The sequence below is a fragment of the Pinus tabuliformis genome, chromosome 7 (genome assembly GCF_031772625.1).
Source record: "Pinus tabuliformis cultivar Carrire ecotype Pingquan chromosome 7, CPIR1, whole genome shotgun sequence".
NCBI classification, from domain to species: Eukaryota; Viridiplantae; Streptophyta; class Pinopsida; order Pinales; family Pinaceae; genus Pinus; species Pinus tabuliformis.
Window position 1 is genome coordinate 899,098,935 of NC_142293.1, and position 72,089 is coordinate 899,171,023.

Below are 72,089 nucleotides of genomic sequence, written 5' to 3' on the forward strand. Positions count from 1 at the left end.
GCAGTAATATTCAGATCAGCATCCATGATCGCCTTCTGTACATCCTCCATAATGCCAACAATGCATTATAAGCCCCCTCTAAACCAGTGCTATTTGATCTTCAACCAATCCGCAACCCAGCACATGTACGCATATTCCCATACAACCAACAATCAGAAGAGATTCAACAACAAGATGATGCATCAACAACCCCCAGATTTTGCCTGAGGTATTCAAAAGTCTCCCTGGGCAATGGTTTGGTGAGTATATCAGCAACTTGTTCCTTAGAAGGAACATACTCCAACTTGACCTTCTATTCAAGCACTTGTTCCCGAAGAAAATGATACTTGATTGGTATGTGCTTGGTTTTTGAATGCATGACTGGGTTCTTTGAGATGCTGATTGCACTTGTGTTATCACATAAGATGGAGATAGGTGGTGTACAAGTGATTTGAAAATCCTGCAAGGTATGCATCATCCAAAGGAGTTGAGTGCAGCAAGATGCAACAGCAACATATTCTGCTTCAGCTGTAGATAAGGCAATCGAACTCTGTTTCTTGCTGAACCAAGATACTAGTCTGGAACCCATAAAGAATGTGCCACCACTTGTGCTCTTCCTGTCATCCACGCTTCCGGCCCAATCGGCATCTGTATAAGCATGAAGTGTGAGATTTGTATCTCTAGGATACCATAAACCATAATTTTGAGTCCCTTGAAGATATTTCAAAATTCTCTTCATTGCCTAAAGATGAGTCTCCTTCGGATTTGCCTGAAATCTTCCAACTATTCCAACTGCATGCATGATGTCCGGTCGGGTACCTATCAGATAAAGTAGACTTCCAATCATAGATCTGTAGGTTGGTTGATGTACTGCTGCAGATTCATCATTTGCACTGAGGCTACATCCTGTGACCATGGGTGTACATACTGGTTTTTCATCTTCCATGCCATATTTCTTCAAAATCTGTTTGAGATACTTGGTTTGAGACAAAAAGATTCCTCCTTCCTTTTGTTGGATTTGCAAACCAAGGAAATATGTCAGTTCTCCCAGCAAGGACATTTCAAATTCTTTCTGCATGACCAAGGAAAAGCTTTGACTCATAGCTTCTTCATTGCTGCCAAAGATAATGTCATCTACATACACAACAAGTATTAGCAATTTGTCATTTTCAACTTTTATATAAAGATTGCTATCTGCTGATCCTTTTGAAAAACCTTGTTGATGAAGATGTTTGTCCAAACAATAGTACCAAGCCCTTGGAGCTTGTTTGAGACCATAGAGAGCCTTTTTCAATCTGCATACAAGATTTGGATCATTTCCAAGAATGAACCCATCTCACTGCTCAATGTATACTTCTTCTTCCAAGTCTCCATTCAGAAAGGCTGATTTCACGTCCATTTGAAATACTTTGAAGTTTTGAAAACTTGAGAGAGCAAGGAACATTCAGATGGCCTCAAGTCTTGTAACAGGATCAAAGGTTTCTTCAAAGTCTATTCCTTCTTGCTGCGCATACTGTTATAGACAATTTTGTGCCTTGCAGCATCAGGCATGAATTGTCAATAATCCAAGGGATCCAAAGTCCCTAAACATGATGTTCCTACCCCTAGAGGAACAAGGTCAGCAAACCAACAGCTCTCAGATCAGTTCTCCACCTGAAAACACTCAAAAACAAGCAATCCTGAAATCAAAGCAGGTGCTCCACTAGGCTTTTGCGCTGAAACTCAACTCCTCCATGGTGTACCTGCGTTGCAAAGCAAGTGGAACAAAGGCCACCTGCGCTGAGCGAGATGGGACAAGTGGCACACTGAGTCATTACTCTGGAATCTTCCAAAAATGACACTTGGATCAGGGATTTCGCCTTGTGATGAGTCAGAGGCTCTGTTTCTCCAAGTGGAAGCAAGGTTCTCCAAGTGGACTCAAGAACTGAAGATCAACTGAAGAGAGAGAGGACACAAGGCAGCTACACATCAGTTGCAAGCTGACTCATCCTTTCTCAATTCATCTATATATTGAGCTCTCTCCTATGAGCTCAGGAGGCTGGAATTTTGTGTAAAGTAATGATATGCTGTTGGTTTCACTATAGAACTATTGGGTGATTGCTTGAAGGAGGTGAAGAGGAGAAATTCTTTCTGCTGGGAGGTGTTGCTGGATTGGGGCCTTCAATGGTTGTAACTCTCTCAGAACTTTACTTCTTCATTAATAAAAGCTATTGAGGTTCTTCTATATGCACTTGTTTCAATGATATATTGTGATAATTGTATATTTGATTTATGCTAATCCTTGAATCAGTTATGATTGCATGCTTCTTGTAGTTTCCTTCTTTGTTATTTTGCAGGATCTCATTGTAGCTGGGCCAGCAAAAGAGCAAGGAGCTGGGAGCAAGCAGCCAAAGAGAAGAGTTTGGATTCGACATTAAGCGCAAGGCAATGGTTAGTGCATTTCCTCATTCTCTCTTGCTTTCGTAAAGAAGTAAACCTTAAGTAGTTTTCTTTACAGTTGTTGCTGAGGTACTATCACCCTTAGAGTGGGATAGGGTCATCCGAGTCGGATACTTTTCCCTACAACAAACTGGCGACTCCGCTGGGGATCGTATCTGTTTGATTGTTTGTAGTATTTTGCTATTCATTTCCTGAACAAAAGAGTACCAAATCGAAAAGCTTTTGACTATATCAAAAGCGAAGTAGAGGGCAACTACTCTAGCTCATTTCTGAGCATGTTCATGATTTGAAGAGCTGATCTACAAGGATCCTTGTAAGCTCTTAGTGATAGCTTTTCACCTTCCTTGTCATCCCTTAGTGTGTGCTTGACTGATTGCTTCTGATTTGAGAAAAAACTGTGCATTTTTGAGAAAATTGTTACCCGGAAACTGAGAAAACGCAACTTTCGTTTTCCAAAGCAGGTAGTACACAGGCTACCTGCTTTGCAACGCAGGTCCCGAAGGGGCTACCTGCGCTGAGAGCCAGACTGGCTGTGCAGCACCTGCGTTGGCCCAATTTTGCCTTGTGCATTTGGGGTTTCCTCCCTTTTTCTTGCCTGTTTTCACTATAGATTTTGCAGCCAGTTACCAGTCTTGTACCTGTTCTGAAACCAACCTTACTTGCCATCATTCCGCCTCTGTTATATAACGAAATTGTACTTGTTCTTTTGTATTTCTTACCTCATTTACAATTTCCCATAACGAAAGTGAACTAGTCTTGCTTTGGCCTCTTAGATCTGAACCTGTGTTAGGCATTTTGCTGGTCTAAAGAGTTAGCTTGTTTGCTGTCCATAGCTAATTAGTCTTTTTACTTTCGTCATTATGGTTTGATTTCATGTATTTCCAGTGATTAAACAAGTAAATCTTAAGGTGTCTTTTGATTCTTGGACAAAACTTGTTTTCTTACGCTTGAAATCGAATTCGAAATTATACAACAGCTTTCTTTTTTTCATACACCAACATTAAGAAAGAAGAAAAGAAATACTTGCATTGTGCATGTGCATTTTGACAGTTTGCATGTCGATTTAGGAAAAGTGCATCAGTGTGTGCTCTATGATCTGTTTGAAAAGATGATGTCTTTCTTTTCCTTCAGTAGTTAAGGTTTTCATAAGTTGAAAGAATTGAAAAAGCTTGCTTATCATTCTTAGACTGCATTTAGGAGTTGTCTCATACATCACGTGGTGATCCATAAAGGCAAACTGCTAAGCAAGATCAACCTAAAAAGAACTGAATTTATCTAACAACGCTTTGAAACATAACGAAACACAGTAGAGGTCTAGGTAGAGACGTGAACCGGCGTCGTTAAACATAGTGACTGTCGATCTCTACGAAGGTGGGTGATTCCTCCTGAGGGACGATAGCACTAATACGGATTTGTGCCCCCGCGTACCATTGCGTATATTGGGGGACCCCTATAGGAACAAAGCTTTTATCCATAGGAAGCCGTGTCGGCCGCCCTACTGATCGCGATGCAGTGAACATAGCATTCACAAAGATCGACCACTCGTACCGTAAAACATATTCTGTGGTTTCGCGAAAGGTTTGGCACACCCTCTGCCTAGAACTCCAGAGTAGTTTCTTTTGGCCTTTTTCAAACTCTATAACTGAAAAAGTCCATCCGAGCATTTGTCACTTCGGGCTCGTTAATACATCGAAAGAGACTAGAGTCATCTTTAGCTTTTTCTCGACTCTTAAAAAGTGAAAAAGCAAGTTGTGTCTAAAGCGTCGTCATAATAAAATTCATTTTAAACGAAACATAATCACCTCCTATTCCTGCGTTGATCTTCGAAGTTAGTCTTTTGGCATCGTAAGTTCTTGTAGAATTGCTAAAATCTTTTGGATAGACTCAAAATGTCTGAACAACCGTCAACATCTAGGACTGTGTCGTCCGACACAGCAACAACAGAGCCTCCTGCTGCCACTCCAACGATGTTTGCTGGTATACCATCTGTCCCGGCAAATTGCCAACAACAAGCCGGAGTCGCATCAGGGACAACAATATGGTTAGTTCCTATTTATTCATCCGGATTATCATCTGGTACTTCTTATGTTGAAACTCAACAAATTGATCCAATGTGTCTTCAAAGGCCAATTTACCCTTTAAGTACTGGATTTCCACCATGTGGAGGGCAGTATGCTCTTTCATTGTTCCCTCCCAGAGAACAACCATGTGGGAGTTTACAACAAAGTTCAGGTCAAACTGGAATCACATCTAGCGGTTGGGTACCAATACTGCCTCAACAATCAGGAGTTGCATATTCAATGCAACCAGTACACCCTGTGTCGAATATTCCAACCACACCTGCTACGGCGAATGCGTCGCAAGTACAAGCGCTACCTGTTGTAATACAACAACCTCTTGTCTCGGCGGCTCAATCACAATCTCAGGGTAGTGCCTCCTTATCTGGAGCGACTCAGGCTCGAACAAGTACTGTGACTCCTCATCTTGGTCAATCATCCAGTATTGGTCAACAGCAAATGGTCCAACAACCAGAGCTGGTTCAATCTCAACAACCGCCATTCCAGCAATCATATCAAGGACCTGAGCAACAAGTCTTTGTAAGTAATGGGCAGCCATGCTATAATGGTTATGCCCATCAACTTTGTCAAAGTTGTCAGCACTATGCTGGTCTGCAAAGACCCATTGCTCAGGCGATACCATCTTATCCTGGATATGCTTCGCCTAACCTGAACCAACAGTTGCCCTTTGTAGCAACTCTAGAATTGCCAGATCTAAACTCGCTGACGAATGATCCAATTGCTTATGCCCCTTGGTGGCCAGCGATTCCGCATAAACTTCCATCGGACATTCCTAAATTCAATGGAAATCCAGGTGAAGACCCGTTGAATCACGTCATGACTTTTCATCTGTGGTGTTCATCGAACACTCTAAACGATGATTCGATAAGACTTCGCCTCTTCCAGAGGACATTGACAGGTCCAGCGGCTAAATGGTACATTGAATTGCCAAGAGCCTCTTTCGACAATTTCAGCTCCTTAGCCACGACTTTCTTAACCCATTTTCAATTACCGATAAGGTATGAAACGGGAACAGAACTCCTTACCAACTTCAAACAGACAACGGCCACTCACATATCTGATCATATACATGAGTGGCGACGTCGTCGTAGGATGGTGAAAACTTACGTTCCCGATCAGCTGTTAGCTGAATGGTTTATAAAGTCGTTACTTCCGGCTATAACGGAAGATGTGACCAAGGGGGGAGTCGTAACAGAGGAGCAGGTCATTGCTCGTGCTCAATATCTGGACTTAGTATATACTCAGTCTGGCACGCTCTACGACAAAATACCTGACGCCCCCAGACGTGAATTTTCAATTCCTACCCCTCCTAAATCGAATACTGACTCTCACGCTAGCAATGGCGTGACTGGCAAACGCAAAATTTCTAGTCAAAATTCAAATGAGGAACTTCTTGCCTCAGAAGTAAATGCCATGTCGACTGACAAGGGCAAACAACTGAAGCAACCAGGGGGCAAGAAGAAAAAGAAAAGGAAAGGGAAACCCCCGACAGGGTGTCATATATGCGATGAGGATCATTGGACGAAAGATTGTCCTCATATAGCTGAAGTTAAGAAACTCTTCAAGAGTTCAAAAACCCCAGCAGTATTGACTGATCCGTTTCCTAGTCCAAGACAAAATCTGGTTGCTAATCAAAATGCTTCCCGATCCCAAGTACTTATGTTGTCCACCTCAAAGCAGCAAAATAATGCTTTGACAAGGAATAAAGATCACAGGAATCCAAAGCAATTGAACAACAAGGCAAATAAACAACCTAGTAGTTCAACAACAACTTTGACCAAAGTTGTGCCACCCATCGTTCCTAAACCAAGGATAAAGTCGCCAAAGGGAGTAGTACACAAATCGACATTTAATCCTCGTGAAAAAATAACACAGGATTACAATATAATAGAGGACCTGACCCAATCGTCGTCCGCTATGTCGACACTTGAGGTAGCGCAAAAATGCACCTCCCAAGAGCAAGCTTTATTATCAGCCATAGGTGGGATTGGCCCAATGGATTCCAATCTTGTGGCCTTTGATCATAAAGGATATGACCCTAAGTTACCAGCTCAACTAGCTTTCCTTATCCAAGTGAAAGCCCTCAACAAGACTGTTCATCGAACAATTATTGATGAGGGGGCATCTACATGTCTTATGTCGATGAGTTGCTGGAAAAATTTAGGCTCACCACCCTTGTCGAAATCGTCAACAACATTAAAAGCATTTGATGGACGATCATACACTCCATACGGGATTTTAAGTAACTTGCAAGTTGAACTGGGGGGCAAAACAGTAGAAGTTGATGTTGAAGTAATCGATGGAAACCTCGATTACAACATCCTACTGGGAAGGCCCTGGATATATGCCATGGCCGCAGTTGTGTCGACCTACTTCAGGAAGATTGCATTTCCCTTTCAAGGAGGGATTACAGTCATCGACCAACAAACTTTCCTCCCCGACAGTTCACAAGTTACGGGAAGCATTCCAATGATCCATGGAAGCGATCATTCGCTTCGAAATATTGGAGTAGGTCTCCTAAAAGACCCTGCCTTAATGGGTACTTTTGCCCTACCGCCGGCGGGTAATCTGGCGGAAGTAGCCACAGTGGAAACCTACAATTTGAAATCTTCTATATCTAACGGATTCGGAAGATTCCTAAACATTTTATCAGCATGGATCATCGCCCTAATGGAAATACTGTAAACACAGTGGGCCCCGAGGACGGTTCTTATCTCGTGTCAACCTCGTTAAAAAATGAAACAAGGAGTCATGAGGATAGTTCTTTTACTATGTCAACCTCATTAAAAAATGAACTGCCCCTTAAGGTTTAGGGGGGATATGCCTCGTTTGCATTATTATGCTGGGGGCATCCATCTTCGAGCAGTTTTAGCTATGTTCATGCTCGTTAAAAAATAAACGCAAGATCCGAGCAGTTTTAGCACATAGTTCATGCTCGTTAAAAAATAAACATAAGTTGTGAGCAATCTTCCCCTAGAGTTCAAGCTCACCCAGAAAAAATGAACCGGTAAATAACCTTGAGAAATGTAACCTTTGACAGCCATATTAAAGCCCTTGGTCGTGTTCTTGCAGTCTCACCTCCATCCGTTCATTTGGCCAATCGTTCATCTCCATATGTTTGTTTACCCATTTTGAGGAACAGCTGCGAAGAGTGATTTCACTTAGCCATCCTTGTGACACTGTCGTGATTGGAAAATTCCAACCTGTACCTGGAATCTGCTGCTATCCCCGTTTATCACTCGTTCCTCAAAAGACGAGTCTTCTTTGAGCTCTTTTCTCCTGACTCGTAAAATATGAAAAGTTTGCCGAGTTTTGGCCTTCCAGCTCGTTAAACGACCGGAAGAGCTATCCCTCCTCTAGATTTTAATCTTTTTGGACCTGAGGGATTATTGCACAAAAAGATCGAGCGCTTGTTTTGTTCGGCTCGTTAAAGCAATCGAAAATTCATCCCTTCTGTATTGTTTTATACTTTTTCGGACTTAAGGGATTAGATGACGAAAAAGGAATTTTGGAGTTGACTTTATATACCTTTTCAGACTCTCTAAAAATGAAAAGGACCGAGTTATCCTTGTCGTTAGACTCGTTAAATTCATTAAATAGCGACAAACTTGTCTTTAGACGAGAACGAGTTTCCCTATCGCTAGGCTCGTTAAAACATAGCGATGGGCTTGCCCGAACGGCAGGTTATAGAACAAGCATATGTTATCCTCCTCAAGCTTGATAAAAATAAAGAGGTACTGGTCAGCAATGACTGGGGAAAAATTGGGAGAACCTCACAGCTTTAATGGTAGCAAGTCGCTCTTGAACATGACACTTTGTCCTCCGTATCACATCGGGTTGGGTTGTTTCATTCACCGGTCTCATCACCATGGTCCTCGCCACACCATCCACATTTGGGGTAATGCTACCAATCCATCACATCAGTGTCGTTATATGTTCAAGAGATGTTGTTCTGCAAAGAGTCAACCGTGTCCCATCCACTGCCATACATTGTCCTTCATCCATTTCATGACCGCCACCCTGAATCATACATCACAGTTTGTTTTCACCTCATCACAATCACTAGCTCCGTTCCGTGTCACTGATGTGGGATTCATTAAGGCCCTCCTTTGACGGATCGCTCCTTGTCGACATCAGCTCATTATCCAAGGAGTTGATCTAGGAACAACCCCTTCAGTACTTTGAAGCTTGCATGCCTCAATGGCAAGTTTCTCACTTCCGGCGACAGGTATACATCAATGACCTTCGACCAGAAGATTTTGCATGGTGGTCGACGCCAAGTCCTTTATTCCCACCATGTGAATTGTACTGTCGTACCTTGAGGGTCATCATCCTTATCGGTGATTCCTCTCGCGCTTGTTAACGGTTTACATCATTGACCGGTAATCAAGCGATGTCTTTCCATGTTCGACTTCAAGAAATTATCACATGGATCGACTTGTACATCGAGTGAAGATCGGAAGAGATTGAAGACCCCAGATCTAGTTTCATCCATCCGGGCTGCGATATATATTCAAGATATAAAGACATTTGATATGTACATCATTGCAGCAGATGATCATCCTTCTCAAAGGATGATAATTTCAGCAGAGAATTATCAGTCTAGCATCAGACGATCGTCTGTTCTATGTACCAAAATGTATTTATAAAGCTGAGCATGGGAATGCCCGCCTCAGCTAGATCATGAAAACGAATGAAAAATAATGTATTGTATTGTATATTATTACAGGACACTTCTCAGCAGATTGAATGAACTTCGGATCCTCCTAATAAAGCATTTCACCCGATAAACGACCTCATACTTTAGGGGGCATCTGTTATAGACAATTTTGTGCCTTGCAGCATCAGGCATGAATTGTCAATAATCCAAGGGATCCAAAGTCCCTAAACATGATGTTCCTACCCCTAGAGGAACAAGGTCAGCAAACCAACAGCTCTCAGATCAGTTCTCCACCTGAAAACACTCAAAAACAAGCAATCCTGAAATCAAAGCAGGTGCTCCACTAGGCTTCTGCGCTGAAACTCAACTCCTCCATGGTGTACCTGCATTGCAAAGCAAGTGGAACAAAGGCCACCTGCGCTGAGCGAGATGGGACAAGTGGCACACTGAGTCATTACTCTGGAATCTTCCAAAAATGACACTTGGATCAGGGATTTCGCCTTGTGATGAGTCAGAGGCTCTGTTTCTCCAAGTGGAAGCAAGGTTCTCCAAGTGGACTCAAGAACTGAAGATCAACTGAAGAGAGAGAGGACACAAGGCAGCTACACATCAGTTGCAAGCTGACTCATCCTTTCTCAATTCATCTATATATTGAGCTCTCTCCTATGAGCTCAGGAGGCTGGAATTTTGTGTAAAGTAATGATATGCTGTTGGTTTCACTATAGAACTATTGGGTGATTGCTTGAAGGAGGTGAAGAGGAGAAATTCTTTCTGCTGGGAGGTGTTGCTGGATTAGGGCCTTCAATGGTTGTAACTTTCTGAGAACTTTACTTCTTCATTAATAAAATCTATTGAGGTTCTTCTATATGCACTTGTTTCAATGATATATTGTGATAATTGTATATTTGATTTATGCTAATCCTTGAATCAGTTATGATTGCATGCTTCTTGTAGTTTCCTTCTTTGTTATTTTGCAGGATCTCATTGTAGCCGGGCCAGCAAAAGAGCAAGGAGCTGGGAGCAAGCAGCCAAAGAGAAGAGTTTGGATTCGACATTAAGCGCAAGGCAATGGTTAGTGCATTTCCTCATTCTCTCTTGCTTTCGTAAAGAAGTAAACCTTAAGTAGTTTTCTTTACAGTTGTTGCTGAGGTACTATCACCCTTAGAGTGGGATAGGGTCATCCGAGTCGGATACTTTTCCCTACAACACATACCCTTTACAAACAAGTCTCGCCTTGTTTCTAATTACTTCTCCATTTTCATTCAATTTATTTTTGAAGACCCATTTTGTTCCGATAACATTCTTATCCTTTGGTCTAGGAACCAGCTCCCAAGTGTTGTTCTTTTCGAGCTGCTCAAGTTCTTCATCCATTGCTTTCACCCAACATTCATCTTTGCATGCCTCTTTCACATTTTGTGGTTCAGTAGAGGAGAGTAATGCCAAATAGCTTGAAGCTTCTGCAACTGTTCTTCTTGTTTGTACACCTGCTTCTTTCTGCCCCATAATCTGAGATTCTGGATGATTCTTCTGAACATATCTGGATGGAGTCTTTTCTTCTATTCTTGTCTGCTCCTCTAGTTCTTCTTGAGGTTCTTCTTCTCATCATTCCGTCGTTGAGGGTAGCCTTCATCTTGTTCGATGTCTTCATGATGTACTTGCCTAGGAATGTATCCCTTCTCATCAACCACTACATCAATGCTATCAACAATTCTGCCAAGTATTTTATTGTAGCATTTGTATGCTTTGCTATGTGGAGAGTAACCAAGAAGAATGCCTTCACCTGCTCTAGGTTCAAGTTTTCCAAGCTGCTCATCAGTATTCTTGATATAGCATTTGCTCCCAAAGATTTTGAAGTGCTTTACCAAAGGAGTCTTACCACTCCAGAGCTCATGAGGGGTTTGAGTGCTGTTCACCCGAACATTTGTCTTGTTGAGAATAACAACAGCATCATGTGCAGCTTCACCCCAGAAGGTTGCGGGAGTTCCTGACTCATCAAGCATAGCACGAGCCATTTGTTGGACTGTTCTGTTCATTCTTTCCACAACTCCATTTTGTTGAGGAGTTCTAGCTGTAGAGAATTCTCTTCTTATCCCATGTTCTTCATAGAAATCGAAAAATTCATTTGAGGTAAACTCCCCACCTCTGTCGGATCTGAGGCACTTAATTTTGTGACCTGATTCATTTTCAACCAAGGCTTTGAAAGATTTGAATTTTTCGAATGCTTCATCTTTGTGCTTCATAAGTCCTAACTAGACAAACCTGGAGAAATCATCAATGAATAATATCAAGTATTCTTCTCCTCGAGGTGTTCTTTTCCTGAATGGACCGCATGTATCTGTATGTACTAGCTCAAGGGGCATGCTAGCTGATCCTTCCTTCTCTGGAAAGTTAGTTCTGGTTTGATTTCCAAACTGACATGATTTGCATATGGTGTTGTCAGGAATTTTGATATCTGGAAGATCGCGAACTGCCTGATATTTGCATGCTTTCCTTATTTATGAAAAGCTTAGATGCCCCAATCTCCGATGCCATAACCAGTGCTCATCATCCTTGCTCATATAGAATTGTTGTTGTCCTTCTTCAAATATGTACAGATTATTTGGAGTTATTTTACCTTTGATCACTGTTTTACCTGTATCAAGATCACGAACAAGACATCCATTTGATCTGAATATCACCTCGGTTCTTTGATCACACATCTGGCTGACACTTAGAAGATCATGCTTCAATCCATCTACATACAAAACATTTCCAGCCTTGACCTTTTCTTTTAACTGAGCAATGCCTTTTCCTTTTATAGTTGCAGGAGTATCATTTCCGAAAGAAACTTTCTTTCCTTTTTCTAGAGTAGATTATGACTCCAGTTTTTCTTTATCACCTGTCATATGCTTCGAACATCCACTGTCAATGTACCATAGATTTTCCTGTCCCTCTGCATAAAATACTATCCCACATCTTTCTGTTTGTGGTTCCTTTATTCTCCATGTTTTGGTGCTTGAGGCTTGTTCCTTTTTCTGCTGAAACCTGCTCCTGCATTCAGAATCTTTATGACCAAAGTTATTGCAAATAGAACATTCAACTTCATTTTCAAGAACCAAAAAGTTGTTATAGGTCCTTTTTGTAATCCTGGTCATACTTCTTTGTTTTTGAGCTTCTCTTGTCATGATCGTTTTATACGCAACACATTGAGCTGCTTTGTGGCCAAAGTTATGGCAAGAAAAGCATTGTCCATTGAAGAAACTTATGCGGTTATCAAATCTACCAGCCAAATGATTGTAATTTCTATTGTCATCCATTCTTGAACCAAATTGAAATTCTTCCACAAGCAAAGCATTTAAAAGGTAACTTACCTTTGAACCTTCCAGAACCCCTTTGAAGATTTCTGACAAAATTTGATTCTTCTTCTTCTTCTTCTAGGACGTGACTTGCTTCATAATAATCTCCTTTGCCTGAAGCCTTGAAAGCAGCTTCTCTTCTGTCTGAAGGACCTCCCTTTCTTATTTCATAAGCAGTTAGAATTCCGTGAAGCTGAGACATAGTAAGAATTCGTAGATTTTCCTTTTCTTCTATTGCAGATACTTTAGATTCAAACTTGGGGGACAATGATCTTAGAACTTTTTCAACCACAATAGCCTCTTTTATTTCTTCACCCAAATTTTTCATACAATTAACAATCTCATCTACCCGAAGAAAATAGTTAGCCACACTTTCATCATTATACATCCTGAGATTCTCATACTGAATCCTGAGGGTTTGAAGTTTAGCACGCTTTACCTGTTCATCTCCTTCGTAGCTCAAGACAATCTTGTCCCATATTTCTTTTGCGGATTTATATTTCATAACCTTTACGAATTCTGTTTGAGATAAGCATCCCAGCAAAGTATTGACTGCTTTAGCATTTGTTTCATATTTCTTCTTTTCAGCCGCATCTGTAGGAGTAGCTGAAGGAAAAGCATAGCCTGTTTCTATGATATCCAAAACTTCTGTACTAAGAGATTGAAGATAGGCAGTAACTCTTGCCTTCCAATAATTGAAGTTTGTCCCATCAAAAATTGGTGGCCTGATTGATGCTTCCCTCTCGTAGTTGCTCATGATGAATGATCTTCCTTCAAGCGATCAAGCTTCTCTGAAGAACCTGCTCTGATACCAATTGTTGAAAATAATACTGAGATGGGGGGGGTGAATCAGTATTATCAAGTTCTTTTAACAAATCTTCCTTATTTACACTTTGAATTATTTTTGCATATCAGTACCATAAAATAATGATCATGAACAAGAAAAACAGATAGTCACACCAAAGAACACCAGATATAAGGTGGAAACCCAATGTGGGTGAAAACCACCTGCTGCAATATGTCTCTACATAAAAGTGCATGAACTTTTCTCTACATGAAATAAACTTTTCTCTGCATATAAGTGCGTGAACTTTTCTCTACATAGAATAAGCTTTTCTCTGCATATAAGTGCGTGAACTTTTCTGCACTATAATTTATCATCTGAGATGAGTGGGTTGCCATCAAGTACAACATATGTATCATAAAGCCATACCAGAATCATAATGCCAACAATATCTTCTGTATATCCCTAACTTTCCTGTATGTGCATATCTTCCGTATATGCACAATTTCCGTATACAGGAATTGCGCATATACGGAAACTGTGCATTTACGGAAGATGTGCACATATACGGAAATTGAGCATATACGAAAGATATGCGCATTTCTTCCATATATCCCTAACTTTCCTGTATGTGCATATCTTCCGTATATGCACGCCGTTCATGTATCTGCATCGCAGATGCGCAGATTCCGTATACAGGAATTGCGCATATACACAAATTGGGCATATACGGAAGATGTGTGCATATACGGAAATTGGGCATATACGGAAGATATGTGCATGTCTTCCGTATATGCCTAACTTTCCTCTATGTGCACATCTTCCATATATGCACGCCGTTCATGTATCTGCATCGTATATGCGCAAATTCCATATACAGAAATTGCGCATATACGGAAATTGTGCATATACGGAAGATATCTTCCGTATATGTGCAATTTCTGTATATGTGTAATTTCTGTAATGGAATTTTCACATATACGATGTAGATACGTGAACGACGTGCATATATGGAAGATATGCACATATAGGAAAGTTAGGGATATACGGAAAATATGCGCATATCTTCCGTATATGCGCAATTTCTGTATATGCACAATTTCCGTATATGGAATTTGTACATATTTTCGTTCATGTATCTACATCGTATATGCAGAAATTCCATATACAGAAATTACACATATACGGAAATTGTGCATATATGGAAGATATGCGCATATACGGAAATTGTGCATATACGGAAGATATGCGCATATCTTCTGTATATCCCTAACTTTCCTGTATGTGCATATCTTCCGTATATGCACGTCGTTCATGTATTCTTCATGCTCGGTGTGTATGCATTCCAAACTTTTGAAAAAATAATAAATCCACATTAATTGCATGCTCCTGAGTGCAAGTTACTAGGTTGTTACACTACACAACCCTAATTTCTATTCCCAATGAACTAAACAACTTATGAGAGTATAAATAAGGTTTCTGTGATGGAGAAGGGGGAATTGACCATTTTTGTACCTTTATTTTGGAGCATTATATTGAAAATTTAACCTTGGATTTTATGGTTCTCTTCTACACAAACCTTTGTTTATAAAGTTGACTCTCTTACTCAAATTTGATATGTAATCCCTTATTGGTTTTCCTTTTCACATATAATGAGGAGTTGTAATTAAAGTTGAAGTCTATAAGTGTTCTAGGTTAGGAGGAAGACAACCTTTGTTGATGAAGGCATTGGAATTATATCAAGTATTGCCCACACGCATTAACACACGTCCACACACACACGCATGAAGCGATCTCTTCTCTCCCAAAAGAAACTATGTTGTAATTCATTTAATTATTAATTACATGATTTAGAAGAGAAATTAATTACTTGATATTAACTAATATTAGTTAGAACTACAAGTGTTCTTGTTTTCATATCATTAATAATTTATATTGTAAATGGTTTGAGCAATGTCGTGATGATTTTGAGCATTTCTCTATAGAAGTTTGGAGCATGCAAGACTTTATCTATACAATTACAAATCCAACCAAGGGAATAACTAATTGGTGAAAGGTATTCTTCCCTATCCATTATTTATATCTTTGGCATAATAACTTAATCTTAAAAGTTGAGTAATGAGTATTCTTATTTTCTTTGTCATTAACTTGACCCTGATAAACTAGGGATCATTCTCTGTCAACCACCCCGGACTTTCCCAAGAAAAGTTTCTTTGTATTTTGATTTGTTTGTTATATATATATATATATATATATATATATATATATAGATATATATATATATATATATATATATATATATATATCTATATATATATATATATGCTAACTTTCATTCTAATGTTGTTTTTTAGTTCTTCAATGTATCTATGTGAATGATGAGCACCATTAATGACACACTTAGCCATCCATAGTAACACTAAAAGAGGTGCTACTATTACATGACAATGCATTACATGACTTACAAAAAGAAAAAAATGGGATGGTGGTGTGTTTCTCTAGTAAAGTAGCAACACTTACTGTGTTATACCCTAATTATCCCATGTCCATCAATATGCACTTCTCATTCACTTAGCGTAGTTATCAAATATGTGTGATACACATTATCATATGGGAGTATTGCAATAAGTGCTCCCATCCATTTGTTAATGTACCAAAGAGCATAGTAAATTTATGCACATTTCATATATGACTATTTGATGAACTTCAAACGATAGTAAGTTTTGTTAATTGATGTGACCTGTGTACATGCTTAGAGTTAGCATGGTTTGAATTCCAAGGTGACACTATTAAGAACTTTTTAAAAGAAAAAGAAAGAAAATAGAAATGTAGGCTAATTTTAAATTTTTAGCTAGTTAAAACAACTATCAATATATGGTATCTATCTAGATGAAAACTATAGATTTATATGTTTGCCAAAAATTCTAAAAATAAATCAAATATATTATGGAATATAAGGAATAATCAAATATAACAATTCAATAACACAAGACAAAGAAGTGCTCATACTAGAATATAAAGCATCGGTGCTTGTATGTGTGTGGTGCATTATATACAATTTAAAATGAAAAGTTCAATGCGATATATCTTTTTAAACCCTACCATGGTACCCCACTTATTATATTGAAGATACAATAAATATTATTTTATAAAATAACTTAACCTACCTTAGTGCACATAGGAGGGTAATACATGGCTATGATGGTATCTTTCATATATAACATTGGCCAAATTTTTTGAAACCTTTACAACATACCATAGAACAATCTACATTAATATAACTCTATTTAACACATTGAAAATAATTTATTAAAAACAATTGTTGACATTAACATGAATAAGCACTAACAAAAATATATTTAGTAAAACTTTTACCTAAATTTATTTATTAAAAATATAATATAAATAAACTAATTTTATTAAAACATTTAAAAATTAATATTTAATATTTTTTGAATAAGTTATGTATTAAATTTGAAACAAAACATTATTTAAATCTAAATTGAAATTGTTGTAAACTTACATTTTAATAATAATTAAGTTTTCACAATTATCAAAATTACCTTAATCTTAACTAAAGTATTTGATTTCAATTTTGTTAAAATTGGTGAAAAGTGTATATGTAAATAAATGACAGATACACAAAATGCTTTAGATAATTGTTATTATTTAATATACGGAATCGAATATACATGAGTTTGGATTGTATTAAAGTTCATTATCGCCCTTACATTGAGGTGTCAATGTACCAAAGAGCATAGTAAATTTATGCACATTTCATATATTTAGGTGTCAATGTACCAAAGAGCATAGTTGATATTAACATGAATAAGCACCAACAAAAATATATTTAGTAAAACTTTTACCTAAATTTATTATTTAAAAATATAATATAAATAAACTAATTTTATTAAAACATTTTAAAATTAATATTTAATGTTTTTTGAATAAATTATGTATTAAATTTGAAACAAAACATTATTTAAATCTAAATTGAAATTGTTGTAAACTTACATTTGATAATAATTAAGTTTTCACAATTATCAAATTTACCTTAATCTTAACTAAAGTATTTGATTTCAATTTTGTTAAAATTGGTGAAAAGTGTATATGTAAATAAATGACAGATACACAAAATGCTTTGGATAATTGTCATTATTATAATATACATAATCAAATATACATGAGTTTGGATTGTATTAAAGTTCATTATCGCCCTTACATCGAGGTGTTAATGTACCAAAGAGCATAGTAAATTTATGCACACTTCATATATTACTATTTGATGCACTTCAAACGATAGTGAGTTTTGTTAATTGATGTGACCTGTGTACATGCTTAGAGTTGGCATGGTTTGAATTCCAAGGTGACACTATTAAGATCTTTTTAAAAGAAAAAGAAAGAAAATAGAAATGTAGGCTAATTTTAAATGTCATATATGTACCAAAGAGCATAGTTGATATTAACATGAATAAGCACCAACAAAAATATATTTAGTAAAACTTTTACCTAAATTTATTATTTAAAAATATAGTATAAATAAACTAATTTTATTAAAACATTTTAAAATTAATATTTAATATTTTTTGAATAAATTATGTATTAAATTTGAAACAAAACATTATTTAAATCTAAATTGAAATTGTTGTAAACTTACATTTGATAATAATTAAGTTTTCACAATTATCAAATTTACCTTAATCTTAACTAAAGTATTTGATTTCAATTTTGTTAAAATTGGTGAAAAGTGCATATGTAAATAAATGACAGATACAAAAAATGCTTTAGATAATTGTCATTATTATAATATACAGAATCGAATATACATGAGTTTGGATTGTATTAAAGTTCATTATCGCCCTTACATCGAGGTGTTAATGTACCAAAGAGCATAGTAAATTTATGCACATTTCATATATGACTATTTGATGCACTTCAAACGATAGTGAGTTTTGTTAATTGATGTGACCTGTGTACATGCTTAGAGTTAGCATGGTCTGAATTCCAAGTTGACACTATTAAGAACTTTTTAAAAGAAAAAGAAAGAAAATAGAAATGTAGGCTAATTTTAAATGTCATATATGTACCAAAGAGCATAGTTGATATTAACATGAATAAGCACCAAGAAAAATATATTTAGTAAAACTTTAACCTAAATTTATTATTTAAAAATATAATATAAATAAACTAATTTTATTAAAACATTTTAAAATTAATTTAATATTTTTTTAATAAATTATGTATTAAATTTGAAACAAAACATTATTTAAATCTAAATTGAAATTGTTGTAAACTTACATTTGATAATAATTAAGTTTTCACAATTATCAAATTTACCTTAATCTTAACTAAAGTATTTGATTTAAATTTTGTTAAAATTGGTGAAAAGTGCATATGTAAACAAACGACAGATACACAAAATGCTTTAGATAATTGTCATTATTATAATATACGAAATCGAATATACATGAGTTTGGATTGTATTAAAGTTCATTATCACCCTTACATCGAGGTGTTAATGTACCAAAGAGCATAGTAAATTTATGCACATTTCATATATGACTATTTGATGCACTTCAAATGATAGTGAGTTTTGTTAATTGATGTGACCTGTGTACATGCTTAGAGTTAGCATGGTTTGAATTCCAAGGTGACACTATTAAGAACTTTTTAAAAGAAAAAGAAAGAAAATAGAAATGTAGGCTAATTTTAAATGTCATATATGTACCAAAGAGCATAGTTGATATTAACATGAATAAGCACCAACAAAAATATATTTAGTAAAACTTTTACCTAAATTTATTATTTAAAAATATAATATAAATAAACTAATTTTAATAAAACATTTTAAAATTAATATTTAATATTTTTTAATAAATTATGTATTAAATTTGAAACAAAACATTATTTAAATCTAAATTGAAATTGTTGTAAACTTACATTTGATAATAATTAAGTTTTCACAATTATCAAATTTACCTTAATCTTAACTAAAGTATTTGATTTCAATTTTGTTAAAATTGGTGAAAAGTGCATATGTAAATAAATGACAGATACAAAAAATGCTTTAGATAATTGTCATTATTATAATATACGGAATCGAATATACATGAGTTTGGCTTGTATTAAAGTTCATTGTCGCCCTTACATCGAGGTGTTAATGTACCAAAGAGCATAGTAAATTTATGCACACTTCATATATGACTATTTGATGCACTTCAAACAATAGTGAGTTTTGTTAATTGATGTGACCTGTGTACATGCTTAGAGTTAGCATGGTTTGAATTCCAATGTGACACTATTAAGAACTTTTTAAAAGAAAAAGAAAGAAAATAGAAATGTAGGCTAATTTTAAATGTCATATATGTACCAAAGAGCATAGTTGATATTAACATGAATAAGCACCAACAAAAATATATTTAGTAAAACTTTTACCTAAATTTATTATTTAAAAATATAATATCAATAAACTAATTTTAATAAAACATTTTAAAATTAATATTTAATATTTTTTAATAAATTATGTATTAAATTTGAAACAAAACATTATTTAAATCTAAATTGAAATTGTTGTAAACTTACATTTGATAATAATTAAGTTTTCACAATTATCAAATTTACCTTAATCTTAACTAAAGTATTTGATTTCAATTTTGTTAAAATTGGTGAAAAGTGCATATGTAAATAAATGACAGATACACAAAATGCTTTAGATAATTGTCATTATTATAATATACGGAATCGAATATACATGAGTTTGGCTTGTATTAAAGTTCATTGTCGCCCTTACATCGAGGTGTTAATGTACCAAAGAGCATAGTAAATTTATGCACACTTCATATATGACTATTTGATGCACTTCAAACAATAGTGAGTTTTGTTAATTGATGTGACCTGTGTACATGCTTAGAGTTAGCATGGTTTGAATTCCAATGTGACACTATTAAGAACTTTTTAAAAGAAAAAGAAAGAAAATAGAAATGTAGGCTAATTTTAAATGTCATATATGTACCAAAGAGCATAGTTGATATTAACATGAATAAGCACCAACAAAAATATATTTAGTAAAACTTTTACCTAAATTTATTATTTAAAAATATCATATAAATAAACTAATTTTATTAAAACATTTTAAAATTAATATTTAATATTTTTTTAATAAATTATGTATTAGATTTGAAACAAAGCATTTGAGTTTTGTTAATTGATGTGACCTGTGTACATGCTTAGAGTTAGCATGGTCTGAATTCCAAGGTGACGCTATTAAGAACTTTTTAAAAGAAAAAGAAAGAAAATAGAAATGTAGGCTAATTTTAAATGTCATATATGTATCAAAGAGCATAGTTTATATTAACATGAATAAGCACCAAAAAAAATATATTTAGTAAAACTTTTACCTAAATTTATTATTTAAAAATATAATATAAATAAACTAAATTTATTAAAACATTTTAAAATTAATATTTAATATTTTTTGAATAAATTATGTATTAAATTTGAAACAAAACATTATTTAAATCTAAATTTTGAAACGTTGATTCTGAGATAAATAATACTTATTGACATAACTAGAAATTACTCTGAAATAAACCACACCTATTGACATAACCAAAAATTATATGTATAGAAGTTTTTTGCCATTTGATAGCTATATGTTTTTTCCTTACCGGTTGCATCACTGAGCTATATAAATGATATAGTATGTATTTTTTATTATTATTTTTACTTGAATAACTAAAAAAAATGGTCTATTTTCGGTAGAAAAAAAAGAGTTGTCTTTAGTGCTACTTTTTGGAAGCTTTTATGGTGGGTTTTTCTAATCAAATGTCTCTAAAATCTAGGAGGAATTTATTGAAATCACAAGCTTCATGGTTAATCCTGTGCAATAGAAGTGCCCTAGGGTTTTTTCCGTCAAATTTCTCTAAAATCTAGCAGAAATTTATTGAAATCACAAGCTAGATGGGTAATCTTGTGCAAACGAAGTGCCCTAGGGGTTTTCCAGGGTGCTGAGTCCCTATATACAGTGAAAAAAACTAGTTTAAATAGCACAAATCAAGATTTCACCTCAAATTTTTCCACTGGATTTCAGACTAGAAAATCCAAAAAATTGCACTAAAACCAACTACGAAAAAAAGGGAAAAAAAAGAAGAAAAAGAAAGATAATATCGAAATCTGCAACATCTTTATGAAGTATTTATATTTTTTTCTTTAAAAAATAAAAATTTTGAAAGATGTATTCTAAAATAAACCAAATAAAACACTAAAAATTTAAAGTAGAAATAAATCACACCTATTCATATAACTAGATTAAACTACACCTATTCATATAACTAGATTAATGTGAACAGAGATAATGTGAACAGAGATATCGTTGAAATCTATAACATTCATAATTTTTCTTTAAAGAATGAAAATTCTGGAAAAACTTATTCTAAAATAAACCACTAAAAATTAACAGATATATAGTTGAAATCTACAACATTATTATTTTCCTTTTTTAAAACTAAAATTATGAAGACCTATCACACCTATTAACATAACCAGAAACTATCTACGTGAGCAGAGGGATGATTGAAATGGGTGCTCAGAAATGCGTTCACATATGGAGATAATGACGTCTTGGAGCGGTTTACTGCATTAATAATTAATAACATTAGATTTTGTTAATTATGCTTTGATAAGGATGCCAGGAGACTGAGCACTGAATTGTTCAGGAATATATCATCCTGTTTTTATTCCTTTGTATATATTTGTGTGCATTATTCCGCCTTTAAAGTCACGGATTCACTATTTCTTGGATTGATGCGATAGCAACTGGGATAAATTTGGACAGATAAGGGCAAACGTAGCTAGTGAAGGGCAGTACTTCAGAGGAATATCATGCAAATATATTTAAAATCTTTATGATGTTGGCACTCTAAAGACATACTTAGCACCTGGAAACAATTTTTGGAAAAAAAAAAGATGTATTGAAAAGTCTAAAGAATACAGAGATTACATATATTGAAACTGTCCTTGTAGCTCCTTTATAGACAAAACAATGGCTAAAGTTATATTATTGTAGCCTAAGTCATTTAAACTTGCTATAATGTTTAGCCTTCAAAGTAGCAAACCTAGTGGGTTTAGTGAGCGCAATGGTAGTTGAGCATATATGCTCTATGTATTGTTTGCGTGACTTGAACCCACGTGCTTTCAAGTCCTTTGGCGTGATTTTGGTCCTTTTAACCACAGCATCAACATTTATCTTTCTTGTTTTCTGTGGAAATTAAAACATTATCAATAAATATCAAAATCCACATAGATATAATGAAAATATCCTGACCATGTAACGAATATGAAAAGACAATTCATTGACTAGCTATCAATAAATATCAAAATCTATATAGATATAATGAGAATATGGTGAACATGTAATGAATACGAAAAGAAAATGCATTAACTAGTCATAAAAAAATATGTCAATGTTATTATGAGCTAAGATATGTAGTATATAACTTACCTCTCTTAATTTATCTTGAAGTCTAGGTGAATGCCGCAATGGTTGAGGAGAATGTGATTTTTGCTGAGTATCATGTCCACCATCATACATGTGCAAAGGTGTTTTAGGATATGTATATTCATTACTCTGAACATTAGATTATACATAGATATAAGTATGTGACTCAAAAAGAATTAAATGTAAAAATATGATAAAATTATAAGAGTATAAAATAATATAATCTTACCTTGCATTGTGACATTGGATGTGAAGATGGTTGTAGCATTTGAACCATTTGATTTCCATTCTTCTTAAGGCTTCGACAAGGGGTTTTCATTGATTGTGATGGTTCCAAAGGGAACACATGCACCATAAATAAGAAATAACACACACACACACAATAAAAAAAAATCAAAGATAACGATATATAATACAGAACATCCATTTCTCATCCCATCATTATGGTAAAACATAACAATTTATATATTAATGTTTTTAGTGGAATAGGTTATATGGATTAAAAACTTACTGGCCCAGTAACCCCTTGAAAACCTTGAAATCTAGGTGAGCGTCGTAATGGTTGGTGGCTTGAATTTGGGGAATTTTGTTGATTAGGCTATGCATATCAATAACAATGAGAAATTAGTATACAATTATAATAAATATAAATATTATTTAATGTTAAAATGTCTAAAAAAATAATATATGAAAAAAAATGGACTCAACTGCCTTGTCATTGTCCTGATTAGTTTCATCAAAGTTTAATATATGGTTGTGCCCATCTAATCCTTCTTTCCCCACATCATCGGGAACCTCAGTGCTTTCTTTCTCTTTTAAAGCAATATCTATGCGCTTCATTGTCTCCATGCGTCTACGAGGTAGACTCTGCTCCCAACGTTGAATTTTTTCACAAATCCTTTGCTTTGAAGTATCATTAAGCTGATCAAATGGAACAACTGACTGTGAAAACAAGTTTCAATGAATTTAGTCCACAACAATAAATTAATATTAATAGAAAGCATATACAGATAAATACTAATAAATACTTACAGCTGAAAGAATTTCTTCATTGACAATATTAATAAAAAATCATGTACAAATAAATACTAATAAATACTTACAGCGGAAAGAATTTCTTCATTGACAAATCTTTTATATGCTTTTTGTCGTGCACGACATAGCCTTGCATCTAAATCATATTGTATTTTGGAATTTTGCCTTTTAAATGCGCTTGTTGATTTGACTGCCCATGTAGCATTTTCATCTCTTACTCGACCTCTTTGACGTGGAGGAATTGGTGGGAGATTGTGGGTGGTAGCGCGATGATGATTAAGGCCAGATAGCTTAGATCGACTCAAATTTCCTGCACAACCACCAACAAGACAAGTGAACACTTGCTTGGTGCCTTTGATAGTTACCTCCCATTCATGTCTAATTTCCTCCATTTTCTTACTTCCTTATAAATGAATATGTAAACAAAAATGTTGTTAAAAACATCATAAAAACACATTAAAGTAAAAATCAATATTCATATCTATTTTTTGGTGGTTATCATAACTATCCAACTTATCCCAGCATCATCATTCCACTTAAAATTAGAAAGGAGAAGAAAAGCTTGGACAACCAAGGCTTGTAAGCCTCCGGCAATTCTGAGCACATTACTGTTGCACATCCGGCAAGGACAAAGTCTGTAAGTGCTTTCATCAACTGATTTTAGTCTGAATATCTAAAGTGTTAATATTTAATGTAAATAATGTCAACTCTCATTTCTTTACTTCTCCATTTCTTCCTATGACATCAGATCCTTCTGCTGTTTCCATGTGTACCTCATTTCTTTATTTCTCCATTTATACTTATTAGATCAAATTTATCTACTGTTTCCACTGTGTATATATACTCACAGTGTTAATAACTAAACAGATTCCTTAACAACAATATTCCACATTTATTAGACTATGCAATTGTTTTGTGATTTTTTACTATGGTTTTCCATTTCTCCATCCAAACAGATGACACCAGATTCATCTACCGATTCCACTGCGTATAATATACCTACAGTATTCATAATTCATTTGTATAATATAAAATTGAATGAAATGAGGATAGATGATTTGCTGTAAGATTTTGCAGATATAGGAAACACGAATACTTATTAATCAAACATTTAATTGAAATTTTTTACGATCCTAAAGCAGATTTTTTAGAAAAACAAGTCATTAGGAGAAAAATTTGAATCGTAACAAAATTATAATTATATTCAAAATTTTAAATCTTTTTTTATTAGGTTGGAAAAAATAAATTAATAAAAATATTTGAGCGAGGAAAAACTTCTATCTATTTAGAATCTTTAAATGCTTGGTTACTGCATTTACGATATTTAAATGCTTTCGGTCACAAGATATTTGACTAAACATGCAGAAAAAAGATTCTTTAAAACTTTAACTTTCTGTCACTGGGAAGAAATTTCAATTTTCCTAACTGAAATTCCGGAACACGGTTCTTCATTGCCTCATAAAATTTTGCGAGCACTGACTTCATAAACCCTATTTTTTTAAAAATTCATCTAATCCAATGAAACTTGAACCTTTTATTAATCAAATTCCAACCAAAATAAGATTTTCAGAGCCATTTGGCTTGGGAATACTCCTTATAATTAACCGTGACCAGGACCGATGCTTGTGAGAATGATGAACAAGATTCTTCATGGCACCGCATTCTTGAGGAGTCAAATAAAATTTATTCCGAACTGTGAGTCCAGTTGCGATCTAAATTTGGCCATATATTACTGCTCCAGAATAAATTTGCTATCTTTTACGAGACAGTTTGGCGGAGTGAGCAAATCAAGCTTTAATCTTTGAATATTTAAAACATATTTAAATCTTTAAATCAATCGAAACGTGTTTTGGAATCTGTGATAAATCATTTACAGATCATTAACCAGGGAAGAGTTCATAAAACATGAAATGCCGTTGGGAATCTATTCGAAATGCTAGGGCTTTGTCGCGTTGCATATGGATTTTTAAAATACGGCTTCGAGGCATGAAAAGGATGCGCACTAACCTTGCGAAAAGCAATTTTCGATCACCAATGGCCAGCTGCATATAGTTTCAAACTTTCAGTAAAAGCTCCTCTGTTATTGAAATTCTGAGTTGTATACATCTGATAGGAATTCAATCGCTATCAAGCCCCCAGTTTCATCGACGCCAATTATGAAGGAAATCATGGATACATTGGCTGAGGTCACCAGAGAAGTGAAGAAAATGGCTGAAACTTTTGACGCTGAATTGAAGGCATTGTTGATCAGTGACTTGAATTTGGCAAATGGCAATTCCCTGATCCTAATATTGACGTCTTTTACCTCTTAAATTTTGGTATCAATAATAGAATACTTGTAATGATATATAGCATATAGATATTTGGATTTACAATTGAGAGCATAAACGGGGTAATGCAAGATTCTTGGCTTCACATCAGTAACCTCTTTAATTTTGGTAATGATAGTCACCATAGTCATTATAATGCTGTACAGTATTTGGATTTTTGCAAGAACCAACAAAGCATCATTTTGGTGTGTACACGCAGAGGTGTGTATGCTACCACCTTTTGGTTGTGCTTGTTTGTGGTCTTTATATATTTATGTAAACCATCTGCTGGGCTATCAATTTGCTGTAACTTAAACTCAAGAGTGCTTATATTCATGACTATCACAGTTCGACTGTATGGGATCTGAAATACATATGATAGGAATTCATAAAACCACAAACAAGGGTACCTATAACACCCTAAATGTATAATTTTCATTGTATCAACCCTTTTCACAGAACCGCAAAGGGGAAAGCCCCACGTTTTTCAGTAGCTGTTTCAAGAACTCTATATTATGGTTGTATGCAGGGGTATACGATAATACCTGTATACGCGCAAGACAGAGGTTGAAAGAGCATTTGAAATATTCCATCCTCGAAGCGCTGCATGCACTGAATCACCTTCTGTAACCTCTCCTCTGTTCGCCGGAGTTCAATGCGTGAATTGTCTTGGAGTTTGAATTGCCGGGAGTTTGAATTGCCTGGAGGATGGTTGGTACCATTCGTAAATGTCGTAAACGTGCCTTAGGTTGGTAAATGTGCCTCATCAATACGCCAGAGTGGAGGCCAAAGTGGAGATGGGTAGGGTCGATGGGCAGGAGCACGGCAGACGGTAGAGTCGCCGGAGCTACGTGACCTGTAATCGCCAGAGAGGGATGCATGCCATGATCCATGGTCGAACATGTAAGGGCGCCATGACGTCAAGGAGGTTGTCTGCCGCTGTCAGAGGGTGTAAGGACATAGCATTAACTTTTCTATGGAGGTGGAAATAGGAACTGCCGTGAAGTATGGAGCAATAAAATGTTTAAAATTATAGCTAATAACATTAAATATATGATAAAAAATTGTAATAAATAAAAAAATAAATTGTAAAATTTTATTTTGGAAAATTGAAAATAATTTAACATCTTTGACCAAAATAATAGGTGGTCAACCCAAAACATAATGCATAATACCTACTAGCAGCATGCATAATAAGTATATGTATTTCTCTTTTTATGTTGATATATTCATTTTAGCATTAAACATAAAGTTCTCACATGTCCCTCTTAAAACAAAATTAAATTGTTCCCTACATAGAAAAGAAATGTATGTTATAATAATAACAACAACGCATCCCCAATTTCAAGTCTAAATTAGTTCATACTTAGAGATGCAATTAAAATTATTATACAACATTAACAATTCCAAGCTCACTATGTTTACTCGATTTACGTTTATATTACAACCCAATATCATAAGAATGTTTCACTCACTCTCAGTCATAAATAAAATATTTTGATGTCCATGTGTTGTAATATAATTTTAATGTATCAACCTTAAAAACAAAAACAAAAACAAAAAACAAAAAATCAGAAAAGAAGAAGAAGAAAGTGTGAATTATATGTTAAGTCTTAAAATTTTAAAAAATATTTCAACACTCAATAAATAAACTATTATAAGATTTATGTTAAGTAATTTTTTATGAGAAAGAAAGGTGTTAGAAGAAAATATTTTAATGTTATATATAATAAAATATTGAATATCCAAAGGAAAAATGTAATTGAAAGTTAAAAAATAAAATAAAAAATATCAAGTACTTCCTAATGAGAACAATAATAGAGATAATGGCAGAAGTGTCCTCAGACACGTAATTTTATTGATTAGAAAAAAAACAATTACATATTTGATTTTGCAAGAGTTTACACCCGAACAACCAAACACTCTTGCAATGAGCTATTTATAAGCTCAGTGTCCTAACTACCTCTAATTATGGATCACTTATTAAATAACAAGTGTCCATTTACAATAAATGATATTCAAAACAACTAGCTAACAAATCTCCTAAAATAGAGCCTAAGATACAACACATTTGGAGAGTCATATTTTGTTACAACAATATACTAATTCTAAATGTCTCCATTAAATAATTAAACATTCTAGAATAATGATTATTAATTTAATATCTTAAATTAATAATTATTAATTCCAACTTTATAACCTATGATAATATTTTATTTTTGGATCATCTAACATTCTCCCCTATGATCTAAAGATACATTACAATAGATACCAAGTTCATCCCTGAACTTAGTAAATTTTATTCTGCCAAGCAGTTTCGTGAAAATGTCAGAGATCTGATCTTCAGAGGGACAATAAATTGGCTTGAGGACATCTTTGGCAATGAGATATCTGATATGATGATACTTGGTGTCCACATGCTTTGTATTTGAATGAAAAACTAGGTTCTTGGCAAGTTTGATGGCTGACTGGCTGTCAATGAATAATGATATAGCTTCTGCCTGAGAAATGCCCAAGTCTTGCAAAATTATGCACAACCAAACAATTTCACATGCAACTTCCCGTGCTAAAATGTACTCTGCTTCTGCTGAAGAAGTTGCCACTATAGCTTGTTTCTTACAACTCCAAGATGCTATTGCTAACCCCGTGTTCATTAAATAATCTGATGTTGATGCTCGATCATCAATACTTCTAGCAAAGTCAGCATCAGAATATCCACCAAGTACAAAGTTTTTAGTATTTGTGTAAAGAAGACCAAAAACTTTTGTTCCTTGGATATATCAAAGAACTCTTTTGGCTGCATTCTAGTGGTTGTCTCGTGGTTCCTGCATAAAACGTGAAAGAATACTGACTGCATAAGATAGATCAAGGCAAGTATTTTTCAAATAAATCAAGTTGCCAATCAACTGTCTGTAAGTAGTATTGTCCACCTTCCCCCCCCTTCAAATTTTGAAAGTTTCAAGTTTTGCTCCATGGGGGTGAAAACGGGCTTGCAATCCTACATGCCAAATCGTCGAAGAACCTCTGCTGCATACTTACTCTGAGAAATAAAAATATGATGTGGACTTTGGAAGACTTCAACTCCAAGATAGTAGTGAAGTAATCTCAAATATGTCATCTTAAAACCTGCATGTAACTCCATTTTCACCTGTGCAATATGATCATCATGGTTTCCAGCAATGATCAAATCATCTACAAACATAACAAGAATGACCAGATATTTTCCCTATTGTCATACATACAATGTATCATCAGATTCACTTCGATGAAAACCAACTTTCTTAAGGTATTCATCCATCTTTGCATACCAAGCTCGGGGAGCTTGTTTTAATCCATATAAAGCCTTAATCAATTTGCAAACTTTATGTTCTTGTCCTTCAATTTCAAAACCTGGTGGTTGTGTCATATACACTTCTTCCTGTAAATCCCTGTTGAGAAAAGAACTTTTCACATCCATTTGATGAATTTTCCATCCTTCCTGAGCAACCAATGCAAGTGTTAATCAGATGGTGTTCCACTTAGCTGTAGGAGCAAAAGTTTCCTCATAATCAATACATCCCTACTGCACAAAACCTTTTGCGACAAGTCATGCTTTATACTTTTCAAGTTATCCCTTTTGATTATACTTAATTCTGCCATTTTCATCCTATGGGTTTAACATTTGATGAACAATCAAAAAGTTTCCAAGTGTTGTTATCAATTACTGCTTGATATTCTTCAACCATAGCCTGTTGCCATTCTTTATGTTTTACTGCTTCTTTCTATGTGGAAGGTTCAGTAAAATCATTTGCTAACAAGGCAAAGTTGCCTTCACTTCTATGTGCCCTTCTGGTGCCTATTTTATTATGCTCATTAGGCTTTACATCTTCCAAAAGTTGAACTACCCATTTTGGTAGTTGGTGCTCATTTGTTTGCGATTCTAAAAAGTCTCCATCATTGTAAAGAGGATTATATAAACTGATGTTCTTCGCTCAGGTGAAGAGTCTGGAGAATCACTATCAGAAGAACTGCTGCTGCTTGGAGATGCAGATGAACTACTAGAAGACCCAGATGATGTTGTTGAAGTATATGGATTGGATGACTCATCTTTATAGGAAGGAAAGTCAAGTTCATACCAATTTGGTGAAGTTGGTTGACTTTGCATTTTTCCTTTTCTTTTACTGCCCTTAGTTTCTAAATTTTGAAGAAGACTTTCGATTTCGTCATCCCTCTTACTTTCTGTTTCATCAAAGATTACATCCCTGCTCACAATAAATTTTCCATTGGTCAAAAGATGGTACCCTTTCTTCTCATTAGAATAGCCAATCATTGTGCATTTTAAACTTCTTGAGTCAAGCTTAGTTCGTTTTTCTTTCAGAACTAAGGCATAACATACTAATCCAAAAACTCAAAGATGTTTAACTCAAGGTTTGAAACCAAACCATGCTTCATAAGGTGTGTTTTCGTCTAAAGAAGCAGTTGGAGATCTGTTTCTTAAATAGACAGTTGTATGTATTTCTTCTGCCCAATATGTTGGACTTAATCTCTTGAAAGTTGACATGGATCTCGCCATTCCTAACAAGGTGCGATTCATTATTTCGACTACTCCATTTTGCTGTGGAGTATAAACATTAGTAAGATGTCGTCTTATGTCATTTTCACTGCAATAATTTTTGAATTCATTTGAAGTGAATTCTCCTCCATTATCTATCCTGAGAGTACCTATCTTTTCTTTGATTTCATTTTCAACAAGTTGGTGAAAAAATTTAAACTTCTCAAATGCTTCTGACTTGTTCTTCAAGAAGTAAACCCAAGTCATTCTACTGAAATCATCAATGAATAGTAAGAAATACTTGCAACCACGAAATTAAGTTTGTAGTGGTCCACAAACATCACTGTGAACTAGTTGTAGCTGCTTGTTTGCACACCATGAACTTGTTGGAAAACTTTCTCGACTTTGTTTGCCATAAATGCAAGCTTCACATTATGCATTTTCCCTTTTGAAAGTGGGAAGTCCTTTAACCATTCCTTGTTTTTGTAATTGAGAAAGACTCTCAAAATTTAAATTTCCATATCTTACATGCCATAGTCTTACAGGTGAAATACCTATAGTCATTGACCCTGTAAAATCAGAATGCCTTGGAATAATTGTCCCTTTCATCCATAACAGTTTTCCATCTTCATAACTGTCATGACAATTTTCAAGCTCTGTTTGACTGAATTAATCTTGACTAAACCATCTTCCATAATCACCTGATGTCCTGCTTGTCGAATCGTGACTAAAGAGAGCAAATTTTTCTTAAAAGTTGGTATATACCATACATTGGAAATCATTTTTTCTCCAATGCCAGGGAGAAAAACTTTAACTGCTCCTTTTCCATAAGGAATATGTTTTGTATCATCAGCAAGAAAAATGGAATTAAGTTGGTAATCTTGAAAATTCCAAAACAATCACGTTGACAAGTCATGTGCTGAGTTGCCCCTGAATCCAAGATCCAGGCATCTTAATAATCACTTCTAAGATGGGATGAAAGTTGTGATGCTTGTGAGGAAGTAAAAACATATTCTGAGTTATCATCATCTTGATCACTTGCAAATTTCACTGAGTGCTGCTGAAACTTGGGAATTTTATTAAGATAAGTTTGACAATCTTCAGCAAACGTCCAACTTTGTTACATCTTTGACACACAATTTTCTTTAAGTCTCTTCCTCTTTTTGAAGATTGTCCTCTACCTCTGCTTTGACTTGTATGTTGAGATTGTCCTCTACCATGATTATTATTTCCTTTTCCTTAAAAATTGTCTCTTCCTTGGTTGTTTCCTCTACCTTGAAAATTACTTCTTCCTAAATTGTTGCCTCTATTAAAGTTGTTTCCTCTTCTTTGGCTTCGACCTCGACTTTGTACATTATGTGCTACTTAATTCTGATTGAAATTCCCTCTGCCTCTGCCTCGAGAACTGTCTGCTGATGATTTACTAGTGCTGGCCTCTGTGTAAAAAACATCTTCACCAACTTTCTTCTTCTTCCCAAAGGTTTTGTCATTTTGGGTCAACATTTCACCGAGCTCATCAAACTTTAGTTTCTCTAATTTCCCAGTTAATTGTAAAGTCTCCAAAAAATGCGTGTAGGAAGAAGGAAGTCTAGCAATTACAATTGTGACCATAAAGCTATCATCTATTGTTGGAAAACCAGCATTAATGATTTCCTGCCTAATATTCTTAAGTCTTGAGATATATTCAAGAACATCACCTCCTTCAGTCAATTTTTGTTGCAAAAATTTTAATTGTAAATCAACTTTCTTTGATTCAAGCTGAGTATCAAAGAGGTCTTTAAAAGTTTACAAAGCAGACCATGCATTTGTAGCATTTTCTATATGGACATACATTTCATCATTAATAGAAGATTTAATAAGAGCTAAGGTTTTGGCATTCTTAACTTCCCATTTTGCTAGTGTAGCTGCATCTGTGGGTTTATTTGGCTTATTATCACCATCACATATACCCTTCCATAATTCATTATAAATGAGAGTGCTTTCGATGAGACGGAGCCATGTTTTATAAGATTTTGTGCCTTCAAGTTTGTCGGAATCAGAAAACAAATAAATTAACTTGGACATTGTAGTGTTGAAGCTTCGCACTAAGAATCAGAACAAAAATGTCATCATGAGCAACACAACATGCAACACACCACGCAAAAAACGCGATCTATTGGGGCTTGGCCTTGACCCTCATATAGTCGTTGAAACAGGAGAAAAATGAATGAGCTTTGCACTTGGCTCTAGTCATTTTCTCAAAAATTACAATGTAACTTTCAAAATTTGACTTTTACAACGATGCTCTTGCAAAACTTGGTAAAAAAACGTTACCCCCCCCCCCAAGTAAAATTACTTTAAGTTAAAATGTCACACTTATCTCTCCAGAAAGAAATTACAAAGAAAAATCTTCTTATTACTCCAAAAAATTACAAATAACCTTATTACTCCACAAATATTACAAAATCCTTATTACTCCCATAAAACATTAAATAAAAAATATATACTTTATATCTTCCAAAATAAAATATGCCTTATCTCTCCAAATATTTACAAAATTAAAAATATTCCTTATCTCTCCAGCAAAGACTTTTTAGATTCACCTTTTTCTAAAAATTGTCAAACGCTGGATCTTTTTACTTGTCAAACGTTGGTTGGCTGGTTGTTACGCTGGTTCGCTGATCATCTCACATCACACATAACAAAGCACATAGCTATCCAAGAGAAGAGGGCCTTCCTAGCAACAAACTTTAGATAGTTGTCTTGAAGAATTGTCACTGCCTTTTTGGTAACTTCTCACAAACCTCGCTTTGGAGGACCAAGCATGTCCTTAAGATTGGTAATTTGAACCATTGAATTTATGCCCCTAGGATTGAAGCTCAGCTGTTGTATTTCCTTTTCTAATAATATTTCCAAAATGTTTCCTCCCGAGAATTGTGTTTTTCATCATAGTAAAAGCTTCAGAAACCTTAAAAGTCTCATGCTTGGAGCAACTTCAACAGAATCATGTCAGTAAATTGATCACCCAACTGCATCAAAACTATCAGGATAAGTTGGTTTATGCATCATATAAAACTGAAAAAAATTAAAGAATTTGCATATTGTATTGAAAACATTTCATGTGACCGCTACAACGAAAGCTCAAATTGAAGTTGAAATCCAAGGTGAGGAAAATTGATCGAAACAAATTGATTTAAGCACGTCACCATTATTCACTTCTAATGTGCATTGTGAAATTCCTGCAGTGGGTTTCTCGGCTCATTTGGCATGTACCAATATGCATCGATAACCTTGACATCGGATGTGATTACCAACGAGATTCCAACGCAGCATCACCAACATAGACCTCCATATTAAAGCCAATTGAGCGTTGTATAATTCTTTGTAAACATAACTGCAAAACCATGCTGCGCAGGTGTTTTCTCATGGTGGCTACCCTCATACCAAATCTCTTGATTTGACAGGCTTATTTTTGTTGGGTTTGCCTATACTGAAAAAGAAGCAACTGCATCGAAAAAATCAATTGCGTCTGAAACAACTAGATGCTTATTAAGGAATTTAGACTTCTGTGATCCATAACATTGTTAGAAAATCTTCGGCAAAATCACATAATCAATCTTTTGTCGACGCGTTTCGAACCAACCAGTGTGGTTCATCGTCAGGACAAGCTGAAGACTAATCTGGTTAAGCTGGTTTAAATATAGTATGCAGAGATTCCAACGGCTATAATGCCAACGGCTAATTTTGACCAAAGGTCCAAGTCAAACCACAATTATATTATTAATATCCTTAAAAACCGCTAAAACAAATAAAATAGTTTATATATTAAGGGATTTCCTTTGTTACTGTAATAAAATCATCTATATAATTGGTAATTCAAGTATTATTAAATTAGTATTCTTGTTAAATCTTTAATATTTAGTTACAATAGGTAAATCCATAATTAAAGAATAAGTTTATTAATAATAGAATATAGTAAATTGTGTATTAATTTAATAATAATTGTTTAAATCTAAGGTCCAAAGATAACCCTTATTGTATTATTTTAATTAATTATATCAAATTAGCCAAAAATAATAATTTATGTTTATTAAAAGATCTATATAATATATAATCCCAAAGTTTATTGAATTAGTATTCTTGACAAATCTTTAATATTTAGTTACATTAGGTAAATACCTAATTAAAGTATAATAGAAAATTGTGTATTAATTAATTGTTTAAAGCTAATGGTCCATTAGCTTTAAGCAATTAATATTAAAGCAAGCATTTAAAGCTAATCCTTACCATTAGCTTTAAGCAATTAATATTAGATTAATACACAATTTACCTATATTCTAATAAACATACTTTAATTAGGTATTTACCTAATGTAACTTAATAATAAAGATTAACAAGAATACTAATTTAGAAATATTGTAATTATAAATTATATAGATTATTTAATAAACATAAATTATTTTAGAATGGGCCAATTTGATTTAATTAATTAAAATAATATATTAGAGTTCACCTTTGGACCATTAGCTTTAAACAATTAATTAATACACAATTTTCTATTATACTTTAATTAGGTATTTACCTAATGTAACTAAATATTAAAGATTTGTCAAGAATACTAATTCAATAAACTTTGGGATTATATATTATATAGATCTTTTAATAAACATAAATTATTATTTTTGGCTATTTTGATATAATTAATTAAAATAATACAATAAGGGTTATCTTTGGACCTTAGATTTAAACAATTATTATTAAATTAATACACAATTTACTATATTCTATTATTAATAAACTTATTCTTTAATTATGGATTTACCTATTGTAACTAAATATTAAAGATTTAACAAGAATACTAATTTAATAATACTTGAATTACCAATTATATAGATGATTTTATTACAGTAACAAAGGAAATCCCTTAATATATAAACTATTTTATTTGTTTTAGAGGTTTTTAAGGATATTAATAATATAATTGTGGTTTGACTTGGACCTTTGGTCAAAATTAGCCGTTGGCATTATAGCCGTTGGAATCTCTGCATACTATATTTAAACCAGCTTAACCAGATTAGTCTTCATCTTGTCCTGACGATGAACCACACTGGTTGGTTCGAAACGCGTCGACAAAAGATTGATTATGTGATTTTGCCGAAGATTTTCTAACAATAGATGCTTATTGTCAGCGTTAATGAATTTTGAGCAACAACTCTTTCATTATTACACTATCTTCAACGCTTTCAATATTACACTCAATAAAAAAATACCATCAAACTTTGCATTAAATTCCAGCAAGGGCGTATGTTCCAGCATCAAAGAATTAACAAAATCAATTTGCAGATTAAAAATCTAAAATTAGTAAGAATTTTTTTGTTTGTTTGTTTGTTGAACACAAAACTAGACAATTTCATACCAATCATTCGCTGATCAATTCAATGGAATTTTCCAAAAACTTGTAGAGCTGGAATCTTCTCCTCACATAAACTGCAGCATTACTGGAGCTCTGATACCACAATAATGGCATAGGTGTCCTCAGACATGTAATTTTATTAATCAGAAAAAAGCAATTACATATTTGATTTTGCAAGAGTTTACACCCGAACAACCAAACACTCTTGCAGTGAGCTATTTATAAGCTCAATGTCCTAACTAAATCTAATTATGGATCACTTATTAAATAACAAGTGTCCATTTACAATAAATGCTATTCAAAACAACTAATTAACAAATCTCCTAAAATAGAGCCTAAGATATGACACATTTGGAGAGTCATATCTTGTTACAACAATATACTAATTCTAAATGTCTCCATTAAATAATTAAACATTCTAGAATAATAATTATTAATTTAATATCTTAAATTAATAATTATTTTATTCCAACTTTATAACCTATGATAATATTTTATTTTTGGATCATCTAACAAGAGAGATGTGTAATTCATTCAATTCATAATATACAATTAATATGTGACATTTGAGAATGCTCATAATTAAAAAAAAAATCAACTTGATCATCAATAAAGGACTAAGTAATATTGATACTTAAAAATATTAATAACAAAAAAATATTTTAATGTTAATTCATACATATCATATATCAATACACATGTTATGTAAAATAATTTAATTTCAACTATGGACATATTATATATTGCTAAATAAAACATGTATAACCAATTGAAAATATAAGATTTTATGGTTAAAACTTTTGAAGTAGTCTTACTATTTTATGTTTTGGTCATTTTAAAGTATATCCTTTTCGTAAATTTTCCTTGAAATCCACCAAAGAGTTTTTCGACATACAATATTAAGTTATGTACTCTATATATAATTTTAAAAATTGCACATTCTATATATAGGGAGAAAGAAACACCACATATTCATTGGGAAATATCAAGGGCTAATAAGAATGCAATTTTTTTTTTCAACTTTTACACTCTAGAAGAGGTTTTCTCTTGAAGGGTTTTGATCCATCTAGGTAGATGCTAGGTCCATGTTTAAGATATATATATATATATATATATATATATATATAAAATTAGGAATACATACATTTTTGGTCCTTGAACTACTACACGAATAAATCATTATGTGTGGGGATTGGAACTTGGTGGGAGACTAAAAATTTCTCTCAAGCCCAATTATATTGGTTGATTTTTGTGTGTTTGACAAAGAAATCCATGTTGGACATAGAAATCGTTTGGTCCCTTCTCTATGTATGATAGATATAGAGTTAACATGAAGTTGAATTATTTTGTATGCATCTTAGACTCTTGTGAGTATGGACTCTTATTTATTATATATTTTTAATGTATGCACTTCTAGTTCATCTTTTGAAAGCTCGATCTTATATTTTTATGATGGTCATGCAATACATGGGACATTTATTTTTTTGGAATGCATATGCTCTATGTAACCTTGTATCTTCTTAATAGCTTTTATTTTTCTTCAGACACAAAAAATATTAAAAAATGTTCTTTACTAATGGGCCTCTAAATTAGACATAAATTAAGGCCCATGCCTCTAAATTAAACATAAATTAAGGCCCATCTAACCATCTTTCAACATATTAAACCTCTCTTTTTGCATTATATAATGTATTTTTAACTTTAATATGTTCATTACGAAGGTTTATGAATAATTTCATATTTGTGCCTAACATTATTTATTTTTGTGGAATATTATGAGAATATTGGGAAAAGTATGAAGATTTGGAGGAGGAGATAATTTAGGGACTTGCTTCCTACTATAGGAAGATCAATATTAAATAATAAATCAACAAGATATTACAGAATTATGACAGAGATTGTGGAACTCCAATGATTGAGAAAATTTAGCAATGTGTTCCCTTCCATTTAATGCAGATTCCTAGTATTGGGAACCACATCCACTAATCAAGGGACTTTGGTGGGGAAAGCTTCCTCCTTTCACAGGGAATTATTCCTAACCATTTCGTATAAGTACCAAGTGGAAATTTCCTCTAGCGGGAGATTTTTATTAGTCTTATTATGGAGAGAACTTGTATTTTTGCAGCTCCACTATCATTTCTTTCAGGGATGTAATTTTATTGATGAAAATAATGAAGATTGGTGTCCTGCTCAACTTCTAAATCTTGTTCTCCTCCATAGGAAATAATGCATCAATAACTCCGCACTAGTGTTGTATCGGAGAGGTAACTACAAATATGAAAGGGAGTCTTTAGCAAGCATCGTGAAAGTGGAATGAGAGGTGGCGGGATGGTCAACATACTACTTCACAACATCTCGAGTGAGTGTGCATTGGAACAACCAAAGACGAATGGAATCATCAATGATGGAATTGGATGAACAACACATATGGAAGGATCAGACATGATTTGTTGGGTCCTCTCTAGAATTACCCTCAAACTTGGGAATGTCGGAGGGGAGCTTAGTCAGCATATATAGCTGGCCAACTAACATCGTGGTGTATAAGGTAATTAATCAACTGGCTAAAATCCATGAGGCTTAACCCATCCATGAAAGGTAGCATGTGAGCTTTCAGAACAATTCATGAGACGATTCCGCTAGATGTGACTACCAGGGTAGAACTAGAGCAAACACCAGGTTGGTTTCCTACACCTGTAGTGGGTCCTGACATGATGACGATATGCAGTGAATGAGGATCGGAATCAGATGAGGAATCATATGAACCAGAAGAGGAGTCTGTATGAGATCTCAGGGGACTATGAACTTGAACCCTGTGGGGATGAGTAATATGCCCAAGCAGAAATTGGGGATGAAGGCATAAGAGTCTCTATGACAAATTCCTTGGTGGCGCAATGGCTGCAAGACACAAGTGACATGGAAATGGTGAATGGAGATAAACAAGAGGTTTTTGTTTCTGTGTGGGGAGATGAATTAATTAATTTAAGTCTTGGCTTGGTGGTGTAAACCAAGTGCCTTCGCTTAAGGTGTGTTTGTGTGTGCAAGTGTGTTTATTAATTAAAACTAGATTGTGTTTGAAAAAAGAAAAATATTTCTGAAATAAACTGAAATTAAAAACAAAAAATAATTAGCAAATCAACTATCTAAACCCCACCCAAACTATGTTTGCAAACACTATGCTAGTTGGTGGCGAAATAAACTGAAAGAACACAAAAAATGCCAAGAGATCTAAACATTGGTGTGATTGGGATGAAATGACACTATGATACTAGAAATTGGTGCCACAACAACAAAAAACCAAGGAGGAAAATCGTTGCAAAAAGATAGGGAGATGGGTGTGAAACCTAGGGAAAACAGTGGCACCCTAAGGTAAACGATCAAACAAGGTTTAAGATGAAAATTTGGATGGAAACAACCTATATGTTAAGATATGAAAAAGGAAGGTACATATCTGGAAAATATGGCTGAAAGCTCTGCAAAATCTCAGACTTCTTACTTAGCTAAACTCCTCCTATAAGGGTGGAAGTGTACTACAAGCCCTAAGAGGCTAAAGTCCACTTTGATGATGAAAATGTAGTATATCAAGGCCTAAACGGGATAAGAAAGTGGTCAACCAAACCAGTAGATAACTCTCGTAAAAACTTTGAAATAGATCAGAAAAATCCAGGAAACCCTAAAATCGCATGTACTAGCCTATTTAGGGGATATCACTCTTTTGGGCCGGAATGCACACTATGAACCTCCATATCGCACTTTTGGGTTAGAAAAGTGTGATTTATGCTCCTCATTTCTTGGGCGAAAAATCTAGGAAAAAATTATTTCTCTGTCGTAGTTGGTTTCTGTGACCTGCGGAAATAACCAGAAAACTTAGGGAAGTTAGAAATTTGGCTGATCTAGGGTTAGAATGCTAGTAAAACATTAAGAGATTGAAAAAGAAAAACCCTAAGTTGAAAACTGAAGGTCACCCAGGTTTTCAGATCAGAATGAAAACCATAGTGGAGTCGCCAATTTGTTATGTAGAATTCTTCTTGAATGTGTACAAAAAGGAACTACTTTAGGTTGTGGATGAAAAATAACCATAACAATAGAAATGGCTGTTAAACATTGTAGATCTGCAGTAATTGATAGAAAAAAAACCTGCCAAAGCCCTCATCTATGCCACCATCATAGTTAAACAACAAAATGGACTAGTAAAATAAGTGCAAATAACTCCAATAATCCAATGGAAACCAAATATATAAAGAATATATTTTATTAAACAACACTTGTGAAGGGAACAAGTAATGTTACCATCCCCCCTCTATGGGATGTGTTCTTGGCTATCCTCAAATGTCTTCAGCTTTTCTAGAGCCTCTCTCCTCTATAACGTGTAAAACCCAGCAAACTAAATGTTTGAGCTCAATGAGAACTCAAATGGAAAAGAAAATGGTGTGCAACAATGATAATAGTCAGAGTTGCAACAGTGAGTGCAACAATGAAAATAATCGAAAGTGAAGAATGAATGGAAAACCCTTCCATTTATAACAAAATATTAGGTTATTATCAAATAGTGAGTAATAATAAAATATTATTAACCCCATTCTATAATTAACCATTTGGAATATTTTATTATATTTGGTTAGAGGGAAAAATTATTTAAACTTTTATTTAGAAATAATAAATAAATAAATGATTTATTTATCATCTCAAGAAATATGGTTAAGGAAGAATAAACAAATAATGATTTATTTAAGTATTCCTATGGGATTTAGTCATACTTGACAAGCAATAATAACTAATTAGTGATTAATTAATTATTCCTAGAAAAAGATAAGATAATTAATGCTTTATCTATTCATTTCTCATAATTAGGTCAAATGTGACAAGGAATATTAATTAAACAATGGTTTACTTAATTATTCATAGAAGATGATTAAATAAATAGTGCTTTATTTAATTATTCTTCATGGGTTTAATTATAAATGACTTAACAAATGTTGTTTATTAAGTAATTTCTCATAGTGAAAACAATTTTACTATGGTGAAATTGGCCCTACATGGTGTACTTCGATCCTGTTAGGGTCCCACCCTAACCCCCTTATTTATGTAATAGGATCGATTCATAGTTATAGTTAAGTAAAGAGTCAATAAAGCCCATATTAAGAATTGTAAGTGGTTAACCTACATTTAATGAAGGGACCACAGTTAGTTGCAAATGGGCCATGGTATTAGATAGATGGTATTAATAAGAACCATGGTATTTCCCCATGGTATTGCATATATGAATCCTATATAAATGATAGAAACTCCCTTGGAGAAGCATTGTGTCTCATTTTGTAATCGAGCTTAGCTCTATTGGAGGTTGCCCCCTCAAAGAGGTAAGTGAACATTGCTTTCTGAATAATAAAATACTTGTTGTTATTGCTCATTGTTCTATGTTCTGGGTATATTTCTTCGCATATTTGGTATTCTGGTATCGTCTTGCAGGTTAAGAGCATAACAAGTGGTATCAGAGCGCTTTCCAGGGCCGGTGGGATCTCCAATTTTTAGCAATTTTTTTTTGGCTAGAGACGTGTTCCAGCGTCTTTAAACCACGGGATCTGTTGTTGAGTGCATAAACCTGTGGATTTGGGGAGGCATGCACACAGGAAATACAAGAGGTGTTCATGCTTGTTGGACTCCCTTGTAACCCCTATGGGTACCCCTTCGAGTAGTAGCGCATTAGACAGAACCGCGCACGGACTGTCTTCCAAGTACCCTCTGGGTATATCAGAAGCCCCCTAGCTCCCTTGGAAACCTTGCCATAGATAAACCGTCGGTCGTCTTGCTGCTACAGTACACCAAGAACAGCACTCGAAGAGATTTCTCACACGTATGATAGGGTAGTTAGATTGTACGACTAAGGGTACAGTTGATCCTCCTTGGTTAGTGCCCTGAAAAATTGGGTCGAGTACTACTGTCAGACCCTTATGTATATTGCCATCTGTAGCACCTGACACTCATGGAGACCATAGTTCCCTGATCTATCTCTAGATCACGCATAGTCTTTGCCATATCAGATCTCGCAAGTGGGGTTTTGTCGCTGCAGTAGCAATCAGTTCCACCGTTCAGATCTATCAGATCATCCATTCAGATCTCTCAGATCCATCAGATCCGCAGCAACAATCAGTTCCGTTGTTCAAATCTCTCAGATCCATGAGATCCACCATCCAGATCTGAGTAGTTGTGTGGGTTCCTATACCTGGGTGTGATTTTGGTAGGAATTTTCGCAGCATTGACATTTTTGGGATTCAGCTACCGCAAGATTCCTAAGCAAGTAGTAAAAAAAAATAAAAAAATATGAGACCTCCTCGGGGCGCTTATTGTTTACTTAGCCCATAAGAATCAAGACAACGAGCTGAGCAAGGTGGTACCATTCAATTGTTAGTGCCAAAAAATTCGGGCAGTCCCAAATTTCAAGTACATAGCCTCGGTGCATGGTACAAACTATAGCTCAAGCAATGGCAAATGAGAGGATGCACAACCTTGAATCAACCTTGAAAGAGTTAGTGTCGTAGTTGAAGGAATTAAATGCAACACTCTCTAAGGGCAAGGGGGAGGCACATGAGGAGGCATATATTGGCACTGAAAACAGTGAGGGTGAGTCTAGCTAGTCTCTTCACCTCTTTGGCACCCACCAACAGTCCCATCCACGACCACCCAAGCTGGACATGTATAAATTTAATGGCTCTCACCTGGCCGCATTGATAGCACAAATGGAGCAATATTTCAATATGAATTACATCCTGGATAATCCGACTCAACTTAGTGTGGGTATCATGTACCTAGACAATGAAATATGGAAATGGTGGCAATGGCATCAACGTTGCTATGGAAGGCCCTTGACTTGGGAGACATTAAAAAAATCTCCTATGGATCGCTTTGACCATGAATATTCCTTTTTGGGTAGTCTCACTAAGCTTCGATAGACAGGAACAATGGATGAATATATTACAGCCTTTGAAGCCTTAGCTTTCCGCACTGGAGGTCTACAAGATGAGTTCTACACGGAATGTTTTTTCAGTGGTCTTAAAGAAGCCATACAAGCCCACGTCTGACTGCACCACCCTAGCTCATGGCTGCAGGCTTGCAGGATAGCTTGTGAAGTAGAACATGCATTAGCGGCCTAGTCCAATCGCCCAAATTTCATTGCCAAGGGTCACCCTCCACAGGCTCAAAGGACTACCCAAATATTCAAGGTTCAAAAGGTGTCACCTGCAGAAATGGCGGAAAGAAGAAAGCAAGGATTATGTTACTACTGTGATGAAAAATACTCCCCGGGGCATAAATGCAAGGAGCCCAAATTCTTTCAAATTGATGCTAGTGATCACAATTCATCTGAGGAAGCCCCACCGCTTGAGGAACCAGAGGAGGAAGAAGAGGACAACCAGGAGGACAATGTACCTGAAGAACCAATTATCTCATTGCATGATTTGGCAGAGATTTCTTTGCCTCAAACTCTCAAAATCAGAGGTTTTATTAAGCATCGCCCAGTAATAGTCTTGATTGATAGTGGAAGTACACATAATTTTATCCATCAAAGAGTCGCGGAAGTAGTTCATTGTTTTGTACAAGCAATTTCTAACTTCCAAGTCCAAATTGTTGATGGGGGAACAATGAGATGTGAAGGACACTATGAAAATGTCAAACTTAAAATGGGGGATTATGAGTTAAAGACCCACATGTTTGCCATACACATGGGAGGGTGCGACATTGTCCTCGGTGCTGAATGGCTTCGCACACTTGGCCCAATCAAAATGGATTTCCAGGAGTTATATATGAGCTTTAAGTAGAACAACCACACACATACCCTCCGCAAACTCCAGGCGGGAGCTCCCTCTATCATCAGCTCACATTGGATGGAAAAATTGTTAAAAAAGGGCCACCATGGAGTTATAGCTCAATTTAATGCCATCGAGGCCTTCGAACCCAATTCTCTTCAGATTCATCCTGGGATGCAACAGATCTTAAATAACCATCTGCCAGTCTTTGACAAGCCTCATGAGCTTCCACCCTCGAGAGGGGAACATGATCATAGCATCACTTTGGTCCCAGGGGCCCAACCACCAAATGTGTGCCCATATAGATATCCGTTCACCCAAAAGAATGAAATAGAAAAATTAATCAAGGAACTTTGGAAGCAGGCATCATTCATCCCAGCATTAGTCCTTATTCATCGCCGGTGGTCATGGTGCTCAAGAAAGATGGGAATGGCGTATGTGTCCAGACTTCAGGGCCCTTAACAAGTTGACAGTCAAAGATAAATTTCCCATATCGGTTGTCAATGATTTGCTAGATGAACTAAATGGGGCTCAATTCTTCACTAAGCTTGATCTTTGCTCAGGCTACCACCAAATTCGAATGAAAGAAGTCAACATTCCAAAGACTGCTTTCCAAACTCATGAAGGCCATTATGAGTTCCTGGTCATGCCATTTGGTATTTGTAATGCCCCATCCACTTTTTATTGCCTTAGGAATCACCTGCTCAAACCATATCTCAGAAAATTTGTCCTTGTTTTCTTTGATGACATCCTCATCTACAGTCGCACTTGGGCCGCACATCTTCAGCATGTAGATCTGCTCTTGAAAATACTCCGCAAGAATAAATTATTTTTTAATATGTCCAAGTGTTCTTTTAGCATGGAATAAGTTGAGTATTTGGGCCACATTGTGGGGCGTGAAGGTGTTAGGGTGGACCCCAAAAAGGTCCAGGCAATGCAGGAGTGGCCTCAACCTAAGACCTTGAAGAGCCTAAGAGGATTTTTGGGTCTCACAGGATACTATCACAATTTCTTCTGCAATTATGGTCGCATTGTGAGGCGCCTCACTCAACTCCTCAAGAAAAATTCATTCCTCTTGAATGATGAAGAACAACAGGCCTTTACAACTCTAAAAAATGCCATGTGTTCCACTCTAGTATTAGCACTACCTAACTTCACCAAATCTTTTGTCATTGAATGTGATGCTTCGGGTACGGGTATTGGGGTGGTCTTAATGCAGGAAGGTTGACCCTTGGCCTTCACGAGCCAACAACTAAGTGGGAAGAATCTAGGACAATCTACTTATGAGAAGGAGATGATGGCCATCTTACATGCAGTAGATACCTGGCGACCATACTTATTGGGGCGACGTTTTCAAATCTGCAGAGACCATCAAAGCCTTAAATGTTTTTTGGAGCAATGAATATCGTCACCATAACAAAATAAATGGCTCGCCAAATTGCTGGGATATGATTATGAGATAATTTACAAGAAAGGGTGTGAAAATATTGTAGCAGATGCATTATCCCGCCAATTTGAGGAGGAAAGTACCCTCCTCGCAATTTCCCTTCCCATTCTAGAATGGATTGAAGAGGCTCGCAAGGAATGGTTTTCACATCCATGGCTCTTCTAACTCATTACTCAATTGCAGGCGGACCCAAATTCCATAGAGGTCTACTCATGGTAGGATGAGATTCTTCACTACAAGGATAGAGTCATAATATCACCAACATCCACCCTCAAAATTTGCATTTTGGCAGAGTTGCACTCATCTCCCACTGCAGGAGATTCAGGCTTTCAAAAGACGTATGCTCGCACTCGAAGATAATTTTTTTGGACATGCATGAAAAAGGAAATTCTTACTTTTGTAGCTGAATGCGACATCTGTCAGCACCACAAAGGAGAAATAGTCAAATCACTAGGCACATTGCAGCCATTTCCCATCCCGGCATCAATATGGATGGAGGTTTCTATGGATTTCATTACGGGTCTTCCAAAGTCAGGAAACAAGTCAGTCATCATGGTGGTTGTGGACATACTTTCTAAGTATGCTCATTTTTGTGCCCTACCCCACCCTTTTACACTGACTTTGGTCACTCAATCTTTCATGGATCAGATCTTCAAATTGCATGGCATGTCTACTTCCATTGTGTCTGATCATGACCCAGTATTCACCAGTAACTTTTGGCATGAACTCTTCCAGCTACAAGGTACCCAACTATAACTCAGTACTTCCTATCATCCACAAACTGATGGTCAAACTGAAGCAATCAACAAATGTCTGGAAACCTATCTTAGGTGTTTCACTTCAGAAAAGCAACATCTCTGGGTACAGTGGTTACCTCTAGCTAAATGGTGGTATAACACCAACTGTCATGCCACCACCAAAATGACTCCATATGAAGTAGTTTATGGTCAACTCCCTCCTTCTCCTACTTCTTATATCAAGGGATGCTCGAAGGTACAAGTAGTGGATCAACTCCTACAAAACCGCACAACCATGCTGGCCCATCTTCGAGAGAATCTTCATCAAGCTCAAAACTGCATGAAGCAATAGGTAGATCAACATCGCTCAGAATGCCAATTTCAAGAAGGGGATCAGGTATTTTTGAGGCTGCAACCATATAATCAAATATCACTCAAAGATAAGGGTTATCAAAAAATATCTCCAAAATCCTACGGACCATATCAAGTACTTCAGTGCATTGGAGAAGTTGCCTACAAGCTAGCTTTGCCACCCACTGCAAAACTCCATCCATTTTTCCATGTCTCATGCCTCAAGAAAGTGATTGGGAACAATTGTACAATTCAAACCAGTCTACCTGAACTAGATGAAGAAGGGTCAATCTGGCTCCAACCTGAACAAGTTCTAGACACATGAAAATGGAACATGTGTGGCCGCATGATCAAGGAAGTCCTCATCAAGTGGAAAGACACCTCTATGGAAGATGCAACGTGGGAACCAACCACTATTCTTCAACAGTTTTTTTAGCTTCAACCTTGAGGACAAGGCTATTCTTATGGGGGAGGGCATATTAGGGTCCCACCCTAACCCCCTTATTTATGTAATAGGATCGAGTCATAGTTATAGTTAAGAAAAGAGTCAATAAAGCCCATATTAATAATTGTAAGTGGTTAACCTGCATTTAATGAAGGGACCACAATTAGTTGCAAATGGGCCATGGTATTAGATAGATGGTATTAATAAGAACCATGGTAGTGCCCCATGGTATTGCATGTATGAATCCCATATAAAGGATAGAGACTGACCTCGAGGAGCATCATGTCTTATTTTGTAATCGAGCTCAACTCTATTGGAGGTTGCCTCCTCGAAGAGGCAAGTGAAAATTGCTTTTTGAATAATAAAATACTTGCTATTATTGCTCATTGTTCTATGTTCTAGGTATATTTCTTCACATATTTGGTATTCTGGTATTGTCTTGCAGGTTAAGAGCATAATAGATCCATCTAGTAAATTATGGCTAGATGAACATTTTTTTGTGATAACTAACACAAATCGTGAATGATGGCTAATTTCTGACAGAATATGACCTACTCTCGAGAAAGGAGAGTATTTAATTATCCTTCTTCCCTTTTAAACTTAGCTAATTCAAGATTAAATTTCATCTATTAAATCCCGTGTTGTAATTCCTGAATTTGAGCAACTTGGATCCTCAAATCAGAGTCATGTTGAAGTTTAAGGGCTTCGAAAATTTTCTGGAGCTCAACAAGTTGTCCTTGCCATTGTTCAACAACCTTTTTCTTTTTATTCTAAAGGCCTTGTCCCAACTGCATAATACTTTCCTCTTTTTCCTTCAAAATCTATTGTATCTTGGTGGCTTTGTTCATAGTTCCAGAAGCATAGGCTCCTACGAACTGAGTAAGTCTTCTGAGTTCCTCTATAGGGGTGGACTATGAACCTTTCCATACTACTTCAAAGGAAGAATTTCTAGGGACTAAGGCCCCGGATTGGTCAATCTTTATTTTATTTCTTTTTCCTTTTACAATGACCTTATGCTTAGAACTGTAGAACATGTCAAGGAGAGGAATTTCTTTGAACCTTAATACGACCTCGTAGGTTTGAAATACTGGTATAATTTCTATGTCTTCCATCTCTAAAGGCTTATCAATAGTCCCTGTTGTAATCACAATCTTCTCAAAAGTTTCAGAAGTGTCTAAGTCTTTTTCTTGTGAGGTATTCTTTAAAACCTTAGGTTTATTTCCTTTCAAAACCTAGCTACATTGTTCCGAGATTTCTTCAAGCTTAGAACTTGGACACTGTCCCTTAATCTGAGTGGAAAAAGAAGTGCCTATATCTTTTGGATCAGGGATATCAATAACCTATGTAAAATGAACATATGTAACATTTTCTTGAACTATACTTTCCTCTGAAAATTTTAATGAATCCAAGGGTAAATAGGATAGCCTCGCTTCCCTCTATTGGGAAAATTGATTAATTTCCTATGGAGCTAGATGCTCTAGAATATTTTTGGAAATTATTGAATAGGTGGGATCTTTTTAAAATACATCATCAAACTGATTAGGTTCATGAGAGAATTTCCTAACGCTTGATTGTATAATGACCTTCTTGACAATTCTATGAGGAACATACTGCCTGTTAGGAATAGTAGGAAATTTCAACTCTAGGATATAGTTCATCTGAATAGTTGCATGTCTATAATTCTCTAGTGTATACATACCAAAAAGAAAAGAAAGGTATGCCATACTTTCTTATTGGATTCTTTCAATACTTTATAAATTTCGTTACCTACAATTTGGTATGTTATCTCTTGAGCTAAAAATTTGCCAGGTATATACAGGGGCAAAACATGTGGATTAACCAAATTACCAAAGACCCGAATGTAGGTAAACAACTCTTCACCAAACCAATTCCCAATTATGACCAAGTATGTCTCTGCTTCTAGGGAAATCTTAGCATCTCTCTTATTGAAGATAATTTGATGAATAGACAACATGACACCCTCGTAGATTTTATAAAAATGGGGCTCGTACTCAGAATCCCAGAGGATATTATGGTGTATATGAATAGGATTTGGGTCCTCTAAAGTCCATTTCCATCCCATGGAGGAAAAATCCATATTTTATCATAGGGCATTCATAACATAAGAAATCATATAAAAAGGAGGAATCACATTTTCTGAAAGTATATGCCTTTTCCTAAAATTGAAAACATGAGTGGCTAAGTTATGAGGTAAAATATTTCCCCGGGCTAATATAAATCCTTCTGAAGCAATATCAATCATTGGAGTCCATTGATCTGGGAATTTCTAAGTATTAGGATAAGAAAATAATCTACATAACATGGCAACAACTTGGCAATAAGGACTTGCAAGAGAGTCTACTCCATATATTCCATTTTCCTCCCGCTTATGCTTATTAGGGTCCCTACTGCATTCATTGATAGGTTCTAATGCATGATCAATGTTGCTCATGAATTTATCCATGTACTATTTCTCATATTTATACCGCGGTGGTGGAAAATAGTACATTGTGCTGAAATCACTCCATTGAAATAGTTGATGACAATGTCATTTGTTTTCATAAATTTCTTGTCTGCAATGTTTAAGTGTTCCAAGATCCACCAAATCATATATGTATAGGGTAGGAGGTTGGACCAAGTATCAATCCTGTGTAAAAATGAATTTATGACGTCATTGTAGGTGGTATTAGAAGTAAGGGAAGAATATTCTGATGTAATTGTTCTTTGAGTGACCCTTCGTTCCCCGTCTTCGAATAACCGATAGATAGATTCCCAGGAGGTACTCCCAACATCTAAAGAACATATCGTATCTGAAAACAACCCAAGTGTATCAAGATTTCTAGGCGACAGAGCAATTGACTGTTATTGAGTGACTAGTTTCTTCTTCTCTTTAGTTGCCTTAGACATATCTTCTGAATTTCTCTTATCACGACTGACCTGCAATGGAAATAACAAGACTAAGTGTTAATTGCTTCGCCAGAAATTTCTTAGCACAAATAAAAATTTTTCATAATGATTTATGTCTTAAAGGGAAAATCAAGCTAATATCAACATGTAATGAATAAGGCCTTTTAGAACTTCAAAAATCACAAATTCGCCACTTTTGGCAATTAAATGAAAAACATGAATTCACATGGGTTCTGCACATATCAATGTATCAAAAGATTTTTATCGGAGAAATTCATGGTTGCACCTTATAAATTATGATGTTTGAGACTTCCGATATACACTGTTCAAAGATATAATGGTTATAAGTGTAAGCGAGAGGATATATGGGAAGTTTTAAATCAGAGAATGAGGTATCGGGGATTTTAAAGAGTGACATCTGATATGAAAAGTCTTGATATGAGTAGTGATGGGAATATCTGAGGATTGAGATATTGGAGGGGAGGAGCATCGAAGATATTATATATTAGGAGTGTGAGGCATCAGAACATTGTGATATTGGGAGCTTTTGAGATAGCAGAAGTGTTAAGTATTAGAGATATCAGATATTAGAAGTTTGAGATATCAGAGGCTTTGAGTTGGTGCTTGTTAAAAAGTTATGATATTCAAGAGTTTCGATATGCCAAGTGGAAATATTGTGGGGCAACAATTCTTTAAAATATTCAATAAAAAGGAAGGGCCTATTTACTTTATGTTATATATCGAGAAAGTTTTATTAGGGAATGATTATATCATAATTTTCCTATAAGGAATGTTATGATATTTAGTTGATCTGATATAACTCCTTCGATAATCCATTATTTTAATAAAAAAAGGCCAATCGAGTTTTTATCAATTGTAATGCTTGTAAGGTTGGATCTCCGATATATGGGTTCCGATTATGTGAGAGGGTATTTTATTTACAAAAATTAAAGATTTCCTTATCTTTTGGAAAACTAAAGAGTTTTATTAAGATTCAAAAGGGTCCCATGATTTATTATATAGCTAAAATACAACTAAATGGGGGGTTGTTGAGTACTACAACACATACCAATTATTCGTTGACATTGTCACTAATGGAAATTATTTTTTCAACATTATTAAATACTACCACAATAGGTTTATATTAGTTGAAGGCTTTATTTTCTATCTTTTATATGCTAATCAATTATTGTAATTAATTAATAGCAGTAATGCGGCTGCGGTTGCAATCATAATCGTTTAATTTGAAATATATACATAAATTTGTTAAAATACTAAATATACATGCAAGAGTGAATGGATTTAATGTATTGATTCATAAAATGTAACATGTACCCCTACATACATATTCAATCTTTTAATAACAAGAATGCAGTTATTAAAATAACTATGAGAATATCGAAGCATTACCATCCCCTTGTTTAAAGATGTAAGGTGGATTAAAATCTACTAAGCCAAGTTAGTTGTCCATTTTATTTAGCTTTTAGAAAGACATGACTGATAAAGGTGAATTATGCATAGTTATTTTTATGCCATGTGTTATCACCAAAAAATTGATCATCTAGCCTAACTTGATGGATCGAAGTACATCATGTAAAGCCAATTTTACCATAGTAAAATTGCTTTCACTATGAGAAATTACTTAATAAACCACCTTTGTTAAGTAATTTATAGTTAAACCCATGAAGAATAATTAAATAAATCACTATTTATTTAATTTTATTCTATGAATAAATAATTAAACCATTGTTTAATTATTATTCCTTGTCATATTTGACCCAATCATAAAAAATAAAGAGATAAATTATTAATTATCTTATTTTTCTCCAAGAATAATTAATTAATCACTGATTAATTATTATTATTCTTTGTCAAATTCGACTAAATCCATTAGGAATAATTAAATAAATCCTTGTTTGATTATTATTCCTTAACTAATTCCTTGAGATGATAAATAAATCATTTATTTATTTATTATTTCTAATTAAAAGTTTAAATACTCTTTCCCTCATAAAGAAATATAATAAAATATTCTAGGTGGTTATTCCAAGAATGGGATCAATAATATTTTATTATTTATCATTATTCAAGGATAACTCAAAATTTTGTTATAAATAGAATGGTTTTCCATTCATTATTCACTTTTGATTATTTTCATTGTTGCACTCATTGTTGTAACTCTGATTATTTTCATTGTCGCACACCATATTTTTGTTGGGTTTACATATTATAGAGGAATGAGACTCTACACAAGTTGAAGACGTTTGAGGATAGCCAAGAACCCATCCCATACAGGGGGACTGGTAACATCTATTTGTTCCCTTCACAGGTGTGTGGAATAGGTAAATCTCCTCTTTGGACAGAGGTGATCCCTTTAGCCCTAGAGTGGGTCTAGTAGCAAACAGAACAACCTAATGAAAACTTCCTTAAACTAGAATCGAATAAGAGGGCCTACCTCTTAGAACACTACTTTGGTTGATTATGACCTCGCTCCTTTTCTCCAGCTTCCTTTGAGTTCTTCTCCTTCAAATACCTTAAACAAATACACAAGAGACAACAGAAAACGTAATAGCATACAATCACATTCAATTTACTTAAAAATTCAAGGAATCTTAAGCTATTAAATGTAATATGACACTCAATGTAGAAAATAAATCATTAGTTGTATTGGTATAAATCTAAGAAAGAAATACAGCCAAAGCCTTGATGTCGCAGGTCTCCTCCGACGTATTCAGGTTCCAACAGCACTTCTAACATCTCATGGTCAGCCTTAACAATGGGAGTTTAAGGCTTCTTCCCTTTAGTTCCAAACCAAACCAAACACACTATTCTCCCTTTACACACATGAGCTAGAAAATAAATAGCTATAGATATATTGTTGGTTATTCAAGCTCCAAAAAAGACTAGTTCAGCTTGGAAAAGGAGTAGTTTATATAGCTTTGATGGAGGGGAGATGGTTCCTCTTATTATGGGAGAGGCCTTATCTCTTGGGTTTGTTCCATCTCAATAGGGGAAAGGAGCCCAAATTGAATTCCTCGGCTCTATCCAGCCCAACCATTTACCAGACTTCCGTTACGAAGCTTCTAGACCTGGAAGCTTTGACTCCATATTTAAAAAACGTGCCAAAATAGGATTGACGCGAGTGATGAATGGCTCACTTGCAGCGTACGGTTCTAGGACTGGTTTTAAACCTTGTAAATCAGTGTGAGGAAGGAATTGAGCACTAGCATCGGTCTTGTAAACTGCGATAAAAGGAAGATTCTTGGGAAATGATGCAAAAGGGAAATGTTCTGCCCATGAAGAGGGGCATAAGGGAAGTCTCTTCATGATGGGAAAGCATGTAACATTCACTGTAAAGGTCTTCCAAGATCGATGAATGGGAAGTATAGGTACAGTGACAAAATGTTGTGTAATAGATGCCGCCTAAATCGTGAAGGCTGAACTAGAGTGAGGGGTGCAATGCTTTACAAGTAGATACGTGGAACTAGAGACCATTGTCAAAGAACATGCAAGGACGAATATATACCTATACATCACTCAAATATCTGATAAATGATACATGAATTGTTGTATGGACACAACCACCCAAAGAATGATCATGTAGATGAATCCAAGGCATGTGCGCAGCCATCCTGTAAGGAGGATCATATCCAAAAGAAGGTATGGTCACAACCATCCAATAATGATAAGGATCACATATAACAACTCATGGTATGGTCACAACCATCCATTTGAAAGAGACATGTATATCAGCATGATGATGTCACCTTGCCTTTTGTAATCATGATTAACCTGGAATTTTGTAATTTGAGCCAAGGGTCTTGTGCTCCAACAAGACCTAATCGAAGTATAAATTCTAACATGTGAATAAGTGTGTTGATTCAAGTCGAATATGCTAGAAATTTGCTTGATTACCGGTCAATGACGCAAACCATTAACAAGTGCAAGAGAAACCACCAATAATGAAAATGACTCTCAAGGTACTAGTAGCACAATCCACAGAATGTGAATAAAGGCACTGAAGTCAAACACTCGTGAAATCACCCAATCGAAATCCAATGATGTGAACTTGCCATTAGGGCATGCAAGCTCTAAGGTACTGGAAGGGAGTCTCTCGGTGAACTTCTTGGATAATGAGCTGAAGTTGATAGGAAGTGACCTTGTTAAGGGCCATGATTTCTCCCACATCATCGACTCGATACAAAGCGATTTAATGGTTCTGGATGATATAGAGAATCAAGGATAAGTGTAACTACATAAGGATAACTCTTGAACATATCGGCGACACGACTCTGGAGTTTGGAAGCTTTCAAATCCATAGGATCAGATATCATGATGGCGTGGTAGAGATCAAATGGAAAAGAAAAAAATGAATGGCCCAAGCCAGGAAAGTCAACGATGAAGTGAGGATATCCCAACTCAACACAAGGCAGAAAGTGTCATATTCAAGAGTGAGCTACCGACACAACTAATGGAATTTCCAATTTCCCCCCACCATTTTTGGCAGGTACCCCAATTATTTTTTATCACAAGCTTGAAGGGGATAGCATGTGCTTCCACTATAAGTCCATCCTTCTGATGAATCCAACCTAGTAAGATTAATGAGACCTAGGAAGGAGAAGCTCATGTTTGTCATGGTGATGAATCTGATGTCATTTAAGTTTAATGAGTCCAACAAAGGTGTAACTTCGTATATTTTTCATGTTTAGAGAGTTTTGAAAAAGATACAGAAAATAAAACTCCACAAGGTTCCTTTTCATACATTTGTGTCTCTTGAGCCTAAAAAGGTAGAAAATAATACTTAACCGCTTGACCATGTCAGTAAACAAGTACCTTTTTCGTAAATAGTTTATGTCATCCCGAAAAGGGGTAAACGTATACTAGATAAACGACGTTTGACAGCCTTTAACGAGCTCAAAATTACAAGAGCTCAGCAATATTTTCATGTTTAAAGAGTCAAAAAAGAGCTTGAAAGTAGACCACACATTTTTATTCTCTTTAATGAGTCAAAAAGGGAAAAATACTCGACGATCTTTTTCATTTGAGTTTTTACGAGTTGAGAAAGAGCTTAAAGATGACTCCAGTACCATCATTAGTAATCTGTCACTTGTCGTTACACAAGAGACAAACGTATTATCCAATTTCTGAGGTAAAAATAGAGGAAAAATTCTTTTAAAACCCTAAACTATCATGAAAAATGAATAAAAAGGGGAAAAAGTAAATTAGATTTACCATTTTACCTTTTTACCTTGGTGGAGCAATTCTTTACCCATCTGTGCCCTAGATTTTCAAGAGCAGATTGTGGCAGATATAGGAGGCCGATCGATGATATATTAGTTGTAGGTAGGAGCTGAGACCCTTAGCTTTACTTTTATGCTTGTTTTTCTTGTTTTAACCATTTTTTGGATTTCTGGAGGAGGTCTTAAGAAAAAAAATTGCCCTTAGTCGGCGCAAGGTCTAGGCTCGGGACCGCGCCCATCAAGGGTCATTAACATGATCACTTGCGCCGCCAGCGCTATTGTTTTTAAAACAGTCACGCTGGCACTGAGAGTAAGAAACAACTGTTTTTTTCTTATTTTATTTGCTATGAATCTGAATTTCTTCAGTCAAGGATGAATGTTGACTTGATTTTATGGTTTTTGCAGGAAAAAAACAATGAAAAATGGTCGATTGGAAAGAACATGAGCATTAGGCAATCAATTCACAAGCATTGGCACACCCAAACTATTTAAATTCCATGAGGAACTGTGGGCTCCTCAAATTCTTCCTCACACCGGGTCTTTGAGCTCGACTTTAGATACTACAATATTTGATCAATCTTTGGGACATTAATCGAGAAATTTTTGTGATCCAGGATCAAGGACTAGAATTAGAAACTTCAGACTTCTATTTCATCACTGGACTGTACCGAAGAGGGGAACTAATCAATCTGTATGGGGTTAGGCCTAGTGGGGTAAGTGTGAACATGTTGCTTACAGAACACTTCCTAGAAGCACTGAAATCAAAGAGCGGCAAGGTAGATATCATGATTGTTAACGACCTTTTGTTGAAAGTGCTAATTTTGACCATAAACAGAGTTGTTGGGGCTCAGGAATTGCATGTGTCCAATAAGTCCAAGTTTAAGTATGCTATAGACTGTATGGCGCCCACTATCTTCAATTGGGCGGAAGCCATGAAAGTAAACATGAAGCACCGGTTATCCAAAGCAAGGGCAGGAAACCTGAGGCAGTTTTGATATGGTTCCATTCTAGTGACCTTATTTTTGGAGCAGATCCGACTATTTCACTATCAGCTTGCATAGGTGAACCCCCGATTGCCACGAAACCCATGAATGGTCTATTGGAGTGAATTGATGCCCAAAACCAGTGGGGGCCAGCATATGTCATACAATCATGCCTTCTTTTCATGGTTGAGGCGTCAGTCGATCATGGTCAAGGATTGGCCTTGTAGTGGTACAAAATTCCATGGCGATCGTGATATGCCACTCCGAGAGGGAGAAGATTATGATGATGGAGATAAGAAAAACAATTTTAATTTTATTATTTTTTTTATTGTTTTTTTAAATATATGCATTCGTGACATTTTGTTTTTGCAAATTAAGATGTGGGACCAGAGCGACTAGACAAGATGTCCCTGATCACCAGGCGTATTTCTCGACAGTTTGATATTGCTCCTTATCAGGAAGGAGTTAATAACAAGGAGGAGATCGTATAGAACCTTGAGGGGCTGACCAGGGGTATCCCAGAGTATGCCCGAGTGGGTGACATCCCACGCCAGTATCAATGAAACACAGTGGGGGTGTCTAACCGGATTCACTGTTTACTGACTCGAGTAGTACGAGCAGTAACGTGATATCATGTTCATCACACTAAGTAGTCCATAGTTTAGCATTTATAATTTTGAGGCCTACGAGCCACGGATGTACTAAACACATATTATTTTTTGGGTTTTTGATGTATGACACTCAAACATTATCAAACATTGTTTTCCAGATTTTGCTTTCCAAATCTGCGGCTCTTCATCGATTGGGCCTTTCCCTAGCAGCCATTGCTAGAATACGCCAAAACAAAAATTTGAGAATTGAGAAGAAACTCAGGACAAGCCTACTAGCCGTTATATGAATAGTAGATCTTGTGGCTATCGTAGATCTGCGGTCTCTTCTCATTCATTGGCCCTTTCTGTGGCTCTTCTTTATAGATCTGCAACTTTTCACTTCGATTCGGCAATCTTCTGTGGCCTTCTCTTCGGAAATATTTTATGCTTAGTAGGAGAGCATTCTCCAGATGGCTCCCAGCTTTGCAAAAATAGTTGTTGGCTCAGTTTCGTCTGCCTCTGGGGGGAAGCTCCGGCCCATATCGTTAGTGAAGCCCTAGCTCCCACTATCCAAGTGGTCCAGGCCTCACTCGATGAGGCTTTGAAGTTCTCTAAAAGTGCCCTAATCTGCCGATTCAATGGTTTTTTGCCGCGGTTGATAGATCTCCACAATTAGCTCTTGGAGGTATGGAAGCCCCTAATTTCTGATGCAATTAATATCTACCCCTCTGCTAGGGGTTTCTTTATAGTAGATTTTGAAAGCGCTGAAAGCAGACAATGTATTCTAGATTCTGGCCCCAGGTTTTGGGAAAAATCAGGCCTATTCATGAGGCCATGGAACCCATCATTCAATCCCTCAACAACAGTCATAACCTCAGCACCAGTTTGGGTGAGATTGCCAAACCTACCCTTGCATCTCTGGAATTCCTTGTAAAATATTATAATTTCATAGTCAATCTGGGTTGTTCATTAGGTGAATGATTTAACAGTAGAAGTTATGTTTAATTTAGGGTTTTTTCCCTAGAAGGAAACCCCTCAGTTTATATGAGGGAAGTGTATTGTGGATGTGTATGATTATTCTGAGCAAGAAAGAGAGAGGATACTATGTGAAAGCGAAGAGGAAATTATAGCGGATTTGTTGTAGGTTGTATCTCTTCATTTTGATGGATAATATAAAAGGAGGGAATGGTTGTTTCTCTATGGACGTAGCCCAAATTGGCCGAAACATGTATATATGTCTCTCTTGTTTTACATGTTTATGTATTTCTATTTCCACAATATTTTATGCATTTCATTTCTTCGTTAATTAATTTCTAACAAGCGTACGAGTGTTCGGCATAAACACATCTATTCACACTTCATAGATTGTACTAGAAGTACCCTGAGAGCCATTGTCATTATTGGTGGTTTCTCTCACACTTGTTAATGATTCACATCATTGATTGGTAATCAAGTAGTTTATACCATGTTCAACTACTAGATATTCACTCTCATGGCTAGATTCGTACTACGGATCGAGAGATGGAGATCAAGGCCTTGGATCTAGTCTCATCCATACATACTGTGTTGAGTTATTAAATATTCATGATTTTACACATAAATCCCTTGATGGCTACATCCATACTATCTTGGTTATTGACATGGATATTTATATGTATTTTTGTACTAATTCTTTGAGACATTTATGCTCTGAGTATGGGAAATCCTTCCTTAGAAATGATTATATATTGCATTGTAACATTTGATTGATCATTTTACGTCTCCTACTATAGTCTCTAACCTGAACCTTGGCATGGTAAAGTGCTTCAGTCATCAAACATGTCTTATGAGTTTGCACTTTAGGGTGAATTTTGTTACACGTCATTTTGTCACATTAGGCAAATGACCATCAGGTTGGATCTTTTGTTATTCATCAATGTGTTCCAAAGAATCCCCTTGCAAGGCTAGAACCCAAGCTATCCCAAAGAAAATTAAATTCCTAGATCCCAAGGCTCAAAATTCTATTTTTGGATTCATGTATAGTTCCCTAGTAAATTTATGTGTAAATGCAAAAAGGTCCATTAGAAACTATGCATAAGTGTGCTCTGTCTTACATTGTGGCCTGTACACATGAATTAACGCATGTAGAAATAAAAACTAAATTCTGGAAGCGTTGTTAGTCGAATCTTTACCAACTAACAAGCTTCGAATGGATGTCTATTCAGCCGTGATCCCTCCCATCATGGAGCTACCCCCCTCTCTTTGTGGAACCCCTATCCCACCATTAGTTGATCTCATCCCTTGGGAAATGAATCCTAAACTTCCCCATATTGGCCTATAAATCTAACATGAGCTTGAGGATTGAAGAGGATTGTTGGAAGTAGGCTTATGCTACAAAAATAAGGCTAGGAGGCTATTCATTCAAGGAGAGGGTTGGAGATTGTGAGAAGGGACTTGTAACATCAAGGCTTTGAGGTTGTAAGTTTATTCTCCATTTTATTAATATTACAACAATTGTTCTTTCACAATTATATCTTCTTTGATATCCTTTGTGGGATTTGTTGATCACCCACATAGGTTATGATTGCATATTGATCAATTTATGATATATGATTGAGATATCTAGTTAATTTATCTTTTATGCTATATAGTGGATGTTTTGATCTTGTGTATGTTTTTTTTATGCACATCTCATTTAGTCAATCATGGATAAATTATGGGAAGCGTTGGAACGATCTCTAAAGCATCGAGGAGAAGCAGACAGTCGAAGGCGTGGATAGGGACTTCATCAGGCATTTGGATTAAATGGTAAGTGACCTCTCTCATATTGTTTGTTTCAGTCAATCATAAGCTAGGGAAAGTGTTACACAACATTTTGTCACTATCCCTATACTCCCCGTTCCTTGATCTTGGAGGACCTATACAGTGAACCTCGCATGCTTTGCCTTCATGAATAAACTCCCATTATGTCCCTCTTCGTGAGTAGATCATTTCCCCTTTGCACCATTTCCCTTGAAACTTCTGTTTTGACCAATTTACAAGACTAGGGCTAATGGCCTTTGTCTCCCCCACGCCGATGTGCAGAGATTAGCACTATTCACCATGCTGATCGGTGCGACTGAGCTATGTTCTAGCCAAACTCGTCTTGTTATGGATATTTTTTTTAAATTAGAGTTAAAGCTTCCATCTCTAGAAGCTCCGTAATGGAAGTTTGGTAAATGGTTTGGCCGGATGGGGTCGAGGATGACAGTTTGGGCTCCTTTCCCATATAATTATGGAACAACCTCAAGGGATAATTCCTTCTCCCATGAGAAGAGGATCCATCTCCCATCCATCTTTCCTATATAAACTTCCCTTCTTCCCAAGCACAAGCTAGTTAAAGTGTTCGCTAAGTGTGAGTATACTATTTTGATTTGACAAGAAAGCTATTACTAGTTGTAGCCATCTAGTTGTGTGAGGGAGAAGTGTGTTTGGTTTGGAGTGAAACCTAAAAGGGAAGAGTCTTTAAACTATTCATGTTTGAAGCCATCATGAAGTGCTAGCAGAAGTGTTTGGGAATCTGGTCTTGTCAGAGGAAGATTGTGACGTCAAGACGAATGGTTGTAATCTCTCTTTGATAATTTTTTTTGGTAGGTAAGCACCCACGAGGGATTTGAACCAATGACCTATCGCAAGGAGTTCCTTAACAATGCACCCATTCACCATCAATCCAAAGCCTCGTGGGCTAATCTCTCTTTGATATTAATATATGCAACTATCGATTGATTTCCTACATGTTTTGTAATATTACATATTCATTTCTTAATGCTTCTTAACTCATTAAGTAGGTTGAATTGCAATTTGTCTATTATTATGTTTCTGTGTTGTTGTTGTTTACTTGTTTCTGCAACTTGAAGAAGGAAGCGAGAGATTGCTGGAGTGAGCAAGTGAGGATATCATCAAGCAGGGTGAGCGACCAATAGCTAGGCCCTCTTGATTGATCCTAACCTAAGGAAATCTTCCATAGAATGTACCTATTGTGGCTAGACCCATTATCGGGCTAAAGGAATTCATTCGTGTCCGCACTTATAATTTTACTTCACCATAAATTGGTGACCCCAGTGGGCCATCCATGGATCGCATGGTGCAGGAGGATCAACTTCAGTCAACTTATACTAGAAAAATGGCATTCGTTCCAGGAAAAAGGTCACAAGTACTGATTCGAAGCCAAATTGCTTCAGATTTCCCACTTTCGCCGTGGACAACTGACGCTTGATATACATCTTCATGGCCTCTACCTAGTTGAAGATCGTGGGAGCTAAGAAATATATAGCATAAATGAACTTCAACTTATTAGTCTCATGTTCCACCTAGAACCTTGCCACTCTGTTGATGGTCAACAGAAGCACCCTCAGTGTCAAATACCGTACAATGGAAATCTCAATCTTCTCGCTCTTGGATTTCAAGGGCTTAGGACAATGTGCGGCAAGCAGGGAAGATATGCTTGCCCCGACTGAACATGACCCATAAAAATTCACTGGCTCACCTCTGTGAGATAACCCAGTGATGAAGTAAATGTCTGAAGTTTTCAACTCCAGCTTCTAGTCTCCAATGACAAAAATCTCATGATTGATGTCCCAAAGGCTTATCAAATACCAAAGCAATTCGGGCTAGGCCCACATCCCTGGTGTAAGGAAAAATTTGAGGAGCCCGCAAGCCCTCAAAGCTTCTAGGAAATTTGGATAATTCATTGCTTGGGTGTCCACATATTTGTGTTCTCTTTCCTTCCAATCCACTATTTTCAGCGATTTCTCTCCTGCAAAATCCATTTATTTCAGTCAATCATCAATTATTTGTACATAAAAGTCAAATGTTAATGGTCATTTCTTGAGAAAATTTGCTTTTCCCTATGCACGCTTCCGACGTGCCTGTTTTAGAAATAGTCACATTGATCAACGTGGATGGCCATGCAAATAACCCTTGGCCGGTGCTATCCCGTGCCCGAAAATCGTGCCAACTGAGGGCGAAATTTCTTCTCAAAAACCTCCCTAAAAATCCAAAAAAATGGTTAAAAACATAAATGAAAAGCATGAAAATGGAGCTCAGGGCTTCGGCTATTACCTGGAACTAACGGCTCATTGATTGGCCTCCTGGATCTGCCACAATTTGCTCCCGAAAAAATAGGGCAAAAGTGGGTAAAAGTACTCACTACAAAGGTAAAAAGGTAAATGGTAAAAATATATTTACTTTTCCCCTATTTATTCATTTTTTCGTGAAAATATCAAGTTTTGAAAATATTTTTGACGTATTTTGCCTCAAGGGCTCAATAATGCGTTTTGCCTTGCTTCTGCAGTGACAGGTGATGGAAGTTCGACGATGGCGATGAGTGATATTTCAGCTCTTTTCTCGACTCGTTAAACTCATATGAAAAGATCACCGAGTATTTTTCCCTTTTTGACTCGTTAAAGAGAATAAAATGGGGGGTCCACTTTCGGATCTTTTCCGACCCTTTAAAAAGGAAAAGATGGTCAAGTCCTTGTCATTTCGAACTCGTTAATGGATGAGAAACGCCGTCCAACCAGTATAAGTTTACCCCTTTTCTAGCCGGGAGGCACTATTTACGGAAAATGTACTCCTTGACTGAAATGGTCAAGCAGTTCTCTCAAGTATTGTTTTCTACCTTTTCGGGCTTGAGAGTCCCAAATATACGAAAAGGGATCATGTGGAGTTTTCTTTTACACGTATTTTTCAAACTCTCTAAATATGAAAAAGATACCGACTTACACCTTTATTGGACTCGTTAAACTATTAAACGAAATTGGATTCATCACCATGACGGACATGAGCTTCTCCTTCCTAGTGCTCGTTAAAATTACTAGGTCGGATTCGTCCGAAGGATGAACTTACAGTGCAAGCATATGCTATCCCCTTCAAGCTTGCGATTAAAAAATAATTGGGGTACTCGCCAGAAATGGTGGGGGGAAAATTTGGAAATCTATCGAGTCATGTTGGTAGGTCACTCTTGAACAAGACACTCTTTGCTTCGTGTTGGGTTGGGACATCCTCCTTTACATAGTTGACCTTCCTGGGTTTGGGCTGTTCATTTTTCCCTTCCATCTGATCTTTGCTATGTCACCATGACCACTGATCCTGTGGATCCAAAAGCTTCCAAACTTCCAGTTGTGTTGTCGATATGTTCAAGAGTTGTCCTTCTGCAGTTAAACTCACCTCCGATTCTCTATATCATCCAAAATCATTTTGCATCCTCTCATCTTGCATTGATGATGTGGGATTCATTATGGCCCTCCTTCAAGACAGTCACTTTTCGTCAACATCAGCACATTATCTGGGAAGTTGACCGAGAGACTCCCTTCCAATACTTTAGAGCTTGCATGCCTTAATGGCAAGTTCTTCACACTCGACGACAAGTTCACATCTTTGGCTTTCGATCGAGTGATTTCACAGATTTTTGACTTTTGTTACTGTATTCACATTGCATGAATTGTGTTGATAGTACCTTAAGGGCCATTGCCATTATTGGTGGTTTCTCTCACGCTTGTTAACAATTTACATCATGGACTGGTAATCAAGATACTTTCTAGCATGTTCGACGTCAACACATCTATTTACATGTTAGAATGTGTACTTTGATCGGGTCGTGTTGGAGCGCAAGACCCTGGACTCAGATCACAAAAGTCCAGGTTGCGAAGTGCTGTGACATGGTTATGATGATATGCATGTCTCTATCAGATGGTTGGCTGTGACTAGACCATGAGTTATCATATGCGATCATTCTCATTATTGGATGGCTGTGACCATACCTCGGTTTCATTATGATCCTCTTTGATGGATGGTTGCGCACAGACCTGGATCTATTTACATGATCATTCTCTGGATGGTTATGTCAATGCCATGATTCATGTATCATTTGAAAGAAATATCAGTTTATGTATATGTATTTTTACTTTCTTGCAAGTTTTCCGATAGCAGGCCTGTTCCCCTCACTAATTTATAAAGAATTTCATCCCTCACTCTAACTCGGCCTTCACGCTTTAGGGGGCATCTGTTACACAACATTTTTTCACTATCCCTGTACTCCCCATTCCTTGATCCTGGAGGACTCACACATGCTTTTCCTTCATGAAGAAACTCCCTTTATGTCCATCTTCATGAGCAGATCATTTCCCTTTTGCACCATTTCCCCTGAAACTTTTGTTTTACCCAATTTACAAGACCAGAGCCAATGGTAGTTATCTCCTCCGCGTCGATGTGCAGAGATTAGTGTTATTCCCTGTGACAATATGCAGAGATTAGCACTATTCCCCACGCCAATCGGTGCGACTGAGCTCTGTTCCAGCCGCACCGGTCTTGTTATGGAATTTTTTTTAAATTAGAGCTGAAGCTTCCATCTCTAGAAGCTCTGTAACGGAAGTCTGGTAAATGGTTTGGCCGGATGGGGTTGAGGATGACAGCTTGGGCTCCTTTCCCCTATAATTATGGAACTACCTCAAGGGATAATTCCTTCTCCCATGAGAAGAGAATCCATCTCCCATCCATCTTTCCTATATAAACCTCCCTTCTTCCCAAGCACAAGCTAGTTAGAGTGTTGGCTGAGAGTGAGTATACTTTTTTGATTTGACAAGCAAGCTATTACTAGTTGTAGCCATCTAGTTGTATGAAGGAGAAATGTGTTTGGTTTGGAGTGAAGCCTAAAAGGGAAGAGTCTTTAAACTATTGGTGTTTGAAGCCATCATGAAATTAGCAGAAGTGTGTGGGAACCTGGTCTTGTCAAAGGAAGACTACGACGTTAAGACTAATGGTTGTAATCCCTCTTTGATATTATTATATGCAACTATTGATTTCCTACATGTTTTGTAATATTACATATTCATGTCTTGATGCTTCTTGACTCATTAAGTAGTTTGAATTGCAATTTGTATATTATTATGTTTGTGTGTTGTTATTCTTTACTTGTTTTAGGAACTTGAAGAAGGAAGTGAGAGATTGTTGGAGTGAGCAAGCGAGGACATCATCAAGCAGGATGAGTGACCAAGAGGTAGGCCCCCTTGATTGATTCTAGCCTAAGGAAATCTCCCATAGAATGCACCTGTTGTGGCTATACCCATTATCGGGCTAAAGGAATTCGTTTGTGTCTGCACTTATAATTTTACTTCACCACAGAAAGGTAGTCACTCTTTGTTGCTTGTTACTAGATTCCTTTGAGATCTAGGGAGATCACTCTTGTCCGCAAGAGGGATTATTCTGCCTAACGCAAAGGAAAAAGAGTATTATTAGAACCCTTAGAAAAAAGAAATGTGAAAAAAGGGGTTTAATGAAAAACCCCTAAATTAGATATAATGAGTAAGAGGAGTCCAAATGAGAACATTACCTTATCAAAGAGAGTAAAGGACACTAAATCCTGCTTCTGAAGTGACAAAGTATTACTGATTAAAGAAAAAAAACTAACTTGCAAATTAAATAGAAAGAGGAAAAATTGAGCTAGGGTTTATTCGAGAGGAATTTTTTACCTGTTATGTGGAATGGAAACAATCTTGCATGAGCTAATTGAACATGGGAAAACCTAGTGCCAGGGGCTACCTCCTATTGTTGTACCCATCTGGAAAATATTAATTGAGAAATTAAATCTGAAACAAGAGCATAAATCATTGTATTTACATGAAGGGAAATTGAAATAGACATATAACTTCAATGAGTTGATAAAGAATTAAACCATGAAAGGTGCTGCAGAAAGTCAGAAAATAGCCTAACCTATAGAAGTCCAAAATCATGTGGTCACTACCATATTTTCCCAACAAAGCCATGGGATCCTGGCGTACTAAAAAATATAAATATTTGATTGTCATCAAGGTATAGAATCGTATAAGAGAATAATAGAGAAAATGGGGCTACAAAGCTTGGTTTGGAACACAAGAGCATCAAAATGGAATTGGAGTGATTAAGAGGTGCAGGGAGTTACTTCAAACTAACCACAAATCCCCTATGCTATTGATCAAAAACCTAAAACTCATGGAATATTTATGCAAATACATGTTATGATCTGAATTGGATCATTATATTGTTGGTCATCCATCTCAATGCCTTTGGAGTGGAACAAGTGGAGGAATCAACTCACGAGACGTTTTTTACCGGCATGACCCAGTTTGGTGAAATGGTGTCTGAAACATTTTAGGAGCATTTTGAGGCATCAAATGACATTTTGGGTAGGGTTAAAACTTTACGAATATGGTGCAACACATTTTCATTCTATTCTACACACAGAGACCTTTCCAATGGTGTAATAAGCATGTCAATCAGAGTCTGTATGAAAAAATTATGTCACTCAAAAGTTGACCTTCTTGTTTTCACACCTATAGTTCAGGAGGATGCAGCGTCAACCCCCACTATTCATAGAAAATGGGCTATAATGTAACTCTAATTAAGGTTTGATGTAGTCAAAATTAATCATTATTAGGCTATTGGGCTGTGTTATAATCGGGCTCCTAAGAGGAAGATGCATTCCATTATTTCGAGAGAATTTTGTTCCAATCTATGAAAATATAGCCATGATAGATATGAGGTAGACCACATAGAGGGAATCTGTGCACTGTAACAGCCCATGGGCCACATGCATTACTTCTTTATACCTGTAACCATATTTCGAGACAGAGAAAGAGATTGAAGCAGCCTTACCTTCCATCTTTGTCTTCTTCCTAGAGAGCATATCTTGTGTCTTATGTGTGTATGAGAGATTATTTTTTCATTCTTTATTCTTATGAATAATTTATATTCACATGCATGCACTAATTACAATTAAATCTACAGATCTCAAAATTTAACAAAATTGTAATAGTGTAAAGTTTTAGTATTTTAATATATTATTATCAGATATGTTGTGATGAACTATCCAGTGGAATATCCACGAAAATTTACATATCATGTTATAAGGCACAGTGACACATGACCGAAACTTCAATTATGTGGCCTTCACATGGGCTGAAAGCCAACGTGTCACCACTCATGTACAACATCACATGATGGCCTTCAATATCTAGACACTTTGGAGTGATCACATTGATATTTAATATCAAGTTCTGTGAACTGGGGCGATGTATAATATATCATATCGAACCTTATATATGTTTTTGTGTGAACCCTTAATACCTTGTGGTAGACCATATGATAGGTCGATGAAACTATGAATGCAACCATGGTAATACGAGGACACCATGAGGGAGTGACAATGTTAACAATCATTTAGAAAGTAAAGAATTCTTTGTAACCAAAGACAAGAGAAATGTACTAAGTGTTGAAAGTGAGTCTCCTTGTAACATACATTTTTTAAGAGGTCTATAGGACCAATCTTTTAAATACAAAAAAAATAGATCTATGTTATTGACTATGTTGAGAAGGTCTATATCTATATTAACAAAACAAAGGATATCTATATCTATATAATCATGAGAAAAAATCCAACTTGAAAATAATATAAATAGATCTAGATGACATATGGAGGAAATTTTATGATAAGGAAAAGTATGGCCTCGTGATTTATTTTGAATGAAATAAAAAAAATTAACAGCTTTCCATTCCTTAGTTTTTATTGAGACAAAATTGGATATGTCCTTATAAGACTCCTTGCTTACAACAATTTAAAAACATTTACATGTCCTTTTTCTCTATTATAAAGAAAAAAAAAATGTGAGGGATATTACAAGTGGTATCCCTAAATCACTCTACGAAGTTTCTCTGTCGATATATATCTCTCACACAAAAAGATCTAATTTTGGCATAACAAATTGACAATTGGTTATTTTTACATGTGGGAAATTTATTATAATTTTATGCCTTTAAATAGGATACATTAGAGAAGAATACGATGGAAAAAATACATGGGTTATGGAAATCATGAGTCAAAATGTTTACATACTTTTTTTATTTTTATTATTCGGAGGAACCCAATAGCCCGTGTGACACGTAGCTACTAGTAAACCTCTGGGGGTTTACGATCTATCCTTCTCTTCATAAACCGGGACATAATTAGGGAGATTTGAACCTTGGATTTGACAAGTTACTATAACTAGGCAAAGGCTTACTGACCACGTCAGGGATATTGATTGCAAAGAAGTAAATGGTCAACTTGTTTAACATTATTGGAGATTCCATAGCCACCATCAAATCCATGAATTCTTTGTGGTGCCAGGTGGGAAATAACGTGAAAAGCATTATCATTTGGATTAAAAAGGATTCCAAATTCTTTTCAGATTCCTCATATTTCCAAGTCAAAACACACCTTAACTATGTGGTATATAAGTGGGCTAACATAGCTTCAAATATTGAGATTGGAATACTATTTAAAAATGGGAGTAAAACTACATGTTATATCCTATAGCTCTAAGTTCATATTCATGGTTTCACATATCATTTATTCTCTCATGAGTGAGAAAATGGTTCATGATTCCATTTGCATCAGTTTGGGAAATTGAAGGATTCTTTGTAGTACCTTAAACACGCGTTCGTTAATTTTGCATGTGGCTATTGAAGGACATCAATATTTTATGTGTTTCATCAATGCGATAATGTAAACAACACATCCTAATTTTGGTGGGGATAGAAACCTTGGTGTGCTTGTTAATTCTCTTAGACATCCCATCAACATTGTATATGAAATCTTAGGGCTCAACTACATCTATAAAGATTTGGTCTAAGGGGATTTTTCTAGCTTTTTGGGAATCAATGATAACTTATATAATGTATGTCTCCATTCATTGATTCTTCACTCTCCATTCCCTTTCATAAACATAGAATTTTTCCTTTTGGGGTAGGCACATCACTTGATTGGTTTGATAAAGTTTAAGTGAAGGAGTTTGGCCATATTAAACTAGCTCCTTCCCTTCTCTCAATCACTTATTTTCATTTGTGTGATATCTTTAATTTTCATCCCTTCTGGTTTTTCCATCCTTTATTTTATATCTTCTGAAGCCTAGAATCATTAGGCAACAATTGGGGAAGGCTACTTCAGTAAGCTTGTGTACAAATGCACATAATGAGATAGGTTTATATTGAGACTTCTCTAGTTTATGGTAAGTCTTAATATTTCTTGTATTCAAATAGTTTTATATATTTTTTGTTCGGTTCTATTTGTAATTCATCCTTAGATTCATGAACTACTAAAACTTTTAATGAAATTTCATGGAAGTATATAAGTTTGCAGTCCTTAACCCTATTCAAGTTCTTTCCTACTCTACAGATCCCAAAAAAGGTTTCTCTTTAGAAACCATAATCAAAAGGGTTTCCTTATTAGGGATTGAGGTCATCTCTATTGGATAGAAAATCATCCCAACATGAACAAAAGTGATATCAATGAATCCAAAAGAATTTTGAGAAGTTGCAAAGAGCTAATTCATTTTAATAAGAAGACTTTTTTGTGAGCCTACTCTAAGATCAATGAATTGGAGCACCATTGTATCATGTAGCATGATGACATTATGAGTTTGTTGATTTAATAGAATCAAAGGATTGGTTTATTGGAAGTTGAGAACTTGGTTAGAAAGTTGGCATTGAATCTTCAAAAAGACAATATGTCATTAGTCTCAAATAATCAAGTCAAGCATATTAGACCATGTACTCAATGGGGGAGAGGTTTTCTTCTATGAGGAGGACAAGATAGGGTGTACTCTCACTTTATTATTTTATATTTTTTTATGGGAATCTACAACTAGGTTAGTCTTGTACTTGCGTGACATGAGGTTGATTTCAGCCACTACCACTATACCATCGAGGTGAACCACACTGCCCCCAACATGCAACACATGAGTAAACTAGGGGGATTTGAACCTGGAACCTCTTGGAACATAATACTTCACTTTCACAACCATTTCCAATTGAGTTGTCTCGACGGGGGGAGGGGGGAGTGATAGGGTGTACACTCTTAATATTAAGATTATCAATTATAAAATTCTTTTGGATTTGATCTATCATCCTCAATATTCTCTAGAGATACTTCATCACTAAAATTCACCTCCATATAGAATAAAAAGAGTAATAAGAGTATTAAATAAGAGTTTTTCTTTTTTAAAATAATTTTTTCTTTGCCCTTTTAACTTTCTTATTATTATTTATCGCCTTACGTATTTATAACTCATTCTTCCTCTAACTTTTCTCTTTATATATATTATTTATGAATGAGGAATTTTTGTAATCTCCTTTTACATTTTCTTATATGTATAGCAAATTTATTAAAATAAATATTAATATTGTAATTTCTAATATAACAATGTGGTTTGTTAATCTCACTATCCATCTTTTTTCTGATGATGAACCTGAGTAGGGGTTCAAAACGTGTTGATCCTAAAACATTTATGTGATTTATCTGGAAGAGTTTTGCTTTAACCATGAATCGCATAAGCCTCCATTCTGAAGAGTTATTATTTTATTCTCCCATATTCGACGGTTTACTAATTACACATGTTTGCAATCCCATTGCTGGCTTACATTTAATAGAAATTCCATTGCATCAACTTGAGTATGTATAGTAAGAAAAATGGTTCTTGGATTGACGTGGATAAGGAGCATGCGAGGAAGTGAAATTTGAGGAAATTATGAAGAGTTAAATACTTGGTAGGACAGTAAGGCCACAAGAGAAATAGTGTTGAGAGCTAAAACAATATGAGACAATGTTGGCGATGACTAATTAGGGAACCCAATGGCTTATGAATAGTTTACACTGGTGTTCTAAGTTTAATCCTTGGACACTTTAGTGGTGACCAACTTGTCTAGAAGTTGTAACTTTTTTGAACTATTATCATTGTTTTGAGTGGGTTTTAACATCCTTGGGTTCCCACTATAAAATGGTTTTGTTCTATTATGACTTGGTTAGTTTGCTCACTTGTTATACATAGTGTTCCATAACCCATAGATCTAAAATCTAAATTATGTTTAGAAATATTATAAATAAATTAAATTAAAGAGACAAGTAAGATGAGATATGTGAAATATACCCTTATATTATAATAATCATGGAGGTGTTGGCAACATAGTTTTTGTCCATTTTCAAGAACCTATTTGGATTTAGCTTTGGTTATTCACATAATACTGTAAGAGGACTCACAAAGTCTCATAGGTGAGGGAGAGACTGGGCCTTCATTTTGGGCCTTTACTATATAGCCTATTATCATTCCCCTTTTTTCACAATCACTTCATCACATGCATTATAACAGACATTATTTTTTTATTTGCTGATAAATATTTTATTTTAATTTTAAAAGGGACACATGTCAACTAGATACACATCTAGCTCATATTGAGTTATAGAATGTGTCTCTCCATGCAGTAATATATATTTTTACTTTTAATTACTTCATCTTTTTTAAAGTTGATATAAAATTATGTTATTTCACATAAATATAATGACATTAAGATTATTGATATTTATAATGTTTTTAATTAAAACTAACCAAATAAATGTTCCATTTTTGTTTTTAATTACAACCAGCATTATTTTGCATACATATATATATATATATATATATATATATATATATATATATATATATATATATATATATATATATATATATATATTAAAAAAGACATGTGAACTCAAAATTGAACATAAAAAAATTACACATTTCTCTAATAAAAAGATGTAGAATGCATATTTAAATGCAACAATAATTTTTATTGTATTCATAAAATAAATTTCAAATTTTATAAAAAATTAATATTTAAAATAATATTCGCTTTTTAAATTGATAATTGTTTTTTTTTATATTTTTAAAATATAAAAATAATTTAAATAAAATTTCTAAACTAATTATTAACCCCATTACCATATTAATACAAAATAAATTTATTGATTTTGAAATATAAACTAACAATTTTACTTTAATTATACTTATTTGATTTTAAAAATATTTCAAATTTTATAAAAAACATTTTTCAGTATAAATAATAATTTTCAAAATATTAGATTATCTTTATTTTCCATCTATGATGTTATATGGTTTATAACTTTTCTTTAAAAAAGTTTTATGTCTACCATCAAATACTTTTATCTTCTTTGATATCATATGAAGGTATATTACTAGCATTTGCACCACATGTTGCAAAGGAAACATGGTAAGGCAATGGCATAAGAAATAATAGCATAGAAGAAAAAAGTCAAAATTTGAGGAATGAAATAATTCAAGTCAAATATGGCAATAAAGAGGAGGCAGCAGTGACATAAGAACTGACTTGGATCGAAAAATGCAATGAAGTGCTGAAAAGCTAAAACAACAACCAAGTTTGAAGAAGTACACAGAACAGGGTTCGATATTTGCTATTTGTGGGTTTCTGCAAAAATGAATATTTATCACATTTTTAGTTCTCAATTTTGGATTCATTATAGAGTCCATAGTTATCTGGCCAATGTATATTTTCTCTATACAAGATATCTACAATGCTTCTTATCTGATTATGAAGAAGAGATGTTGGGAATTACTGGAAGCATTTCAATCCGTTTGGAGGAAGAAAAATGGTTGTTGATAGAGATTTCAATGCAACTCTTATACATTTAGAGAAAAAGAGAGGCTTAGGATTCAATTTGGCCAACCTAGA